This window comes from Euprymna scolopes, chromosome 41 (genome assembly GCF_053919585.1).
Source record: "Euprymna scolopes isolate OS-2025 chromosome 41, ASM5391958v1, whole genome shotgun sequence".
Lineage (NCBI taxonomy): Eukaryota > Metazoa > Mollusca > Cephalopoda > Sepiida > Sepiolidae > Euprymna > Euprymna scolopes.
In genome coordinates, this window is record NC_136522.1 from 72646088 (window position 1) to 72718176 (window position 72089).

At 34.0% G+C, this 72089-nt stretch overlaps 2 protein-coding genes, 1 long non-coding RNA gene and 1 pseudogene across 9 annotated transcripts in view; 1 reads left to right on the forward strand and 3 right to left on the reverse strand.

Annotated features, from left to right (window-relative positions):
- The first annotated feature begins 4489 nt into the window (after nt 1-4489).
- LOC145266626 (cytosolic non-specific dipeptidase-like) lies at nt 4490-53960 on the forward strand. Of its 2 annotated transcripts, none has more exons than XM_080122538.1 (14): nt 4490-4691; nt 24125-24248; nt 25781-25951; nt 27642-27722; nt 30651-30725; nt 30901-30981; nt 32560-32633; nt 33596-33670; nt 35271-35415; nt 39452-39551; nt 41004-41175; nt 45741-45823; nt 48511-48677; nt 53855-53960. In XM_080122538.1, the coding sequence occupies exons 2-14, from the start codon at nt 24228-24230 to the stop codon at nt 53900-53902; spliced, it is 1293 nt and encodes a 430-aa protein (XP_079978664.1). In that variant the 5' UTR covers nt 4490-4691; nt 24125-24227; the 3' UTR covers nt 53903-53960. The 2 variants fall into 2 exon arrangements, with proteins under 2 accessions (XP_079978664.1, XP_079978663.1); XM_080122537.1 differs by having other exon boundaries at nt 4623-5189.
- On the reverse strand, nt 22203-22320 carry LOC145266849 (5S ribosomal RNA; annotated as a pseudogene).
- A 7917-nt stretch (nt 53961-61877) lies between the features above and the next one.
- On the reverse strand, nt 61878-63796 carry LOC145266629 (uncharacterized). The gene is made up of 2 exons (XR_013864768.1): nt 62294-63796; nt 61878-62195 (listed from the first exon to the last, which is right to left on the reverse strand). It is a non-coding gene; the product is annotated as an uncharacterized LOC145266629 (long non-coding RNA).
- Nucleotides 63797-66650: 2854 nt separating this feature from the next.
- LOC145266627 (glutamine--fructose-6-phosphate aminotransferase [isomerizing] 2-like) overlaps nt 66651-72089 on the reverse strand; it is a 151631-nt gene continuing 146192 nt past the window's right edge. For all 6 annotated transcript variants that reach the window (XM_080122543.1, XM_080122544.1, XM_080122542.1 and 3 more), the window contains one exon: nt 66651-66810. Coding sequence is in view for 2 of the 6 variants with exons in the window: in XM_080122544.1 (XP_079978670.1) it covers nt 66769-66810 (42 nt within the window). In the remaining 4 variants the exon portion in view is untranslated. The remainder of the gene's footprint in view (nt 66811-72089) is intronic.

Here is a 72089-nt window from a genome sequence, read left to right on the forward strand (position 1 = left end):
AAAAGCCGAACAATCACACAAGAGGGCGGAGTAGTGGGAATTTTATAAAAGTCAATCAAAATAAATGTAGATACAATGTCCCTTCGCAAATCGTAGATATTATAATCTAGGAAGTATATAAAAAGTTCTAAGAAATGGTAACCCTCTCAAGAACCTCAGCAAAAAAAGCCTTTGCTGGACATACAAGAACGCGAGCGCCACTTTTGTTTTTTATATATATACTAGCGGGGGTACCCGGCGTTGCCCGGGTGTTTGTAGGTGTGTGTGGTGTTAAATAAAAAAGAAGCCGGGGGAGGGGGTGTAGAATCGAACCCGAAGCCCTGAGGCGAAGTTTGAAAATAAAATCGGCCAGCCAGAATGAGTTACTGAAAGATGTTTGAATTTATTTAAGAACAAAATCGACAGGTGCGCGGCCGGAAGTCGTCGAGCGTTACGACGATGACGACGATGATGATGCAGGTTTATTTGTTATAACCGAAGTAAAAAATGAAAACAACGTTAACACTTAAGCGGGGAAAAAACTAACGTAAGGCAAACGAACGATGAAAACAGAAAAATGAATACGTGAAAAATGGCTTCAATAAGCCTGTTTCGATATTAAAATTTAAAAAATCGGTGGGTACCCGGGTGTTTTTGGGTGTCGCTAATAATAAGCGAAGTAAAAAAAAAAAAAAAAAGCAGAAAAACGAAACACTGGTTCAATATTTAAATTTAAAAAATATAAATTAAAAAAAAACATCTCACACCACGATTCAATCCCAAAACGTTTAGATAATGAACCAAGGTCTTAACCAACTGAGCTAAGGTGACGTTCATGAAATTTGTTTGGTTTTTCAACTATTTAAAGTAAATCAGGCCACGACGTCATCTGACGCATGCATAGAATCGGTCATTGTCACCAGAAGACCGCTGTTGAAAATTGTCGATTTCGGGGTGAAAAAGTTAACGTTTTTGGCCAATTTTTTTATATTTTTCGAGCAAAGGATGGAGCTTCGATGTGATACCGAGTTTGTGAATTTTCGTCGCGTCTGTCGAAAGTTTTTAGCAGACATCCAAACATACACACATACATTCATACATACATACATTTTCGCTTTTATATATATAGACTAGCGGGGGTACCCAGCGTTGCTCGAGTGTTTGTAGGTGTGTGTGGTGTTAAATAAAAAAGAAACTGGGAGGGGGGAGGATCGAACCCGAAGCCCTGAGGCGAAGTTTGTAAATAAAATCGGCCAGCCAGAATGAGTTACTGAAAGATGTTTGAATTTATTTAAGTAAGAACCAAATAGACAGGTGCGCGCCCGGAAGTCGTCGAGCATTACGATGACGACATAGGTTTGTTTGTTATAGGCGAAGTAAAAAAAGAAAACAACGTTTTAATTAAGCGGGGGGGGGGGGGGTAATCAAAACATCGACAAAAAACTAACGTAAGGCAAACGAACGATGTTAAAAACAGAAAAACGAACACGTGAAAAATGGCTTAAATAACACTGGTTTAATATTTAAATTTAAAAAATCGAAAAAAAAAAAGACATCTCACACCACGATTCGAACACAAAACGTTTAGATAATGAACCAACACGCTAATCGGCTGACCTAACGCAACGTACATGAAATTTGTTCAGTTTTTCAACTATTTAAAGTCAATCAGGTCACGACGTCATCTGGCGCATGCGTAAAACTGCTCGTCGTCACGAGAAGACCGTTTTTGTTGATCCCCCCCCCCCCGTCGAAAATTGCCGATTTCGGGGTGAAAAAATGAACGTTTTTGGCCAATTTTTTTATATTTTTCGAGCGAATGATGGAGCTTCAATATGATACTGAGTTTGTGAATTGAATCGTCCCCCTAAGTAATCCAAGTTTCAAAATTCCCACTGTTTACTATGCTAAAATCACAATGACTAATGTATACCTATTAACCCTTATCTTCGAGTGGCCTCTGGGCCTTGATAAGTGGTGACACCCTTGTAAAAAAAAAAAAAAAATATGCTTTCACTACCACGATTATGGACTGTTTTTTCTCAGAAAATAATCACATTGATTTCAAGTCACGCGTGACACTCTCACCATAAAAATCAAATTTTAAATTTTAAACTCCATGTTATTCTCATGAAATCCGCATTTAACTAATTTTTTAAAATTTATTTTTTACATGGAAGTCACCACTAATCAAGGCCTAGAAGCCACTCGGGTATAAGGGTTATTGCGTGTACAGTAATCAATCGGATAGTATCGTAGTAATCGTTAGTATTGGAGATTTGATAAAGTGTCTTACTTAAGGGGGCGGTTTATCGGAATTTGTTTATGTTGGACTTGAAGACATCCAAGTTGTAGTCAGGTGGGAAACAGGCAAACAAAAGGAGAGTTCCACAGGCGTGCGCTTCTAAGAAAGAAGCTTTGTTCATGGAATCTACGTTTTGGTTTTGGCACAGTTAAAGAGTGGGGAACATTTTTGACAATGGTTTCAGCTAGATGGTTGTTTATCGTGACAGATTGGCGAGGGGGGACCAGGGATTGGAGTTCAGGTGAGCACTTGCCATGGAAATAACGATAAAACAAAGATAGGCTCGCAACATCTCTTCTGTGGGAGAGAGGTTGCAGGGAAGATAAAAGAGCATCCCCGACTAAGCCACAAAGTCTATTTTGTATTCTGTCAAGGCAGGATAGGCTGTTTTTAGCAGCTCCTGCACAGATGTGGCAGCAGTACTCCATCCTTCGACGTACTTGGCTTTTATATAGATAATCCTGCATAATGAACACTCATAAACTAATATTCCTAACCCTAACACGTAAATAAATATTGTTTATTTCATATTAAGACAGTGATTTCGAATCTTTCGTTAAGTGTTGTTATTTTCTGGAGTTGGTGAAAATCTTCTATTAATCAACAATCTCGGTAAATTTATCTTTAACGGTCCTGCAGATATCCTCCTATTTTCGACTTTAAGAGATTCCTGCGCCTGCAACCTCAGTCCTAAATATTGATAGATCCCGATTATGAATTAGTGAACACTGACTCACACCCTTACAAGCTAATGGCTCCATTTTTATAATAGGAATGTTGGGTTTGTTTTACAATAGACTTTATAATGTTTATTCAGTTCGAAAAACAAGTAGTGTCTAGTGTTACTTGAGAATACGAAAAAATGACCGCCACAATATATCTTTGGACTCTCTATAATGACCTAAAAATAAATAAATAAAGCAAATTACTGGTAGAAATCCACCCAATAAAAGTTACTGACAGTGCTGAAATAATAACATTATTATTTTGAAAGGCATCGGTATTTTCTTACAACCTGCCCCAACATAACATAAATAACATAAATACCCCCAACATCCCCATGTTAAGAACTTTCGGAATTAATACCCCCAACCTCATAAGCTGTTTGTAACATGGTGAGGTTGAGGGTGGTTATTTCATAAGTTGTTCTTAACATGGGGAGGTTGAGGGTGGTTATACTGGGCCAGGTCATAAAAAAATATTAAGGCATCCTTAGCATGGAGAGGAAGGTTCTTTGTTAACTATTCTGTACTTTCACCTAACAATTTAATAAATAAATAAATTTGGGAAATTGAAACTTTGACCAGAAGTTATATTGATGATGAAGTTTAACATCAGGAAAAGTATCTGAACAAATACCGTTTGCTGCTAACTTTGAATTGGGTACTGTTCTGGTTTGCCAATATTTATGAAATTATCATTGCTTTTGTTTTGTTTCTGTTTGTTTCTGTTTTTCCCCAATTCGCAATTATAACTTTTTGTTGTGAAAGAAAATTAGCTATTACTAGCAGAGAGACCCGACGTTGCCCGGGATTGATATTTCACACTCCCATATTTTTATTCTCATCAAAATCTGTGGAATCGTTCATTTTTCAATGAAATCGATTGATTGCCTGCTCTAGTTGGAGACCCATCGCAGTGCACCGGGAGGAAGCTTTACATGCCTCTTCACAGTGATTGTCCACAATATATTGTAGTCTACATTGCACTGTAGAGAACCTAATATTGATTTTATAAAATTATTTTTTATATAATAGCTTAGATTAAAATTTAAAATGCAAAAGTCAAGTATCAGGGTTCAATTGTGCTCTGAATGAAACATTCATTTCAGACCTACTTCTATCATATCAAAGAACCTACTGTTGATTTTATTTGCCTAGCTTCCTGCTGGTACTGTGATAATGTCTTAGCTAGGGTTATAAATTAGGATGAATAGTCAAACGAATAGAGAAAGAGTGGATACAAAAGCAATAAAATTTTGTATTTCTTATCCATGTCCCTCCCCGCCGAAGACTTTTCACACTTGCTCAATAAAAGGATAAAACATGTTTTTTTCAGCAAGCCTAGCTCCACTCCTACGTGTGTAAATATGTCTACTAAAAATACTTATTTAATTTTTTTGTGGGGGGGGGGGGTTAGTCATATTTTAAACTAGAGGAATGAGAGCTTAGCCACCACCACCGGCCGTGGCTTAGCCCTACTTTTCCGTTGTCAACTTGCCATTTTTACCTATTTATTCACTGTTGCCATTTTTATCTAAATCCTCCCTCCCAAAAGACGGGTGGCAAGCTTCTTCAGGCCGCTCTTACTCCTCCCCCAAAAATGGGAGCAGCAAACTGAGAGTGGACCTCCTAGGAAAACACAGGATACACCCGTGGATACCGAGAAACAACTTTTCAGTTAACAGGTCTGTGTGTGTCTGTCTATGGAGGTGACAACGTGCACATTTTCCTGGAACTCTCCTCCTTTTAAGGACAAAAAGATTTCCGGTGTAAACCAATTATTTCTCTTCTCTACATTTTGACCTGGACTGAATATTTAATCTGTTAGATTCAATGTATATATAATATTTTCGTATATTCGTTATTTTTTAATGTAATTTGATGATGGCATTGTTTTGGAAAATTAAGTTAATGTAATTTGATTTTATTGAACCTACAGATAAGATAAGAAACATAATCTTTTTAGATAAATAAAAACGCAAACAAAAGAAAAACTTGTGACCCTGAATCAGTTTCGTTTTTTTTATTTTCTGAGATTTTTTTTATTTCGCTTCGAGTTTTCGACGAATTCGCACGTTTTTTTTTTCAAACTTTCTTCATTCTATTTTTTTCTTGATTCTCTCAAAAAAGCAAACGTTATTTTAGTTTTTGTTAAAAACTTTCAAGATGGACAGCATTTTCAAGTAAGATTTGAATTTTATTTATTTATTTATTTTTTTTTTTTTTCAACGTGTGTTTTGTTTCTTTTTGTAAATTTTATTTATTTCTCAGATTTAACGGGAGTTTTGGTACTTGTGCAGTTTATGGATCGTGTCTTATTTTTTTAGATAGGATTTTCAAATTACGTTCAATTTTTACGGTATCTTTTGTTTATTAAATTATTAGAAGAAAGTACAGATTAGTTACAAAACGCCCCTCCCCCGTGTTAAGAATGGCTTTCTAAATGTTATTTCAGCACGGTCCGTAAAATGCAGAAGTACAAAAAAAAAAAAAAAAGAAAAACAATATAAAACCATTTTTATCGCATTTTGATGTCGATTTTTAGTTTTTTTACCGAATTTGAATCCAACCGGCTTTTGTGGAACAAAAACTTAGAATAAGTTTAGAGTTCTTTTGTCTCCCCACAAGGGCAGAGTTAGACACCAGGGTCATTTTTTAATGTGGGGAAAAGGAACAAAAATGAAAATTGTCTCAGTCGTGAAGGATTTCTCCACTAACAGAGAACAAGAAATTGAAGTGTACCATCCGAAGAACAGACACTTCACTTTGATCTTGGTCCGACGGCTAAGAAGTCTGCTCTTTCTGTTCAAATTCTGTAGAAGCACTTTTTTTCTGGTAAAAACAAAACAAAAAACAAAGTAAACTGAAGTAATATGCGCACGCCGCACGACTCACGAGTATTAGGAGGCGTGTTTCTTATTTAGAATTCTAATTCAACTTAAAAAAAAATACAGAAAATATAGACAAATCTTCAAGATTTACGAACCGTCACGGAATGACGAACAAATGAATCTTATCAAAAGCAAGATAAGTTACTTTTCTACCAAACTGGATACATTTTTTGTGTTTTTATTCAATGTAACATGTTTATTCAGCTCGAAAAGCATCCAGTGTTTACCGATTTATTGGAAAATTCAAAATGGCGCCCGACTCTCTCTTTAAAACGGTAAGTTCAGGAAAAGATGTTATCAACAATAAACTAGACAAAATACTGTTAGAAATTCGCTCAATATATGTTACTGTGATATAAGTTGACATATATTCGGTGTTTTTTAATAGTATTTTGTCTAGTTTATTATTTATAACATCTTTTCCCAAACTTACCATGTTAAAGAGAGTGTCGGGCGGCCGGGCGCCATTTTGAATTTTCCAACACATCGGTAAACACTGTATGTTTTTCGAGCTGAATAAACATGTTACATTGAATAAAAACACAAAAAATGTATCCAGTTTGGTAGAAAAGTAACTTATCTTGCCTTTGATAATATTATACTAGACAAAAGGTGTTAGAAACTCGCTCAATATATGTTACCGTGACATAAAGCTGACATATATTCGGTGGGTTTTTAGCAGTATTTTTTCTAGTTTTTTTAATTTTTAACTCCTTTTCCCAAACTTACCGTGTCAAAGAGAGAGTCGGGCGCCATTTTTAATTTTCCAATACATCGGCAAACACTATGTTTTTCGAGCTGAATAAACATTTTACATTAAATAAAAACACTATCAAGTTAGGTAGAAAAGTAACTTATCATGCCTTCGATAACATTTATTTGTTATATATTTGTTTTTGACAACTTTTTCGAATCTGTGTGTGTAATACAAACCCCACGTAAATTCATCAAGTATTTTTTAACTAAGAAAATAAAATTTTATTACAAAACAAGACGCGCCGTTTTTTTATCCGCCATGTTTTATAAATAAGGGTAAGACAACTCAATTCGAACTATCGAGATCAAAATCAGCCTTGTAATGGATACGATTTACTATGAAAATAGTAAAAAAGAAATTGGTCAATGTCTAGAATCTTTCCCACTCCCCCCCCCAAAAAAAAAACTTTACACTGACGACTTATCAAGGTTTTCAGGGGATGCTGAAAACGATTATAACATTTAAAAGTGGCGCAGAGAAAAAGTTTTCATGATATGAAGAAATTACTTTTTCAAATAGTAGGGATCACTTTTCTATATAAATTTAACGTAAAATGAGAACCCACTTTCTGGCCACATAGTGATTTTTTTTTTTCTTTTTTTTTTTTGTTTGTAAATTTTTACTTGCTTTCCACCTTGGCAATCACATTAAATATTACGACTTTTGGAGGTTTTCGGGTATACTGAAAACGAATATCGCATTTAAATTTACTGCAAAAAAGTAGTTTTCCGGATATTAACCAATATAATTCTTTGTTATCAGTGGTTGGTGGGGTGGCCATTTTTCTCCAGCAAAAATATGCACGCGTTTGCGCGTACAGAAATGGCCACCAGTGATAACATAGGGAATCACACGTATTTGTGTACAGATTTTTCTTTCAATGCCTTTATTAAAAGATGAAAGCAGAAAAAACAAACAAAAGTTTTAGCAAAAAAAAAAAAACTGCCCCTTACTAGGTGGCCAGAAATTGGGTGCTCATTTTACGTCAAATTTATATAACAAAGTGACCCCCCCCTCGTGAAAAAATTTCTCATACCATGAAAACTATTTTTTTTCGCTACTTCGTTATTTTTTAAAAAAAATTTTTTTACGACCTAACCCAGCGTAGTTTTACCTCCTAAAAAGAAATCAAAATCTACTTTATTTTTGGCTAATACGTTTCAACGGTCTTTAAAGATAATATGAAAGAAGGAATTTAAAAACAAAAAAAAGAATTAAATATTTTTACAGTGAGAGATTACTTTCTTATATAAATTTAACGTAAAATGAGAACCCACTTCTTGGCCACATAGTGGTCACTTGTCAACGAGACCTGTTATCATAATCATTTTTTTCAAGTTTAGTGGCGAGGGTGGGGGAAGAAACGAAGAGGGGAGATCAGAAGTTCCAAACATTTTTAAAATCCTCCCCTTGCCAATCTTTCACGAAAAACACTCGTCTAGCTGAAACCACTATCAAAAATTTCCCCCACTCTTTATCTGCGCCAAAACCAAAACGTAGATTCCATAAACAAAGCTTCTTTCTTAGAAGTGCACGCCAGTGGAACTCTCTTTCGTCTGCCTGTTTCCCACCTGACTACAACTTGGATGTCTTCAAGTCCAGCATAAACAAATTCCTGATGAACCGCCCCCTTAAGTAAGATACTTTATCAAATCTTCAATACTAACGATTACTACGATACTATCCGATTGATTACTGTACACGCAATAACCCTTATCCCCGAGTGGCGTCCGGGCCTTGATAAGTGGTGACTTCCATGTAAAAAAAAAAAAAATTTCAAACATTTGGGAGTGGAGGTTTAAAATTTATAACTTCACAATTTGTACCTTTTTTTTTTTGTTTTTTTTTTTGTTTTTTTTTTTGTAAGATTTGCCTTGGCATTTTATTTCCTGATTTTTTTAAAGGCTGTTAACACACACACACAAAAAACAAACTAGGATGACCTATACAATACAACCCCTACCACCACCACCACCACCACCACCACATATTTTTTTCTTTTCGTCTTTTTATCTATGGATTATCTGCGATTAAACACTAATCTACCGTTGCCCGGGTGTCTCCAGTTGGTATAGTAAGGACCCCCCTCCCCCCGGGGAGGTGTTTAAAAAAAAAAATGGTAGTAACGGAGAAGGGGAAATCAAAACAAAACAACACAGTAGGCAACCCGGGTGGAGAGGTGTTGAAAAAAAAAGAGTCGTAGTAGGCAGGCATGCTCAAACCCATAATGAAGGAAGGAAGAAAAGAAGGTAAAAAAAACAAAACCCGTAGCGTCTTAGCTGCTGCTGATGCATCCATGGCGAAACTGGAAGTCGCGAACATTGAAATTAAGACTAATCGATCCAACGGAGATGATGGCTTGGGAAAATCTCAACGAAAAAAGCGACCCCTCCTTGTAGAAAACTGGCCAGTTGAGAGTGGAGAAATTAATGATTTGGCCAATTTTTCGATATTTGTCGTCTGGGAGATGGAGCTTCATAACGATACCAATTTTGTCAGGATCCATCACGTGTTTTTGACAGACATTCAAACATGCATACATACGCATAAACAGACGTTTGAGATTTATATATAGATTTTCATTTATTATTAAAAGGACAATATTTATTTTTTTTTTTTTTCACAAAGGAGTCACCACTTATCAAGTCTTGGAAGTCACTCAAGGATAAGGATTAATGAGTGTACGGTAGTCAATGGAAAAATATCGTAGTAATAGTAATCGTTAGTAGTGGAAATTTGGTAAATTGAATTACTTAAGGAGACGGCTCATCAAGAAGTTGTTTACATTAGACTTGAAAATGACCATAGTTGGAAAGCAGAAAAACAAAACGGGAGTCCAACAGGTGTGCAGTTCAAAGAAAGAAGCTTTGTCCATGAAACTAGGTTTAGGTTTAGGCACAGATAAAGAATGGGTGATAAAATTAAAACAAAATGGTGTATAAAATGGTGGTAGACCCGGATTTGAACAGAGGATCATGCGATCTGTAGCCAAATGCTCTACCACTGAGCTATATATTCAGCTGGAAATAAATGTTGTTTTTTTTTAAGAAAAAATGATTTGCTAAAATTTTATCTATAAGAGAGAAAGACTATTTTTAGGATAAGATTTTTTCAATTTTCGATACTTATCGAATGAATTTCTGTACAAAACATATCTAAGAACACTGCCAGACATATAAATTAGCTTTGTGTAAAATTTGCAAAAGATAGGTTCAGCTATTTCAGAACCTATGAGGAAGGAAGTCACACACACACACACACACTTTTATCTATAAATATAAAAGCGAAGATGTATGTATGTGTGTTCGCTTTTTCTGTGTGTCTACAAAAGGCTTCTTTCAGAGAAGCGGTCGCTCGTCTAACAACTTTTTATATCACGTATAAATCGTAATATCTCACAGTTAACAACGAAGCTCGCCTGTCTATTTAATTTGCTCGATTTCGGGAAGATAAATATTCAATATTTGTCGCTCGCCGCATGTGGGTTAGTCTTTTTCCTATAACATCTTGGGGGGAAAAAAACAGCGTTCAGCAGTAAATAAAATCCCGCAGTCAAACTTGACCTCATTAACTCATTAAAACGAGCACCTGCTAAATCCAAGTAATTAAATAAATTCAAACGTGTTTCCGTAAGCATGTCGCGGTGGGTCAATGGTTAACGTCGCACGTTTTTTTTTTTTTTTTTTTTTTCACAACTTTGCCTCAACGGTTCGGGTTCGATCCTCATACTTAGTTTTTTTTTTTTTACCCCCCACCCCCACCTCCAAACACCCGGGCAACGCCGGGTACCCCTCGCTAGTATATATATAAATCAAATTTTAGTGATTCAATAAATTTAAAATTTATGATGTGAAATGGTTAAATTTCAAATCAAAAAATTGTTATTATATGTAAGAGTAAGAATACATTGAGCAATTTTTATTTCGATGGGATAGTCCTTATAGAATATTATTGCCAATATTATTTTGTAAAATCTATAATCACAGATTTCCATACCTATTGATTTGTTGGATAACTTTATTCTGAAGAATATATATATATATATATATATGAACAAACAGTTAATAAAACATGTTAAAAAACACTTTGAAATGAGTTAAAAACATATTTAATCTGAAAAGGAAACACTAGATAAGTGGATAGTCCTTAATCCGCGGACATTCGAAGAAATACTTTCCTTCTCATCAGAGGGTAGGAATTAGCAAAATGCGGGATCGGATTTTGCATGCAGAAGTATTTGATGAAACAACAAGTAAGTCAAAGATCTTGCTTGAAAACAAAAAAAGTGAAGCAGAGGGAATAGGGTGAATAAAAAAGTGATTACACGTGAATGGATAGTCTGGTGCAAGATAAATAATCCAGTGACGGTAAAATCCAAATGTATAACTTCAAGAAAGTTAAAAGAATTTCCGTTTGTACAAGTAAAATCCAAAATTTTATGTATATATATATTTGAGGTTTTTATTTTTCGGAGGTAAGGTAACCAGTGAAGTATAACGAGATTAATACAAGAGTGTTTAATTTGTTTTTACATAAGCAGAAATGTGTTGCTCCACAGTCATGAGCTTGTTTCGGTCAGCTAGTTTACAGAGATCTCATCAGGCGATCTAGCTTCTTTTTTTCCTTCTTTTTTTTTTTTTTTTAATCAATTTTCACTCCAAGCAAGGCACAGCGCCACTTTGAAGTAGGGGGCTACTATTGAGGACATAAGTTGTAGGGGCATTATGAAGGGAGATGAGTAGCAAGATGTTTGTTCACATTACACTTGAACTTCTGCTTGTCAGTACAGTTGGGAAAGGATACTCCCGGAAGGGAGTTCCAAAGTCTTGCAATTCTGGGGAAGAAACTATTGGAGTTTCTTACACCTAGGGAGCTCTGCTGTGAAGGGGCGGGATTTAGCTGCTTGTCAGGTTTGTCGGGGGTAGTCACGTCAAGGCGGTACAAGTGCTTGTAGTTCGTCAGAGCATTCACCATTAAAGTACTTGTAGAACAGGCAGAGAGATGCAACATTTCGTCGATGGGACAGAGGCTGAAGCCTAGATGACAGTTCAGGACCTATCAGGTTGGCGACTCTCTTTTGAACCCTGTCCAGGAGTGAGAAACAAGCAGCAGATGCACCAGCCCAAATGTGACAACAATACTTCATACATGGGTGAATGGTGGCCTTATAGAGGTACAGGATACTTTTAGGCATAAGTAGTTTTCTAGTATGGTAGAAAGAGCCCACGTTCTTTGCAGCATGCTTGGCAATGCTCTCAATGTATCTATTCCAGTTCATGTTCCCTGTAAACATTAAGCCGAGGAGTTTAAAGGAAGTACTTTCAGGTAATGTGTTCTTGGCCATTGCTATCGGTGGTAGAGTAGGTTTCTTGTAATTATTGAAGGAAACAAGCTTAGTCTTGGCAGCATTAAATGTGACTAACCATTTTTGTCCGCATTCCACTACAGATTGGAGGTCATCCTCTAGTGTTTCTGTCATTTCTTTAGATATGTGTTCATTTGTTTTCCCCTTGTGCCTGTTATGGAGAGTGGTGTTATCAGCAAATATACCCATCTCAGAAACAATTTTATCAGGGAGGTCATTTATGAATATCAAGAATAATAAAGGTCCAAGGATCGACCCCTGAGGTACTCTAGTATTTGTATCATACGAGCATTTTAGCCTGACGTTGCCCGGGTGATTGGATGTGTATGTTGAGCAAAAAAAAAAAAAAAAGTGGTAGTAGGAATGCAGACTCGAACCCGTACCGCGAAGGAGGAAAAGAACAGGAGGAAAAACCTGACGTCTTTGCTGTTATAACCACCGCCAAACCGGAAGTGACTTAGGTTTAAATTAAGTCTAGACAATCGAAAGTAGAGGATGAAATTCAAAAATATCGGTGAAAAAAACGACCCCCCCCCCACTGTAGAAAAGTGCCCAGTTGAAGGTGAAGATATTAATGTTTTTAGCCAATTTTTCGATATTTGTCGTCTGAAATGTTGAACTACAAAATGATACTGATCTGGGTAAAATCCGTCGTCTCTGTTGAAAGTTTTAGGCAGACATGCAAACATACATGCATTTATACATTTATATATTGATAACTAAAAATTTTCGATCCAAACCGATTAAAAAGCTTGCCCTATCTCTGAATACCCTTTATGTAAAATTTCAAATGTTTGGACTAGAAATTGTCAGTAATTTGGTAGAAATCGCAGAGATCAATTTTTTTTAAACTTTGACCCCTATTATGCCCCTTAATATTTATTGTTTTGGGCTCAAATCAAGTTATTAAGTTAGATCCATGTCCAAGGAACCTATATCTAAAATTTCAAGTGCTTAGACCCAAAATTGTCGGAGGAGTTTGGTAGAGTTCTCAAAGGTCAAATCGTTGAGCTTTGGACCCCTTAACAGCCAAATTTTTGGCTGAAACCCGATCACAAAGATTTTCCCCAAATTTCAGTACCCTGTATATCAAATTTCGAGTCTGTAGACTTAAAATTAACAGAGTTATTGCGTAGGGTAATGTACACAGGCACACAGACAGACAAACAGACACGTTCACTTTTATAGATATATAGATTGTTTAGAGGAACGATCGTCGAGGACAACTAGGATTTTTCTCTTACTAAAGAAGGATTTAATTACATTATGTATTCTTCCAGTGATATGATCCATATCATCTAATTTTCCTTAGAAGACCATTGTGCCATAACCTGTCAAAAGCCTTAGATATATCGGCTGGGGGGGGGGGGTGCTACCGCTCTACCGTCCTCTGTTTTGTCCAGTGAACAGTATATACATTCAGAGATTATAAGAAAGCAAACTTTGCAATGAAGATCTCAGATCATGTTCTCTTAAAACTCATTAAAAAATTAGGGATTAGCTTGCACTGTGTGTATAAACAGATTAAAGAGGGGTGTGGGAGTAAAGTAGACAGGGTGGGGGGGTTAAGAAGTTCAGGTGAGAACAATGAAAGACAGAAAGACAGATGTTATCTCTTAAATGTACTTGTGTGTGTGAGGTTAATTTAGGGGTGAGTGTAAGTTTTCTTAGTATTCCAGGAATATTTATGCTAAATAAGTTTTTGATTTGAAGATGGGGCATTCAGTTATGGGGTGCTCTTAATATGACCTTGATTTTGCTGTGGTCAGAGTGTGCCCCTCCCCTCCCTACTGCCCATTCTCCCTTATCAAATTAATTTAGATCTGTACAGGGGGAGGGAAGAAAAAAGGGAGGGGGAAGAGATACAAGGGAGAAGAAAAGTGAAGGAGAATGATGAAATAAAGGAGGGGAAGGTGGAGTAGAAGGGAAGGGGAGAAAAGAAGGGGAGAAAGGGGAAGGAAACTCATTATTGGTGGTGGTTTGCTTGTTAACATCAGATCTACATTTTAAAACTTTGTATTCATTCATTTGTTTATTTTTTTATTTTTTTTTTACATGGGGTTCACCACTTATCAAGGCCCGAAGGCCACTCAGGGATAAGGGTTATTGCGTGTACAGTAATCAATGAGATAGTATTGTAGTAATCATTAGTATTGGGTGTTTAGATAGAGTGTCTTACTTAAGGGGGCGGTTTGTCTGGAGTTTGTTTATGTTGTACTTGAAGACGTCCAAGTTGTAGTCAGGTGGGAAACAGGCAAGCGGCAGAGAGTTCCACTGGCGTGCAGTTCTAAGAAAGAAGCTTTGTTCATGGAATCTACGTTTTGATTTAGGCGCAGATAAAGAGTGGGGAAAATTATTGACAGTGGTTTCAGCCAGACGGGTGTTTCTCGTGAAAGATTGGCGAGGGGGGACGAGGGATTGGAGCTCAGACGAGCACCTGTCATGGATATGACGATAAAACAAAGACAGGCTCGCAACGTCTCTTCTGTGGGAGAGAGGTTGCAGGGAAGAGAAAAGGGCATCCCCCACTAAACCACGCAGTCTATTTTGTACTCTGTCAAGGCAGGATAGGCTGTTTTTAGCAGCTCCTGCCCAGATATGGCAACAGTATTTCATCCTTGGACGTACTTGGCTTTTATACAGATAGAGAATTGCATCAGTAGTGAGATATCTTCTGGAGCAGTAGAAGGATCCCACACTTATTCATTTATTTGTTCATCTATTTATTTACTAGCCTGGGCATTGGCCGGGTGTTTGGAGGTGTGTGTTGAGCCAAAAAAAAAAAAGGAAAATTGTGACACAAAAAAAAATGTGGTAGTAGGCAGGCAGACCTCAAAGGAGGAAAAGAAACAAAAAAAAACGTGACGTATTAACTGCTGCACCCATCTCCAAACCGAAGTGACATAGGTTTAAATTAAGGCTAGTCAATCAAAAAGAGGCGATTATTTCTGAAATAGCAAAAAAAGCGACCCCTCCCTGTCGAAAAGTGCCCAGTTGAGGGTAAAGGGATTAATGTTTTGGGCCAATTTTTCGATATTTGTCGTCTGAAGGGTCGAGCTTCGAAATTGATACTGATGTGCTGAAAATCCATCACCTCTGTCAAAAGTTTTTGCGAGACATACAAACGCACATACATATATTTAAACAGACAGGTGAGATTTATATTATATACTAGCGGCGGTACCCGGCGTTTTCTTTAAAATTTACGCAACTTTAGTGTATAAGTCCGGGAGTGATCTTAGTTAAGTGTTGTCTCAAAATACCCCCCCCCCCGATAACCAAAACCATTATTTTAATTTATCATCGGTAAAGCCATTTTTTTCATATCATCGCTTAGCAACAATGATAGAACAACTGTGGGTAAGTTGATATGACGTGGTCTGTAGGTTCAAACTCCGCACATAAATTTCTTAATTTTTTTTTTTCATTAATTGCAAAGAATTTTATAAGACTTGAAAATTTACGTTTCTTTTTCTTTTTTTTTTTTTTTTTTTTCTTGTTTTTGGCATGACATATCTGTACGTTCAAACATCGTACATAAATTTCTTAATGTTTTTTGTTTTCATTAACTGGAAAGAAGTTTATATGGAAATAATTTTATAAAACGAAACAGTAGGTTCTCTAAAGTGCAATGTAGAATAAACATATATTTTGGACTAAGTTACTGCATGGAAACATGTGAAGCTTCCTCCCCGGCGATTTTACGGATTTCGATGACAATAAAAATATAGGAGTGTGAAATATTCATTGATCATCATTCAATCCCAGGCAACGTTAGGTCTCCCTGCTCAATTTTTCTGAATATATGTTTCCATTACTTTATTGTTCTCGTTTTGAGTTTTATTTGCGCAATGTTTTGGTCGGTGTAGCCTTCGACCGTTGTCAGGCATGTTGGTCGCCATCTTGGAAAAGAAAGGAGAAAAGTTACTCCTTCCATAGATATTTTCGTATTACTGTGAATCAGTCTCCATTTTTTGGTCAGTGTTTCGAATCTGGTACAATACAAGTAATATAAAGAAATGGTACTTGTTCAGAATAAGAACGAGAGCCAAGAAATTGAATTTCAACTGGAGGTGGTGTTATCCACGTGCATGTCAGGTTATCGAAATTAGTAACATACAGCAGCAGCAGCCCTGCTATTTTAATTGCGTCGGCGACCATGGCTCTCCAAATTGTAACGCCACAGTAATCTTGAGAAGACAAATAAAGATGAGTAGCAAGATGTCCATTCACATTACGCTTGAACTTCTGCATGTCAGTACAGTTGGGAAAGCAGAATCCTGGAAGGGATTTCCAAAGTCTAGCAGTTCTGGGGAAGAAACTATTGGAGTAGAAGGCTTTCTTACACCTACTGTGAAGGGGTGAGATTTAGCTCCTTGTCGGGTTTGTTGGAGGTATTTACGTTGAGGGGCTACCAGTGCTTGTAGTTCGTCAGAGCATTCACCATTAAAATATTTGTAGAACAGGCAGAGGGATGCAACATTTCATTGAGGGAAGTTTCCTGTTGCTTTCCGTCTTGATTCCGGGGATGCATCTCCTTCAATGAGTCAAACACACTCCCAGATACCAACCTGGAAATTTTTATCACTCGGCACTGTTCATACAGCGCGTAGTCTTCCCAAATGGTCACCCATCTGGTACTAGCCAGACTCATTGTTACTTAACTTTGGTGATTTCTCTTCCCTGCAGCATCTTTCTCACAGAAAAGACGTTGCAAGCCTGTCTCTGCTCTATCATTATTTTCATGGCAAGTGTTCGTCTGAGCTCCAATGCCAAATTTTCCCCGAAAAGCACTCGTCTAACTGAAATCACCATCAATAATTTCCCCCACTTTTTATCTGTGCTTGAGCCTAAACATAGATTCCATGAACGAAGTTTCTTTCTTAGAACTGCACACCTGTGGAACTCTGTTCTGTTTTCCTGCTTTCCAGCTAACTACAACATGGTCGTCTTCAAGTCCAATGTAAATAAGTTCTTGATGAGCCATCCACTTAAGTAATCCAATTTACCAAATTTCCACTACTAACGATTAATACGATATTGTCTCATTGACTACTGTACACTCATTAACCTTCATCCTCGAGTGGCATCCGGGACTTGATAAGTGGTGATTCCTATATAAATATAAAATCAATTTTTGGTAGTATTTTTTTTTTTTAGCTTCTTACATCAAATGGCTTCATGCCTTGTCTGGAGCGATTTCCATAAAAAATGTAAGCAGATATAATCAGTAGAGAGTGACCAATTTGGGATTTTGTTTTTTTGTTATATTAAACGACAATAATCAAATTCTGAGCTTCTGCACATCATTTTTAATCGTCTCGAGGTTTTGCTTATTATCGCTAGCTGGCAATCTCATTTATCCTTATCCTCGAGTGGCCTTTAGACCTTGATAAGCAGTGACACATTAATAAAAAAAAAAAAGAAAAAGACATCCATGGCATATAGGAAAACAATAAGAATGGAAAAATATTATCCTGATAAGTCTCCTCTTATAGAATTAGAATTGAACTCTCTTCTTCTAACTCACTGAGCTATATATATATATATATATATATATATATATATATATATATATATATATATATATATATATATAAAAATTATAAAACTCAAATGATCTTGTAACGATGTAACCCACTTTCCGGTTTACGACATCCGGTTGCACATGCACGCATGACCTGCGCACTGAAATATTAGCTATGGAATTAATGTATGAGCGTGACACTTGTGACGTAAAGAAAATAGTTTTCTTTTTTACATAACAGAAAAATTTCTATGAAAATATGTTAAAATGAAAGAAGAATATAGATAGATTTCTATGAGTCGTTCTGTTTATTATATTTGATTATTTTTTAAGAAAATTTTTTTACAGTTACTGAATTATAAGTGGTTGGCCATACTTATAGGTAAATATGCATTGAACAGATACCATGAATAATACTTATTACAATTAAATTTAAATTTTGATATATCTGCTTTTTTTTTACGTCGTTCATTTCTGTATTACATTTAAGTTATTTTAAACCCCACTCTTCCCATGGTAAATAATTATTTCGAAATAATAACGTTAATATTTCAATGCGCAGATCAAAATCTGCAAAAAAAGCAATTTGTGTTTATTTGTTTACGTTGTTATGGGTTAATGTTTATGCACGCATACGCAACCGGATGTCGTAAACATACATTGTTACAAGGTCATTTGAGTTTTATAATTATATAGATTCTCAGGTCGAGGAGAATTTCTTTTTGTTATCATGTGATTGTTAGATCAGTTTGAAGGAAAGATCAAATGTTGGAGACTTTGACCCCATTTTTGACTCAAGATAACAAAATGATTCAGAGTCTTGTGATCCTTAAAGAAAAGTGTGTGTGTGTGTGTGTGTGTGTGTGTGTGTGTGTGTGTGTGTGTGTGTGTGTGTGCGGGCAGGGAGGGGGGCATAATACTTGCTATTACGCATGTAAATTATTATAAAGGAAATACCATTGTAAAATAAGTCGACAACTATTTCTCTTGCTTTTAACTACTTATTTGTTAACAAATGCACAAAAAGCTTAATATTTAAAATTTTAAAGAAATTTTGCCGTTTCTACACTATTGGGACGAGATTTCGTAGTCGATAAATGGAGTTTTCAGATTAAAAAAAACAAAACAATGGTTTCAACTGATTTTTTTTGTCAATTTTAATAAATTATAATGGTAGCTTCCAAATTATGCAGTAGGAATTACCTGAATATTACTGAATTATTAAAAAAAAAAAGAAAAAAAAACAATTTTAATCGTGTTAGCAGGTGAAAAATTGATGACATCTTGTTTAAATTGAAACGGAAAATTACCTCCCTTTTGAACTCTTCTGTGTTTTATGATCGTTTTCATCTAATTGTATTTTTTTTTTATTTTCTTTAATAAATAATTTTCTACCTTATCGATTTTCGTAATTTTTGGATATAATCATCTTAAAAATATAAGGAATACGTAGATACCATTGTTTTCATGTGAAATTCAGTTTTACGATTTCCGAAATTTCGTTCTGTTAGTGTAGAAGTGCCTAAATTTTTGTTGCATGTACAGAGTTCAACCTAATAAAAAACAAAGAAAAAGAACGAAAATGCCATATTCCAGAAATCATGTAAATTAAGAAAATCACATTTCATGAAGGTGAGAGAACATTGTGTTTGGATCTGTCATATTTAATGAATAAAGGGAGGCAACTCAATCAAACTACCAAGATTAAAATCACCCTTGCATTGTAATTATTAGATCAGTTGAAATTGTAACATAGCTTAGATGACTATATGTAATTGCATGCGAAATGACCATGGTATTTCCTTTAAAATAATTTACGTCTGTAATAGTAATTATTCCCTCTATTTTTATTTTTTATTTTTTTTTTTAAGGATCACAGGACTTTGAATCATTTTGTTTATATGAATCAAAAATGGCAGAATAAGGTCTTTCTAGCAGATCCTGCCCAGATGTGGCAACAGTACTCCATTCTTGGACGGTTATTATTATTTCGTATAATTAGAGAATTGCATCATCAGTGACATATCTGTTGGAATTGTAGAAGGATCCCATCATTTTTCCAGCGACCTTGACTTTTGTATTTTAAACTTTAATTCAAGCTATCTATCTATATATATATATATATATATATATATATATATATATATATATATATATATATATATAAAAGCGAAAATGTATGTATGTATGTATGCTTTTTCTGTATGTTTTAAAAAGGCTTCTTTCAGAGAAGCGGTCGGTCGATTCACAACTTTTTAAAACTTTTTATATCACATATAAATCGTAATATCTCACAGTTAACAACGAAGCTCGCCTGTCCATTTAATTTGCTCGATTTCGGGAAGATAAATATTCAACATTTGTCGCTCGCCGCATGTGGGTTAGTCTTTTCCCTATAACATCTTGGGGGGAAAAAAAGCCTTTCAGCAGTAAATACTATCCCGCAGTCAAACTTGACCTCATTAACTCATTAAAACGGGCACCTGCCAAATCCAATTAATTAAATAAATTCAAACTTGTTTCCGTTAGCATCTCGCGGTGGGTCAATGGTTAACGTCGCACGTTTTTTTTTTTTTTTTCACACTTTCATTTACAACTTTGCCTCAACGGTTCGGGTTTGATTCTCATACTACTTTTTTTTTAACCCCCCCACCCACCCCCGAAGTTTCCACACACACCTCCAAACACCCGGGCAACGCCGGGTACCCCTCGCTAGTCTATAATATAAATCTCACCTGTCTGTTTAAATGTATGTATGTATGTATGTATGCCTGCCAAAAATTTTCGACAGAGGCGACGGAGTTTCACGAAATTAGTATGGTTTTGAAGCTCGACCCTTCGGACGACAAATATAAAAAAAATTGGCTAAAAACATTAATTCCTTCACCTTCAACTGGGCACTTTTATACAAGGAGGGGTCGCTTTTTTTGACGATGTTTTCGAAAGTCATCCACTCTTTTTGATTGACTAGCCTTAATTTAAACCTTCGCCACTTCCGGTTTGGCGATGGACGCAATTGCAAAGACGTCACTTTTTTTTTTTCATGTTCTTTTCCCCCTTCGTGGTACGAGTTCGAGCCTACCCGCTACCATTTTTTTTTTTTTTTTTGCTCAACATGCACCTCCAAACACCCGGGCAACGCCGGGTACCCAGGTTAGTTACATGTAAAAAAATAATTTAATAAAACCAACATTAGGTTCTCTACAGTGCAATGTAGACTACTGTGTATTGTGGACTAAGTTACTGATGCTTAAGTAATTTTATTCAAAATTCTGTGCTGATTCTTGAGTTCGACAGAAAGATTCCCAAGTTCAAAAAGATATATCCTGAAGGTCTTAGGTTCCATCGGTCTAAACGTTGTGTGAATAACACTCAAGATGAGAACGGTAGTCTGAATAATGCAAGTCGTGAATCCTCATCTAAAAAATTCAGAAAAAAAAAATCGAACAAATATTTTATTTTATTTATTTATTTATTTATTTTTTTTTTTGCATGGTACGACAAGTCATGACATGAAATTAGTTTGGCATTTTTCCTGGAATTGTTAGGTCAAAAAAGCATTTCTTATTCATGCGATATTACACATCAGTTGCTATGTGACGGTGGTTCAATTTAAATATTGTAGACCTTGACGCCATTTTTTTTTTTTTTCTGATAAAAAAATGACTTTGCATTTTCTTTTCCCTTTTTTATTTTTTCCTTTTTCTTTCCTTTTTCTTTTCCTATTTTTTTTTTGCCTTTTTTTTTCTTGTTTTTCCTTTTTTTCTTTTTTGCCGTTTTTCCTTTTTTTCTTTCTTTTTCCTTTTTTATTTTTTCCTTTTTCTTTTCCTTTTTTTTCTTTTTTACCTTTTTTTCTTGTTTTTTTCCTTTTGTTCTTTTTTGCCGTTTTCCCTTTTTTCCCTTTTTTATTTTTTCCTTTTTCTTTTCCTATTTTTTCTTTTTTGCCTTTTTTTTCTTGTTTTTCCTTTTGTTCTTTTTTGCCGTTTTTCCTTTTTTCCCTTTTTTATTTTTTCCTTTTTCTTTTCCTATTTTTTCTTTTTTGCCTTTTTTTTTCTTGTTTTTCCTTTTGTTCTTTTTTGCCGTTTTTCCTTTTTTCCCTTTTTTATTTTTTCCTTTTTCTTTTCCTATTTTTTCTTTTTTGCCTTTTTTTTTCTTGTTTTTCCTTTTGTTCTTTTTTGCCGTTTTTCCTTTTTTTCTTTTTCCTTTTTCTTTTTTCCTTTCCGTCTTCCATTTTTTTTTGTATTTTCCTTTTTTTTCTTTTCTTTTCCCCCTTTTTTATATTATTGCTCTGTTCAAAAGCAGTTCAGTCACCCCCCCCCTCCTCTACACTGACGTACGCACATACAGAAACCATATTTGCTTACCTTGCTTATGAGGACATAGACACAAGGTCAGTTTTCTTGTGGGAAAAATCCAGTTCCCACAAAACTCTGGATTGGCACATGGATTGGCTTGCATAAACACATGGTATTAAAAATCTTAGATCCATTCGATGCAAGAGACAATGGATACCCCCTGTAAGGGTAGTTGCACACGTAATTGTGAGGTAAGGATTGTGCAATCACCAACCACACCTATCTTGAATCGGCACTACTTGAGTCCAATGGCAAGGAGAAGTCCAGAATGACAGGAAACAATGCCAAAATAAGCAGAGAGCACATACAGCACCTGGTATTCCCAACAGGTCACCCATTTTAGTACTGACCAGCCTCAACGTTGCTTAACTTCAGTGGTCTAATGGGAATCGGTGTGTCAACGTGATTGTGCTGTATATATACATTTGGGAATTCCAGGTGTTGTATGTACTCTCTGCTTATCTCTGTATAGTTTTCAGTCAGTCTTGGGGTCTCTCCTTGCCACTGGACCCAAGCAGTGCCGATTCAGGAGAGGTGCGGTTGAAAAGAAAAAGGAAAGAAAAAGGAAAAGCAAAAAAGGGAAAAGAAAGAAAAGGAAAAACGGCAAAAAAAAAAAAAATAGGAAAAGAAAAAGGAAAGAAAAAGGAAAAAATAAAAAAGGGAAAAGAAAATGCAAAGTCATTTTTTTTATCAGAAAAAAAAAAAAAAAAATGGCGTCAAGGTCTACAATATTTAAATTGAACCACCAGTAAGAACGCAACCTAGATAAGTTTTGAAAATGATATTTGGAAAAGGTTAGAATCGAACCCAGAAAGAAAGGTTAGAAAAAAATACAAATTGAAATCCTAGGAACGCAGAACGATTGTCATTGTTCGTGCAAATAACTAAATATTATTAGATTGAACTCGCTACACGAGTGTAGTGTAATTCAACAAATCTTGTCCGTAGCTGAATACTTGATGCTTCGCCAGGGCTATCAAAGGTATTTTTTTATTGTGACGCCATCACTAGATGGGTTGCCTACCACGGCTTAAAAGTCCCATCTACCCTCGAGAGAAAGATAGATCGTGCCAGTTTCTCAACCTGGTATTTTACCTCGCAGTACATACAGTGCCTCGCTTTCCCAAATAGTCACCCATTTAGTATTGGCCAGGCTCAACGTTGCTTAACTTTGGTGATCTGGCGAGAACCCGTGTTTCAACGTGATTGTGCCGTATATAACACAGTTTTATATATGGCACGAATAGTAGTCCAAAGAATCCAAATTATACAGATAATTTTTGTGCAAGAACTTCTGCCATTACAAACCAGCAGAGTGTTATCGCTGTTGACGAGAAGGGAAGAATCTATTGGGCATATGTACGAAATATGATGTATGGAGTGAAATATGGCTGGTGAGTTGAAGGTATCTGTTGCTTGGAAAGAAATATGAGAATTAGATAATGTAAAACTTGAAGGTTAGTACTTCATAATTTTTTTTTTTTTTTTTTAAATTTTACTTGCATCCTATCTGTATGTCAGGTCCAGGATTAATATTGCTAAAAATAGTTAAAAAGATAGTTAAAAAAAAAAAAAAAAAATTATAACAGTTCATAAAGTAATAACATTCAAGTGAGGTAGGTTAGATATATGACTAGTCCCTATAAAATTTAACTTTTAATTTTGACAAAAAAAAAAGAAAATTATAACAGTTCATAAAGTAATAACATTCAAGTGAGGTAGGTTAGATATATGACTAGTCCCTATAAAATTTAACTTTTAATTTTGACAAAAAAAAAAGAAAATTATAACAGTTCATAAAGTAATAACATTCAAGTGAGGTAGGTTAGATATATGACTAGTCCCTATAAAATTTAACTTTTAATTTTGACAAAAAAAAAAGAAAATTATAACAGTTCATAAAGTAATAACATTCAAGTGAGGTAGGTTAGATATATGACTAGTCCCTATAAAATTTAACTTTTAATTTTGACAAAAAAAAAAGAAAATTATAACAGTTCATAAAGTAATAACATTCAAGTGAGGTAGGTTAGATATATGACTAGTCCCTATAAAATTTAACTTTTAATTTTGACAAAAAAAAAAGAAAATTATAACAGTTCATAAAATAATAACATTCAAGTGAGGTAGGTTAGATATATGACTAGTTCCTATAAAATTTAACTTTTAATTTTGACAAAAAAAAAAAAAGAAAATTAATTTGAATTCCTTTTCCTTTTTTAGTTACATCGATGAGAATTCAAAAAAGTTTGTGGAACGTCTTGCAACTGCCGTAGCAATTCCGAGTGTTTCTGCTACAGAAGAGCACCGTCCGGATGTCCAGAGAATGGTCAAGTGGACAGCAGAGGTAAGAAAAGTGATTCCCCCCCCCCCCCCGATGACATTTTTTTTTTTTTTTTTTGAATAAGACTTTTTTTTATTTTGGTTCAATAAGAAAAAAGAAAAACTGATTTCTATTAAATTACGAGAATATTTAGTTGCTATTTAGGTGGGTGTTTTTTTTTTTTTTTGCTTCTCTTTCTTTTTTCTCTTTTTCTCTTTTATTCCCTCTCTCTCCTTTTTTCTGTCTCTCTCTCTTTTATTCCCTCTCTCTCTCTCTCTTTTATTCCCTCTCTCTCTCCTTTTCTCTCTCTCCTTTTCTCTCTCTCCTTTTCTCCTCTCTCCTTTTCTCTTTCTCTCTCTTCTTTTTTTTGTCTTTCTCTCTCTTCTTTTCTTCCCTCTTTCTCCCTTTCTCTCTCTTCCTTCCTTCCTCTCCCTCTCTCTTTCTCTCTCTCACTCACTCCCTCTCTCTTTCTCTCTCTCTCTTTCTAAAAAAACAAATTGAATTTGATCACAGGTACAAACTACCTATATATCAAGTTTCAAGTCCGTAGACCAAAAACTGACAGAGTAGTTTGGTAGAGACTGTTCCTCACAGACAGACAAGGTTACTTGTATTTTTTTTACTACCATCAACATCATCATCACTGATTGTCATATCGATTATTTAATTGGTTATTATTTATTAGAATGACCTGTGGAAATTCCACGGAATGAGAAATCAGCAAATATGTTGAATCTAGTGCCATATTCCAACACTTACATAAAGTACATGCCCCCCCCCCCCGAATTTCAGAGAAATTTTAATCAACAACACAAAAATACTACACCACAAAACAAATGCTAAGAAGCTAAAAGTGGTTTTAGAGGAGGAGAAGGATTGTTTTTAATAACTAGGTGTTGGGTTTTAAATTTTTTATAGTAAACTAGCGAGACCTGTGGGGAAAAAATCCTGTTGGTTAAAGAAGAGGCATTCTTTTTGGCAGAAGTGAGTTTTGTCAGATGTCTATTAAATTTTGAGGCCGAGAATTGTGAGGAGAAATAGTTTAAATAAATTGAATATTTTACAGCAAAAAATATTACTCAAGATGAGAACAGTAATCAAAAAATTACAAAGAAATTATTGGTTCGTGTACTAAATCAGTTTAAATATTTTTTTTTTTTTTTTGCTAGGGAATTAAACCCTAATTATTTTGTAAATTTTTTTTTATTTTTTGTAAATTTTCTTTTTTTTTTTTTTTTTGTAATTTTTCTTTTTTTTTTTGTAATTTTTTTTTTGTAATTTTTTTTTTGTAATTTTTTTTTTGTAATTCTTTTTTTTAATTCTTTTTTTTGTAATTTTTCTTTTTTATATTTTTTACTTTTTTTGTAATTTTTCTTTTTTTGTAATTTTTACTTTTTATAATTTAAAAAAAATTTTTTTTGTAATTTTTATTTCTTTTGTAATTTTTATTTCTTTTGTAATTTTTACTTTTTTTGTAATTTTTACTTTATTTTTTGTAATTTTTATTTTCTTGTAATTTGTTTTTTTTTGTAATTTTTTTTTTATTTTCTCTTTAGGAAATGAACAAACTTGGAATCACAACGGAATTTGTCGACCTTGGTTTACAGACGTTGCCATGTGGTAAAAAAATTCCACTTCCACCTGTCTTACTTGGAAACCTGGGTGCGGATCCAGCAAAGAAAACATTGCTTGTCTATGGCCATTTGGACGTGCAACCAGCATCAAAGGTTTGTGAAATTTATTTATTAGCAGAAATACTGTTTCGTTACAATGACAAAGCTTTGGTGGCACCATCGGAGCACGGGGTGGAGCCGGTGCTAGTGTAGTTGCAAGAATGGAATAAATTTCCATGCTTTCGTTCAGTCTTGAAAAAAAAAGGATCCCCCCCCCCTGTAGGGACAGTAGCGCATGTAATTCTGAGGCAAGGGTTGCGCAATCTACACCTCTCCTGAATCGGCACTGTTTGAGTCCAGTGGCAAGGAGAAGTCCAGGACGACTGGAAACAATGCCGAGATAAGCAGAGAGCACACACAGCACTTGAAAGTCCCAAATGGTCACCCATTTAGTGCTGACCAGGTTCAACGTTGCTTAACTTCGGTGATCCAGCGGGAACCGGTGTGTCAACATGATTAGGAATAAATTTAGGGAGCTTCTGTCATTACCAATATAGATAGATCATTTTTCGTAATTTTTGGAATTTATACTAATTTTCTAATTTTGATATGCAAGTACATAATAATTTTTCCCCTGAAAGGCGTTGGTTTAAAAGATCACCAATCTGCACAAGCATCACTGTGTTTACATAGTAGTGCTCAATAATTAATAGAGCTATTTATCTATTGCATAAAGGGCAAACATCTGTGTGTGTCTGTGTTTGCATGTCTGCTAAAAACTTTTGTCATCCGCATCTTGGTTTCGAAATGCTAATCTATATATCTATAAAAGTGAACGTGTCTGTCTGTCTGTGTGCCTGTATGTGTGTCTGCGTGTCTGTATGTGTGTGTATATTTCCCTATGCAATAACTTTGTTAATTTTAAGTCTACAGACTCGAAATTTGATATACAGAGTACCGAGATTTGGGAAAAATCTTTGTGATCGGTTTTCGGCCAGAAATTTGGCGATTAAGGGGTCAAAGTTAAATGATTTGACTTTTGAGAACTCTACCAAACTCCTTCGCCAATTTTGGGTCTAAACAATTGAAATTTTAGATATAGGTTCCTTGGACATGGATCTAACTTAATAACTTCATTTGAGCCCAAAACAATAAAAGTTAAGGGATCATAATAGGGGTCAAAGTTTCAAAAAATTGACCTCTGCGGTCTCTACCAAATTACTCAAACAATTTCTGGTCTAAACATTTGAAATTTTACATAAACGGTATTAAGAGATAGGGCAAGCATTTTAATCGGTTTGGGTCGAAAATTTTTAGTTACCAATATATAAATGTATGTATGTTTGCATGTCTGCCTAAAACTTTCGACAGAGGCGACGGATTTTTACAAGATAAGTATCGTTTTAGAGTTCGACCTTTCAGACGACAAATATCGAAAAATTGGCTAAAAACATTAATATCTTCACCTTCAACTAGGCACTTTTCTAAACACTTGGGCAATGCCGGGCTGAAATGCTAGTCATTAATATTTATCGATTGTATAAAAGGGAAACGTCTGTGTGTGTGTGTATTTGCTTGTTTGTTAAAAACTTTTGTCGTCCACATCTTGGTTTCGACGCTGTTTTTTATCGTACATGCGCGAATGGTCGGTTCGTCCTTTCATTTTAAAAAGCTAAATTTGCGACGTGATAACATGCTTTGAATCTCTTTTACAAAAAATAACCCCAATTTAATTTTAGTTTTGTTTAGAAGTCTTATGTCTTGTTTATAAATTGATTTTAAAAAAATATTTTCTTTTTTTAAGGATGATGGCTGGGATTTTGAGCCCTTCGTTTTGACAGAACAAGGCGACAAATTGTACGGCCGGGGTTCATCTGACGATAAAGTAAGTTTAACTGCTATTGAATCGCTTTCAAACCGCATTACTCACAAATTATGATTAAACATGACTTTTTTTTTTTTTCTCCCTCTCAACCTTTTTGCTTCATAATACATATTTGCTTATATTGTATTTAACAATTTAAATTATAATACTTATGCAAAGTATGGACTGTATCATGTGTTTGATTATTGTATCTTTACATCAACTGGCTTCATGCCTTGTCTGATGCGTTTTCCGTAAAAAAGCGAATCAAAACTAGACTAGCATGCATACTAAGCCAGGAATTGAATCGACAACTATCTAGTTTATAGTCGGCAGAAGGGACACTGAATAGTTGCATATGATATTAATAACGGTATGACTCAACCTAAAGAATGATTATATATCGTAATCCACAGACAAACTGTTTCATTGCATCACGGTTCTTCTGTGTGGCTGTAAGAAAACTTTGGGAGGAAATCTGAATGATATTTTACTAAACAAAAACAACAAAATAAAGTCGAAGGTCGTGCAATATACCACTGTAAGCAGGTATGTCGTTTTATAAATACGAGATGTCTTCAATAAGTCCCCAGACTTTTTTTTGTCCAGGCATTTAAAATTGTCGTAGACGCTTGAAAATTCACTATATCATTGCTATACATCTTATGAGACGACTGACCAATTTTTATGATTTCATGTTCAAATGACCAGCTACAGCAGAAATTGGAATACACCCTACTAAAGCCTGATTGTCACAGCTGGTGAGTTTTAAAAAATGCAATCTGGACGTGAGGACATTTTAGAAGAATAATATGCAATAAAAGTTTTGTTTTAAACTTTGAAAAAAAATGCCACAGAAACGTATGGAATGCTTCATACTGCTTTTGGACCATCTTGCATCAATCGAGCATTAGCTTTTAAGTGGCATAAGAGATTGTTGTTATGAATGACAGAACTTTCTTCTAGTCAAATTAAGGCGGTTACAGATGCTGATTGCAGTCCAATAACCATCACACGATACAACAAAAAGGCATGGTAAATAGCGTAAGCAAACTCCTCGGTTGCTTCCCCATCACAAAGTGGGCCGCTTAAAACTTGGTCGTGAATACCAAATTCTAACATTGAGAAGTGGAAGAAAGTCCTGTTTTCTGATGAGAAAAAATTCAATTTAGATGGTCCTGATGGCTTCCAGTGATATTGGCATCACAAAAACATGCCCTTTGAAATTTTTTCCACGCATAGTGGTGGAGGGTCCGTAGTGGTATAGGGTGCCTTTTCTTACAGAGAGATTATGGAGCTCCAGGTGGGGCAGGGTTGTCAGACAGCAGCTAGTTATGTTAGCATGCTACAAAACGCATCATTGATGATGGGGGGGGGGTCATCGTTTGTGTGGGGATGGATGGTTATTCTAACAGGATAATGCTGCAATCCACACTACAAATTTTTAAGTGGTCTTAAATTTTTGATCAGCAGTATATATATATATATATATATATATATATAATTATTTTTTACTATAATAATTAAATACCTACAGACACTAGTGATTATGGTGATTATGTAGAAATATAAATTCTAGGGCACAAAAGGTCGTTCGTTGTAATGGTAACACTCTCGCTTTCATAGCTCTTCAACTTTACTACTTCCGTGTTGACTTATGACATTATCACTGGAAGATTGACATACATTGCCAACGGACTTTCTATCCGTTTTGTTTTTGCATCAGAGTTTCTTCCTCTTACTTTCGGACATTTATCTGAACACATTGTCTATCGTCAATAAAATTGTGTTTGCTTTTCTATTGTTCTTATTCTACAAACTATATATATATAATATTTATTATGACACTATATATACATATTTCAAGGTCATACCATTGGTTTCGATACACCGAAAACAGTAATAATATACTGTGGAAAATCGGTATAATCTCTTCGGCGACAAAGAAAAATATTACTGTTTTCGGTGTATCGAAACCAATGGTACGACCTTGAAATATGTATATATAGTGTCATAATAAATATTGTATCTTCAGCTCTCACATCTACGATCGAGCACTTTATTGGATTTTTTTCATCACCCCTGGACACGCTATATATATATATATATATATATATATATATATAAATAAAAATTACAATAAGTTTACCAAGGTAATCAAAATGGTAAACTTAAAATATATTATAAATATTAAAAAGTTAATATTTACAAGTAAAGTAATCTCAACCAGATGTAAAAGCTCAATAAAACCGAAAAGGAAATAAAGCTTATAATCTGAACAAATGATTAATAAAACATGTTAAAAAGACATTTTGAAAAAGAGTTAAAAACATATTTAATTTTAAAAAGGAAACACAAGATAAGTGGATAGTCCTTAATCCGTGGAGTTTCGAAGAAATACTCTCCTTCTCATCAGAGGGCAGGAATTAGCAAAATGCGGGATCGGATTTTGCATGTAAAAGTATTTAATGAAACCACAAGTAAGTCACAGATCTTACTTGGTTAAAAAAAAGGGTGAGGTAAGGGGAATAGGAGGTAAAAGAAAAAATGATAAAAAGATTTCACATGAATGGATAGTCCGGTGAAGGGTAAAAAATCCAAGAATGGTAAAATCCAAACACTGTAAGTTCCAATATATATATATATATATATATATATATATATAATTTTAATTTTTACATTGATAAATGTTATCTAAGGATACATGTTTCTTGTTGGTATATGATGATCATCAGCGTGGCTGACTTTGGCAAGAATCAACCCCACAACTACATTATCTGTAGTTTGAAATGTTACTGATGGGCTTCAATGTCTGAAATATGTATGCTGATAACGAATAACTTTTATGTATGCAAAAATAAATAATTTATTATAAATAAATATATTCCTTCATCCCATCATTTTTTTAAATTAAATTAAATTTTTTTGTATTTTTGTTTGTTATTTTAGGGTCCTGTTCTCGGTTGGTTGAATGCCATTGAGGCTTTCCTTCAAACAAAAACTGAAATTCCTGTTAATCTCAAGGTACCCATATATTTTTTTCCCCCACGTTTAATTTTTAAAATGTCAGATCCCTCTGCTAGTCAAATAATAATAATAATAATAATAATAATAATAATAAAAAGAACCACTAATCATGATAGAACTCTTCATTCGAAAAGCTACAGACGAAAAAACTTATGTTTTTTTTTGTTTTTAGTTCATTTTTGAAGGTATGGAAGAAAGTAATTCTACAGGGCTCGATGAAATGATTATGGCGAGGAAAGACACGTTTTTGAAGGTAAGAATTATTTGTGCTTGTACAGAATTCTCCCTATATTTAAAAGAAAATTTTTTAATCTGTATGATGTACGTACCAGTGACAGAACAGAAATGTAATATTCCAAATGTCACATAACTTGATTAAATAACTTCATTTTTAACTAAAAATCAAGTTTTAGGAGTAAACGAAGAGGGACTGTCTCTCATCACCATCTTGGAGAAACTAAGAAAGATAACCCTCAACAATAATTCCAACTTGTAATACATACAATTTCCCATTAATCATTTAAAATTGTTTAAAATGATTTTCTTTATTAAGTTACAAGATCAAGTTACATGATTTTTGGAATATGATCTCGAAACAAAAATATTATATTCCAAAAATTATGTAAATTGATCAAGGAGTTTTATTTTTAATAAAGAATATCATTTTTAGGTGATTAATGGGAATTTGTAGGCATTACAACATAAATCTTTCAAGTTTTGAATTATTGTTGAGTTACCTCTCTTTGTTTCTTGAGATTTTTTTTTTTCAAAATGGTAAAACAGTTACTCCTTGGATACTCATAAAATTTGATTTTCTTATTTAAAAATAAAAATACTTAATTCATTTACAGGATTTTTGGAATATGATATTTTTGTTTCGTCATGGGTACATACGTTGTACAGACTTTTCTTTGCTTTTGTTTTTCACAGAGAAGGAATTCTGGAACAAAACCATAATGCTTTTTTTCTAATTATAATTTATTATTCAACAATTTCAAGTAGTGAATATAAATTAACAGTTAATTAATGAAAATGTGGCTTGCATGAAATGAATTTTTTTTTTTTTTTGTTCTTGTCTGGAATTACGACTATATTAGAACACAAAAAGTAAAGAAAAATTAAGTACAGCAGAAACCCGGGATACGACATTAAAAATTAGTAATAAAATACAGTACACAATATATAATACACATGCATATAATCAAATAACATTATAAATAACACCGTAAGGCAGGCAGGGCAAATACCGTAACAAGGGGCCATAAAAATATTGCATTCCACAGTGTAACCTGAAAAAAAAACGTATCCTAGGGTCACTGTATTCCGGGGTTCTACTGTATCTATAGTATTCGAAAGATTAGTTTGAAAATATTAGAAAACCATAAAATGTTACAAAATGCTTTATTACATGATTAAAATCATTTTTTTTTTTTTTCCCCTGTGACTTTTGGTGTAATATATCTTTTTCAAAGAAGATTGTTTTTTTTTTTTTTGGGGGGGGGGGGGGGGGTAAGTTTTTTTTCTTCATTTTACTGGTAGTATTAACCCCAAATGGTCAAACCTCTTGTGAATAGATAAAGAATATGTCCGAATTTAGAATTACACCTTATTAAAAATACTGTAACCAGGGGCCGGAACAACATTGTATTCCACATCGTAACTTGAAAAAAAAAAAAACATCCTATGGCCACTGTATCCCAGAGTTCTACTGTAGTTTTATTTCTAAATAAGAAAATAAAATTTTATTTATAAGCGAAGAGACTGTCTCGCCTGCCATTTTAGGGAAAAAAAAAATCTAAAAGAAAAAAACAATTTTTTTTTTTTTAAATAGGATGTTGATTTTGTGTGCATTTCTGATAATTACTGGTTGGGGAAGAAAAAGCCGTGCCTGACCTATGGACTCAGGTGAGACCTTTCAAAATCCTATTGTAATTAATTCTAGTACACCTTGGCATAACAATCCCCTGAAAATAAATAAGATTCTTTTTATTTATTTTTTTTCTACACAGGCTTTTTATCATCATCATCATCGGTTTTCCTTGGCTTTCACCTGCTGACCCTGCTACTTCAACTGTTCAACATCTACTAACCCAAGCATATCTCATCCATTTTCATCATCATGTTCAATTTAACATCAGTTTTACAATGTGTTGGCTCTCAAAAAATTCACTTCCAAATTAACATATCTCTGGCCAGGTCTTTATTTATCCCTCTTTCTCTCAATTCCATTTTTATCAATTCCTCCCGTGTTTTCCTTGGCTGTTCACTGTGAACTGAACCTGCTACCTCAACTGTTCTACACATACTGATTCATCCTTTTCATTTCATACCATGTTTTTCTTGACTTTCCCTTGACTACTGACTTTGTCATTCTTTAAATGTGACCATACCATCAAAGTCTCCTTTTTTTCATACATTTCACTGTAATGTCCAGATTTAGTATTCCTCTGAGGTCATCAGATCTAAACCTGTCTTTATAATTCGCATTACACATGCAATGTTATTCTTATATCATTGCATGAGATTTGAGACTCTTTTTTTAGAGTCGGCGTACCATACCCTGATTCTCTGTTTAAATGTTCTAATTTATTATCATTGATTGTAGGGTTAAAAAAATTTTTAAATTAAATTTTATTATTTTTTAAATTAGAATTTTATTTTTTAAGTTTTTTAATTGATTTTTTAAAATTTATTTTTATTTTTTAATTGATTTTTATTTTTTTAAGTGAATTAAAAAAAATTTTTATATTGAATTTTATTATTTTTTTTAAGTCAGAATGTTATTTCTTAATTGATTTTTTTTAAATTGGTTTTTATTTTTAATTTATTTTTATTTTTTTAAATGAATTTAAAACATTTATTTTCAGAGGCATCTGTTACTTTTTCGTCGAAATCAAATGCGCCGAGCGAGATCTGCATTCTGGCGTTTTTGGCGGCTCCGTGTAAGTAAAATGTGATTTTAGCAAATGTATGTGAAGACGTGTGTTGTCCTTTCGACAACTGCTGACTCAACGCTGTCGTGTGCCGTGGTTTTCTAATTGTTATCACCTCTTCTCATTCTGGCCATGTCACCATCTCTCATATTGATGCCGAGGGAGCAAGCACTGGCTTACAAGTAAAATATAAAAATTCACAAGAGAAAACCATTCCGATGGATGTTAAGCAAATTGCCTAACTGCTGACTATTAACGCGATGGTTCTAGGTTCAATCCTTGACTTGGGAGAGGTGCTAGTCTAGCGGTACTGATGAGTTATGATACAACGAAACAGGACTGTATGTCAATGACTACAAATATATATATATATATATATATATATATATATATATACCAAGTTATAAGTATTCAAAAGAGATAACTCATGAATTTAACAAGGTTATTAAGAGTTCAATAAATAAAGAGCAAGATATATTTTTATTAATATAAACAAATGTTCACGGTTGCGACGCTGGACATGTTAATGTTTCAGACAAATAGTTGGTTAAAACCACATATCAATGTCGAGCGACTTTAAAAAAATAAATGTTTTCTTCCACAAATGTATATGTGTTTTTTAATTTTTTTGAGAACTGGCTTGAAGAAGCCAGTTCTCAAAAAATTAAAAAAACACATATACATATATATATGAAAATGTATAAAAAAAAGAATACGAAAAGTATAAAAAGTTTGTAACTTTATTCGTTTTCTATTGGTGACGTGCAAGAGTACAAAATAATATTATGAAAAAAAATTTCGTCTAGCTGTTCGAGCGAAGAAACTATTCGAGTAGAAAGCTTTCTGACATTTAGGGACCTCAACAGTGAAGGGATGAGATTTTGTTTCTAAGCGGGTTTGTCGGGGGATATGTATGCCGAGGGGGCACAAGTGTAAAGAGTTCATCTTGAGTATTTTAATGTATCAACTAATATAACCTTCGACCATCTTCTGGTGTATCTTGTCGAACCCAGAAATCTACATGGAATTTTGAACGAAATCCTTTATTTAATCCAAGGGAGGTAGCATGCTCTCATTCTGTCAGCCATGACAAGGTAAAAGTCTTAATTTATGATTGTATTTAAGTGTCGCTCGCACTGAGGATTAAGCCTTCAACCTCTAAAAGAGTGTAGGCTCCAACCCTTGTCCCTTGGCCGCAATGTTGCATCCCTGTGCCTGTTTTACAATTATTTTAATGAAATGTGCTCTGATGAACTCCTTGCACTTGTGCCCCTTCAATCTACATATCCTAGACAACCTGCTTAACAACAAAACTTCACTGTTGAGGTCCCTAAATGCCAGAAAGCTTTTTCTTCCCTAGAATAGCTAGACTTTCTTCTACCTGCTTCCCGTACTGTATTGATATGCAGAAGTTTAAATGTAATGTAAACAAACATCTTGTTAATCTTTCCTAGGCATGGTCCTAATTAGTAACCCCTTACGTCCAAGTGGCGATATGCCTTGTTTGGGGTGAATGTGAGTAAAAATTGTTGCACAGTTTAATTTGAATTTTTACCGACTACTGCTCTCATTTTGAGTGTAAATTGCAATCTGATTTTTTTTTTTCCAGACATGAAGCGATGACAGACTTGATTGCATTGATGAGCAGTTTGCTTGACATCAACGGACGGATCCAGATTCCAGAAATTTATGAATCCGTGGCGCCAGTCACAGATGACGAGGCAATTCTTTACACAGATATCGACTTTGATTTGGTAAGGCACCTTTGCCCTTTTCATTTTCTTTTAGTTTTTAGTTAAATATTATTATTATGTATTTTTAGTTAAATATTATTATTATGTATTTTTAGTTAAATATTATTATGTATTTTTAGTTAAATATTATTATTATGTATTTTTAGTTAAATATTATTATTATGTATTTTTAGTTAAATATTATTATGTATTTTTAGTTAAATATTATTATATATTTTTAGTTAAAAGTTAAATATTATTATATATTTTTAGTTAAATATTATTATTATATATTTTTAGTTAAATATTATTATTATATATTTTTAGTTAAATATTATTATTATTTATTTTTAGTTAAATATTATTATTATATATTTTTAGTTAAATATTATTATTATTTATTTTTAGTTAAATATTATTATTATTTATTTTTAGTTAAATATTATTATTATTATTTATTTTTAGTTAAATAATATTATTACATATGTTTAGTTAGATATTATTATATATGTTTAGTTAAACATTATTATATATGTTTAGTTAAACATTATTATATATTTTTAGTTAAGTAATATTATATATTTTTAGTTAAGTAATATTATATATTTTTAGTTAAGTAATATTATATATGTTTAGTTAAATATTATTTTATATTTTTAGTTAAATAATATTATATATTTTTAGTTAAATATTATTATGTATGTTTAGTTAAATATTATATATTTTTAGTTAAATATTATTATTATTATATATGTTTAGTTAAATAATATGTTTTTAGTTAAAAAATGAAAACAACGAAAGGAAATCTTATTTTAACAATTAATAAGCAACTTTGTAATTTTTGTTAGCGTTTACACGAGAGAAACGGGTTAGTAAGAGAGTTCTTGTGTAAAGGTAGATTTAATATCATGCTGGCTGGTTGAAGGAGAGAATAGTTCAATGTTCGTGCGCGCTTGTATTTATAGTAAAAAGAGGTCCTGATGTGGGGGCGACGATTAGACTTTAGTCAGGCCTGCTGAAGGAGAAAGAAAGAAAAAGATGTTCAGTGTATACGTCGTTTGTAGGAGTGCGTGTCCGATAGTATAGACGGGACAAGGAGTGTGTGTGTGTGTGTGTGTGTCGGTGTATCGATGAGAGTAGTCCTGTAAAATGATAAACAAGACATGTGGAAACAAATGTGAGTTTGAAGAGAAACATAATTAGCTTATTGTACTCCCGTTCTGCCAAAGCTCCAGGCTAATGTCTGCTGCCAGCTGAAGCCAGTGAGAAAGAGGGTTAAGAGTTTCAGATTTCGCCTTTTATGTACTTGGTCATGTGATTGAGAGCTGGCTTCTGATTGGACAAGCCAGGGAGAAAATGGATTTAAAATCTCGAGTCGCGAGATTTAGCTCCTGCCTATAATTGTAGCGAGTTTCGGCTGCTACAGGTTTTTGCCCTAAAGTAAACACCCACTTGTTATCATCTCTCCCTCTCCACCGATCTGCCCCTCTCCTTGTTTGTAGCCTTCGTCCTCTTCATTCTGTTAATTAAAATTTCCAAAAAAAAAAAAAATTTTTTTTCTTTTTTTGAAATGAGGCATCCTGCCCGGTGCATCATCTGTTAAAAAGATCTCTCAGTTAGAATAACTGATTATTCTAACTGAGAGATCTTTTTAAAATTCTAATTGCAGTTGTTTTTATCTGTCTTGCACTTGGTTCACCGGGTATATATTTTTGCCAGGTAGTTTTTTAAATTCCTTTTTTATGAGTCCGGTTGCTCCTATAATTACTGTAATGATGAAAATCTTCCTGAGATTCCAATTTCTTTTCATGTCGTACATAAAACCTTGGTATTTCGTTATCCCTCTCAGCTCTGTTTAATCCAGCGTCATTGGGGGATGCTAACTTCTACTAGGGTTGCTTCTTTCTCCTTGTCCCATATCACTATGTCAGGTTTTATGGTTCTGTTTTCTAGGTACACGGCTGTATGAATTGCATAATCATAGTGGATGGTGTATGACTTATTTCTAACTGTTTTTCTCTGGTAAACATGTTCCCGGGATTTTCTGCTGCATTTCATATTCAACTTTAGGTTTTTATTACTGTACACATAGATTCAAAAAAGTTGTCAAAAAACAAATATATAACAAATAAATGTTATCAAAGGCAAGATAAGTTACTTTTCTACCAAACTGGATACATTTTTTGTGTTTTTATTCAATGTAACATGTTTATTCAGCTCGAAAAGCATACAGTGTTTACTGATGTATTGGAAAATTCAAAATGGCGCCCGACACTCTCTTTAACATGGTAAGTTCAGGAAAAGATGTTATAAATAATAAACTAGACAAAATACTGTTAGAAATTCGCTCATTATATGTTACCGTGACATAAGTTGACATATATTCGGTGTTTTTTTTATAGTATTTTGTCTAGTTTATTATTTATAACACCTTTTCCCAAACTTACCATGTTAAAGAGCGTGTCGGGCGCCATTTTGAATTTTCCAATACATCGGTAAACACTGTATGTTTTTCGAGCTGAATAAACATGTTACATTGAATAAAAACACAAAAAATGTATCCAGTTTGGTAGAAAAGTAACTTTTCTTGCCTTTGATAATATTTATTTGTTATATATTTGTTTTTTGACAACTTTTTTGAATCTATGTGTACGGTAATACAAACCCTTCAACTTTTTATATATCGTCCAATGGAGATATTTACTTATAATTTAACTGCATCAAATTCGCCATTGATATGCAAATATACATAAAACAGGGGAGATAAGTCAGTGTGTCATTTCCACAAATCATAATGGCAAATGGGAAAATTGCAATAAAACTTATTTTTATTCTTAACTAGCAGGGGTACCCAGTGTTGCCAGGGTGTTTGTAGGTGTCTGTTGAGCAAAAAAAAAAAAAAAAAAAGTTGTAGTAGGCAGGCAGGCTTGAACCCGTGACATGAAGGCGACAAAAAAAAAAAAATGGAGGCGTGTGTAAGAATGTTGGTTGATCAAAAAAAAAAAAAGGGGGGGGTAGTAGGCAGGCTTGAACTCCTACCGCAAAGGAAAAAAGAAAGCAAAAAAAAAAGAAATGTGATTGCGAAACTGGAAGTGACGTACGTTTAAATTAAGCGAAAAGAGACAATGAATTTCGAAAATATCGGTGAATAAATCGACCCCTCCTTGTAGAAAAGTGCCCAGTTGAGGGTGAAGGAATTAAAGGTTTTAGCCAATTTTTCGATATTTGTCGTCCGAAGGGTCGAGCTTCAAAATGATACTGATCTCGTGAAAGTCCGTCGCCTCTGTCGAAACATACATAGGAACATACATACAGTTAAATAGACAGGTGAGATTTATATAATAGACTAGCAGGGCTACCCGGCGTTGCTCGGGACCGTATAAACAATGAAAAAACAAAAGCAGATATTGAACATATGTTTTATTCTTAGGGGAGAGGAATCTTTCATCTCAAGTTTTAGCGTTACAAACAAACATTTGTCTTTTATATATATAGATAATGACAGGTTTTTTTTGGGGCCCCCCTTGAAGAAAACTGATCAGTTGACCCACTTCTAGTGGTCCGTTTGACGTGAAATTTCGATATTTGTCATCCGGATGATGGGCTTCAATGTGATATCAAATTTGTAAAGTTTGGTTCCGTCTTTCAAAAGTTTTAGCGTTACAAACAAACATACATACATACACACAGACGTTTGGCTTTTATATATATAGATTAATATTATAGTTGATAATTTTCCATAATTTTTAGTATAGATATCTACGTTTGTTTGACACCCAAGTATGTCAAAGAGTTTTCCTATTAATTCATTTGGAACTGTCATATTTTATCTATAAATGTTTACGGACAAGCACCATTTTTTTTTTTCATTTTTTTTTTTTTTTTCAAGCAGGGTTAGGAATTCCCTAAGAACCCTAAGGTTGGGAAAGTATTTTCTTTGTTTTTATTTTTTGTTTCTTAAATCAAGTGGCTTTATGCCTTGTTTGCAATAATTTCAATAAGAAAAAAAAATCCGTTCAAATTTTTGTGCAACTCTTTTTTTTTTTTTTTCTTTCAGGATGATTATTGCAAAGATATTGGCTGTGATCGTCTTCTGCATTCTTCCAAAGCGCAAGTTTTGATGCACCGGTGGCGTCACCCGTCCCTTTCACTTCATGGTGAGTCTTATTTTGTTTCCGCTTCCAATGTGCAGCATTTACCACTTCCCAGGTTTTCTGAATTGGTCATTATCCCAAGTATTAGGTTGGCACAAAAATAATGTTGTTTTTGACATTCAATTATATACATGAAAAACATTATTTTTGCACCAACCTAACCTACTAAAACTACTAATAGTCACGGCAAATGATACATACGTTCAAACTCCTCAGCTTAACGTTCACGGGGAACATGAGTTGGAACAGATACATTGGGAGTATTGCCAAGGCTGCTGAGAAGAAGGTGGGCTCTCTCTACCGTGCTAGAAGAAGGTGGGCTCTCTCTACTGTGCTAGAAAGTTACTTACACCTCAAAGTATCCTGTACCTCTACAAGGCCACTAGTCACCCATGTATGGAGTATTGTTGCCACATTTGGGCTGGTGCATCTGCTACTAATCTCTCACCAACCTAAAAGAGAGTCGCCAACCTAATAGGCCCCGCACTGTCAGCTAGACTTCAGCCACTGTCCCATCAACAAAATGTTGCCTCCCTCTGCCTGTTTTACAAGTATTTTAATAGTAGGTGCCCCGACGAACTATAAGCCCTTGTGTTCCCTTGATGTAAATACCCTGACAATCAGCGAAATCCCACCCCTTTACAGTAGAAAGCCTTCTACTCTATTAGTTTCTTCCCTAGGACTGCTAGACTTTGGAAATTCCCTTCTGTACCGACATGCAGGAAATCAAGTGTAATGTAAACAGGCATCTTGCTGCTCAACTCCCTACATAGTATCCCTGCAAATTATATCTCAGATAGTTGCCTTCTACATAAAAGTGTCACTGTGCCTTGTTTATGGTGAAAATGCAACAAAAAATTTTTTTTGTTAAATGTAAAGTAAATAGTTTGATTAACTCGCTGCAATCGTGTGATGAATATGCTTCTAAAATCCCTCAATGAGTTGAAATCTAGACGAGACCCTGTGTTGGAATAGACTAATGCATTTATAGTGATCCATAGATACTAGTGTTAGGGCGATTAATCAGGAATTGAAAAAATCGAAAAAATCTTAACTTTTTGTGGTATGTGAATTGGAAACTTTGTGCCCACTTTCTGATGCCAAAAACGATTCTTTTAATTTCCTTTTTATTTGATTTTCTTTAAAGAAAAATATTCTCCCGCTAGTAGTATTACTGAAATAATGAATGTATATTGATTTTAAACTATTTGTAAAACTATAATCGATGGATCATCCCTCCCAAGTGTATCCTTACGTTTGAGAAAAGATCTGCACAGTTGACATGTGTTTTTACGGTAATCGTGAAAAATAACAACTTTATAGTTAAATACTTAGAGATTTATAAAGAATTGGAATCTGTAATTGTATCGGAATTGTCCCATCCCTAACAGGTACATATTGATAGTTGGTAAAATTCAGTTGCAACTTACGTTCTCCATTTTTCATCTCTTTCAGGAATCGAAGGAGCCTTTAGCAGCAGTGGATCAAAAACGGTCATTCCTAAAAAAGTGATTGGAAAGTTTTCCATTCGCATTGTACCAAACCAGGAACCGGACGAGGTGATCAAATTAACGAAGGCCTATCTTGAAGAACGCCACAAGGAACGTGGATCACCCAATGTACTCAGGTTGTATGATCTATCCTTTGAGGTTGTAAAAATCTGTGGAAAAAGATGAGCGTAGAAAACCAATTTCAATGTACACTCATTCACCCTTATCCTCGAGTGGCCTTCGGGCCTCTGATAAGTGGTTACTATCTTGTAAAAAAAAAGAATTTTTTTTACAAGGCAGTCATCACTTATCAAGGCTCGAAGGCCACTCAAGGGTTAATGAGTGTACAGTGAAAGTCTAAAAACCAAGTGGGTGCTAGGAGTCTATTGTAAAAACCAAGTGGGTGCTAGCAGTCTATTGTAAAAACCAAGTGGGTGCTAGCAGTCTATTGTAAAAACCAAGTGGGTGCTAGGAGTCTATTGTAAAAACCAAGTGGGTGCTAGCAGTCTATTGTAAAAACCAAGTGGGTGCTAGCAGTCTATTGTAAAAACCAAGTGGGTGCTAGCAGTCTATTGTAAAAACCAAGTGAGTGCTAGCAGTCTATTGTAAAAACCAAGTGGGTGCTAGCAGTCTATTGTAAAAACCAAGTGGGTGCTAGCAGTCTATTGTAAAAACCAAGTGGGTGCTAGGAGTCTATTGTAAAAACCAAGTGGGTGCTAGGAGTCTATTGTAAAAACCAAGTGGGTGCTAGCAGTCTATTGTAAAAACCAAGTGGGTGCTAGCAGTCTATTGTAAAAACCAAGTGGGTGCTAGCAGTCTATTGTAAAAACCAAGTGGGTGCTAGCAGTCTATTGTAAAAACCAAGTGGGTGCTAGCAGTCTATTGTAAAAACCAAGTGGGTGCTAGCAGTCTATTGTAAAAACCAAGTGGGTGCTAGCAGTCTATTGTAAAAACCAAGTGGGTGCTAGCAGTCTATTGTAAAAACCAAGTGGGTGCTAGCAGTCTATTGTAAAAACCAAGTGGGTGCTAGCAGTCTATTGTAAAAACCAAGTGGGTGCTAGCAGTCTATTGTAAAAACCAAGTGGGTGCTAGCAGTCTATTGTAAAAACCAAGTGGGTGCTAGCAGTCTATTGTAAAAACCAAGTGGGTGCTAGCAGTCTATTGTAAAAACCAAGTGGGTGCTAGCAGTCTATTGTAAAAACCAAGTGGGTGCTAGCAGTCTATTGTAAAAACCAAGTGGGTGCTAGCAGTCTATTGTAAAAACCAAGTGGGTGCTAGCAGTCTATTGTAAAAACCAAGTGGGTGCTAGGAGTCTATTGTAAAAACCAAGTGGGTGCTAGCAGTCTATTGTAAAAACCAAGTGGGTGCTAGCAGTCTATTGTAAAAACCAAGTGGGTGCTAGCAGTCTATTGTAAAAACCAAGTGGGTGCTAGCAGTCTATTGTAAAAACCAAGTGGGTGCTAGCAGTCTATTGTAAAAACCAAGTGGGTGCTAGCAGTCTATTGTAAAAACCAAGTGGGTGCTAGCAGTCTATTGTAAAAACCAAGTGGGTGCTAGCAGTCTATTGTAAAAACCAAGTGGGTGCTAGCAGTCTATTGTAAAAACCAAGTGGGTGCTAGCAGTCTATTGTAAAAACCAAGTGGGTGCTAGCAGTCTATTGTAAAAACCAAGTGGGTGCTAGCAGTCTATTGTAAAAACCAAGTGGGTGCTAGCAGTCTATTGTAAAAACCAAGTGGGTGCTAGCAGTCTATTGTAAAAACCAAGTGGGTGCTAGCAGTCTATTGTAAAAACCAAGTGGGTGCTAGCAGTCTATTGTAAAAACCAAGTGGGTGCTAGCAGTCTATTGTAAAAACCAAGTGGGTGCTAGCAGTCTATTGTAAAAACCAAGTGGGTGCTAGCAGTCTATTGTAAAAACCAAGTGGGTGCTAGCAGTCTATTGTAAAAACCAAGTGGGTGCTAGCAGTCTCTTCTAAAAACCAAGTGGGTGCTAGCAGTCTCTTCTAAAAACCAAGTGGGTGCTAGCAGTCTATTGTAAAAACCAAGTGGGTGCTAGCAGTCTATTGTAAAAACCAAGTGGGTGCTAGCAGTCTATTGTAAAAACCAAGTGGGTGCTAGCAGTCTATTGTAAAAACCAAGTGGGTGCTAGCAGTCTATTGTAAAAACCAAGTGGGTGCTAGCAGTCTATTGTAAAAACCAAGTGGGTGCTAGCAGTCTCTTCTAAAAACCAAGTGGGTGCTAGCAGTCTCTTCTAAAAACCAAGTGGGTGCTAGCAGTCTCTTCTAAAAACCAAGTGGGTGCTAGCAGTCTATTGTAAAAACCAAGTGGGTGCTAGCAGTCTCTTCTAAAAACCAAGTGGGTGCTAGCAGTCTCTTCTAAAAACCAAGTGGGTGCTAGCAGTCTATTGTAAAAACCAAGTGGGTGCTAGCAGTCTATTGTAAAAACATAGTGGGTGCTAGCAGTCTATTGTAAAAACCAAGTGGGTGCTAGCAGTCTATTGTAAAAACCAAGTGGGTGCTAGCAGTCTATTGTAAAAACCAAGTGGGTGCTAGCAGTCTATTGTAAAAACCAAGTGGGTGCTAGCAGTCTATTGTAAAAACCAAGTGGGTGCTAGCAGTCTCTTCTAAAAACCAAGTGGGTGCTAGCAGTCTCTTCTAAAAACCAAGTGGGTGCTAGCAGTCTCTTCTAAAAACCAAGTGGGTGCTAGCAGTCTATTGTAAAAACCAAGTGGGTGCTAGCAGTCTATTGTAAAAACCAAGTGGGTGCTAGCAGTCTCTTCTAAAAACCAAGTGGGTGCTAGCAGTCTCTTCTAAAAACCAAGTGGGTGCTAGCAGTCTATTGTAAAAACCAAGTGGGTGCTAGCAGTCTATTGTAAAAACCAAGTGGGTGCTAGCAGTCTATTGTAAAAACCAAGTGGGTGCTAGCAGTCTATTGTAAAAACCAAGTGGGTGCTAGCAGTCTATTGTAAAAACCAAGTGGGTGCTAGCAGTCTATTGTAAAAACCAAGTGGGTGCTAGCAGTCTATTGTAAAAACCAAGTGGGTGCTAGCAGTCTATTGTAAAAACCAAGTGGGTGCTAGCAGTCTATTGTAAAAACCAAGTGGGTGCTAGCAGTCTCTTCTAAAAACCAAGTGGGTGCTAGCAGTCTCTTCTAAAAACCAAGTGGGTGCTAGCAGTCTATTGTAAAAACCAAGTGGGTGCTAGCAGTCTATTGTAAAAACCAAGTGGGTGCTAGCAGTCTATTGTAAAAACCAAGTGGGTGCTAGCAGTCTATTGTAAAAACCAAGTGGGTGCTAGCAGTCTATTGTAAAAACCAAGTGGGTGCTAGCAGTCTCTTCTAAAAACCAAGTGGGTGCTAGCAGTCTCTTCTAAAAACCAAGTGGGTGCTAGCAGTCTATTGTAAAAACCAAGTGGGTGCTAGCAGTCTATTGTAAAAACCAAGTGGGTGCTAGCAGTCTCTTCTAAAAACCAAGGGGGAGCTAGCAGTCTCTTCTAAAAACCAAGGGGGCACTAGCAGTCTCTTCTAAAAACCAAGGGGGCACTAGCAGTCTCTTCTAAAAACTAAGGGGGAGCTAGCAGTCTCTTCTAGAAGCCAAAGAGGTGCTAGTTTGAAAAAGTTTGAGAAACCCTGATGTAGATGATACTGACTGTGAATTTCTAGATTGTTGATTAAAAAAATTTTGGTTTTAATGAAAACTGAAGAAAAAAAAAATGGTAAAAGGTTAATTTTTACTTTAACTGCAACTTGACATTCACCATTAAATGATGACTTTTATGTTTTCAGGTGTGCTGAAAACGAATATCACATTTCAATTTGAGGAAGACAAGTAGTTTTCTGGATATTAAGATATTATTTGTCAATGTATTACTTGATGACTTTCAGTAGCCGTCGATTGTTGATATGCGAAGGAGGGGGTGTTTTGTAACACGTGTGCACATTAGTGCTTATTTAGTTGGGAAAAAAACATGGCTGCCGATAAAGACGCCTCAAGGAGCAAAGGGAAGTGAGAAGTTAAATAGGAAGTTAGTCAACCCCATCACTTCAAATGAATTTGAAAAGAAATCCTCTGCTTTAAACATAAATAAAGCGTCAACATGTTTTTATCATCTCTAGTGAACGCAGAAATTATAAAAATTTATTTATAAAATATTTAATTACTGACATAATTCTATAATCGGTAATTTTTTACTTTAACTGCAACTCGACACTCACCTTTAAAATGACGACTTTTAAAAGTTTCCGGGTATGCTGAAAATGAATATCACATTCAAATTTAGGGCAGACAAGTGGTTTTCTGGATATTAAGACATTTTTTCCAACATATTACATAATGAATGTTAGTGGCGGTCGCCATTCTTAGCATGAGGAGGAGGGGGTGTTTTGTAACATGTATGCGCATTAGTACTTGTTCAGTTGGGAAAAAACATGGCTGTTAGTGAAAGAGATTACATTGGATAAAAGCTCTTAATATCCAGAAAACCACAAATTTAAATGTGATATTCGTTTTCAGCATACCCAAAAACCTATTATCAGTCATCAATTTAACAGTGAATGTTGAGTTGAAGTTTAAGTAAAAAAAATCCTAAAAATCCAATTCCTGAAATATTAAATGATCCGATTCTTAAAACATGTTACTTTTACTTGTTTTTTTCTTTAAAAGAAAATTCTATCCAAATTCTGACCTCCTCCTCATTTCATTTTTCAGTGTCACTGCACATGGTGGTCGAGCATGGGTGAGCGACTTCAACCACGTTAATTATGCGGCGGGCAGAAAGGCAACAGAAAAAGGTAAACAAAACAAAAAAGATATTTAAACAACTTTCTTTTTTTTTTTTTTTTTAAATATCCATTAGAGACGTTGAGTGAAATCTATATATATAAAAGGCAAAATGTATGTGTCTGTCATTTTGTGTATGTCTTCAAAAGGCTTCTTTCGCATGCGCTCCCGGGGTTGTTACTATCGCTTAAAACTGTGTATATGGGTCCTATATAATAATATCTAGGAATTAGAAAAGCGCGTAGCGTATAGATTTATTTATGTCGATTTTTACAAAATTATTGCTATTTTGGCTTCTCGCGTGTTGATTGGGCTTTTTAGTATAAATATGTGAAACTAAACTCAAACGGGCGTGTTCGCGGTATTGCGCCGGGGAAAAACGTCCAGAAGCAATCGGCTTTGATCAGACACCCCTCCCCAACATCTGGGAAAGAAACAGTTAAATTTGGGTAAACAAACCCAAACGCTGTGTGACTTTTATTTGACCTTCTTAATTAGGTCAAATGGAAGCAGCAGAGTTAAATTTTATTGCGCACGCCTGTTTTTATAGTTAAATAACCTGCTTAACATTGTCTGTTGTCGCTGTGGGTCAATGGTTAACGTAGCAGGTTTTTTTTTTTTTTTTTTCACACATTAATTTCCAACTCAAGGGTAAGGGTTCGATTCTCATACTTACCTACGCAAAACATTTTTTTTATTATTATACCCCCCCCCGCCCCCCCGCGGAGTTTTGATTTACCTCAAGACACCCGGGCATCGCCGATTACTTCCCGCTAGTTTGTAAATAAAATAAGATACGTTTTGAACACGTTTGGAGCCAAATAACTGCAATGCGGAATTTTTTTTATAAAATAAACGAGTGTTTATTTCTTTAGAAATATATTTCGGAGATATACTCCTTTATCAATCTATTTTTTTTTCCTCTTTTTCTTTTTCTTCGCCATGATGTTGAGTGGAAGAATGTTCGACCACACGTTCTATCCGACTACGTAAAACCCCCGCAGCTAACATCACGTGGACTTAATTCATTGAACATTCTTCTACTCAACATCATAACGAAGAAGAGGAAAAAAAAATTAGATTGATAAAGGAGTATATCTCCGAAATATATTTCTAAAGAAATAAACACTCGTTTATTTTATAAAAAAAATTCCGCATTGCAGTTATTTGGCTCCAAACGTGTTCGATACGTATCTTATTTTATTTTAACTTTTTTTAATGTTTTTTTTTTCTGACTTTTGTCCTCATTCTTGTTGTTTTACCACGTTTCAGCCAACTTATCCTCTGGCCTTCTTCAGGTGATAAACTGCGACCAGATAAGAATGCTGAGTCCTATAACTGCATCCCCAGTACTTACTGCCTTCCATAATTGTCGTCTTGCCATGTTTTGGCCAACTAATCCTCTGACCTGCTTTGTGTAGGATTGAAGCCGCTATCTGCAGACAATGTTTACCTGGAACCGTAAAGACTTAATGTTTCTGTCCACTGTACCACAGGTTCCAAAGCATGATAAAGGTTCCGGGTTTCTTTCCACGTCAAGATGTATTTTTTTTTTAATTCAAGCATTGTTTCCACCTATTGTCGCCCTAAAGAAAACAACACTACAGCTTTATTTTAAAACTTTTATTGAAAAAAAATCAATTCAGGTAACTTGATTATGTAGTAGAGCTGACATCTATTCAATGTAGACGCCTTCAGCCTCAATCACGGCCTCGATACGGGTCCGTAAGTGCCAACGGGAGCTCGGCGAATACTCAGTGGATAGCGGTTATCAGGCTGGCTTTGGTGTTGTGGGAGGTCATGTTGGTGATGTTCTCGACGTATGACCAAATGAAGTAGTCCAGCAGGTTCAGGTTGCGGGGGAAGGGGCGGGGGGGGGGCAGTGAGAGAAGAGTACAAAGTCCTGTTGCCACACCCAGGGTCTCCCAGAAGCCAGCTGATTGCATCAACGGATACCCACTCTACAACACATCCAGGTATACTTTGGTGTTGACTTTCAAGCAGATTTTGAAGATGTGAGGTGGCATGATGTGGTCCTCACTTGAAACCACACCAAAGACAATAACCATGGCTGGAAACTTTGATTTCATCGCCATGGGCAAGTCCCTGTTCTTTGTGGCAATGCATTTTGAAGGTGCTGGCAATGGTCCTGTTGTCATAACTTTGATCGGCAGAGAGCATGAGTTGTACAGCGGCGCATCTCCGATCTCGCTCGTTGAACATTGTGTCACTTTCAGACATGATAGAAGGCTCCTATCGCTGTTGGGATTTGTACACAACTGGCCAACTAGTAGATGGTCTGCAACAAAATAAAAAAAAAACTGGTTTTCATCAAACGGAAATGGAATCATGTCGTCTTTTCTAGTGTTACAATTTTATCGTTCCATCTTGTTTAAAGTTTTTCAATATGAAATAATATTTTAGTTTGTGATACTTACATAAAGTCGGAGTTGGAAGTACTGAAAATAAGAGTCTGAGTCCAAGGTTTTGGGTTTTAACATGACTCTGGATTCCACGTCTTGATCTGAAATTGTTTTATGATTCCAAAACATATTTGATTTTAGCAAAAATGTTTTTCTGTTAACATTTAAAAAAAAAATTTTTTTTTTCCTTTCGTTTCCTCTCACTCCAGTTTTTCTGTTATCATTTTTAAAAAACTTTTTATAAATATATTTTTTTTCGTTTCTTCCTACCGCAGTTTATGGTGTGCCTCCTGATATGACCCGTGAAGGTGGCAGCATTCCTGTAACCCTGACACTTCAAGAAGCGACTGGCAAAAATGTTCTCCTCTTGCCGATGGGCCAGTGCGATGACGGGGCACACTCCCAAAACGAGAAGATCAACAAAGCCAATTATATTCAAGGTGTAAGTAAATGAGGATCATCAGCTGTTTACCATACAGCTTGTTTTTGTTTTTTGTTTTTCAAAATTATTCTTCTCCAAAAGAAAAAGGCAAGCAATGCTAAAAATTGCTAAATCTATTTTTAAAAAATGTTTTTACAAAGAAATGGATGTGATGGTAATAGTATTCAAAGTTGATTGGGTGGATCCGAGGGAGATAAAACCTTGTCTCTTGTGTTAAAAATAGAGTTATTGTTAATCAGATTCGCAGGCTGATCAAAATGCCTTTGTGGACCTGTGCTTTAGGCTATTGTTCAACACCTCTCCCAGGCTGCTATACCTGTCCATATTTACACCTTACACCAGCCAATCATGTTTTCTGTGTGGAGGAACCCGAATGTATTCATAGTCATTCGACCAGAAGCTTTACCACAGTTGAGATTATTCTGTCCAAGAGTCCAACAATCAAACTCCTCAATCTAATATTCACAGCTAACATGAACTGGAATAAACAGAAGATACTGCCAAGTCTGCTGCAACAAAGGCGACCTCTCTCTATCAAGCTAGAAAACTTCTATCACCTGCTAATATCTATCTATATTTCCATAAAAGTGAGAATGTGTATGTGCATGCGTGTGAGGAGACTTCTCAACCTATATACTCAACGAATTGGTATATAGGGTATTCAGACAGGTGGAAAACTTTTTAATCAGTTTTCCTCAGGAAAAAAGGGCTGCTATGAGGTTAAAATTGAAAAAATTGGTACATGGGAGTCGGGTTAGATTTTTTATCTGTTTCTCAGCTGTTTCATGAATGTACATGCGCGGCTGTAAAACATATCTTCCTTATTTTGTTAAGAATAAATAGGTTTCAAAACACTTTATAAAGAGTGTCATGCTGGTCTAATGGTTACCGCACTTGACTCACTGTTTTTAGGTTTTGGTCTCAGCTCAAGAATTTTTTTTGTTTTCACTTACAAGAAGTGAAATGTTTAGAAAAAACATAATGCTCGCATGCACGTGTGTCCGTTTCTGCATGAATCAAAAAATATATTTTATGACTGGGCAACGCCGGGCGACCTGCTAGTATATGTATAAAAGTGAGAATGCGCGTGTGAAAACACTTCTCAACCTATATACTCAACAAATTTTTTATCTAAAGACTTGAAATTTGGTATGTACGGTATTCAGACATGTGGAAACTTTTTAATCGGTTTTCATCCGGGTAAATAGGCTGCTAAGAAGTTAAAAGTGAAAAATTTGTACTTGGGAGTCATCGGATTGCACAAATGCGCATGCGTGAATCATTCACATTATGTTAAGAATAAGTAGGTTTGAAAACACTTCATAAACATTGTACCAAGCTGGCCTAATGGTTATTGTACTTGACTCACTGACTTAAGGTTTGGGTTTTGATCTCAGCTCGAGTATTTTTTTATTTTTTTGCTTACAAGAAGTGAACTGTTTCGAAAAACACATAATACTAGCATGCACATGTCTCAGTTTCTGTTTTTTTTATTTTTTTTTACTTCATTTTTTTTTTTTTTTTTTTTTTTTTTTTTTTGAGGAATTTCACGTTACATTTAATCCCAGGCAATGCCGGGTACATCTTCTAGTAATAAACTAACATCAAAATAATAATCTATAGTAATAAACTAACATCAAAATAATAATCTACAGTAATAAACTAACATCAAAATAATAATCTACAGTAATAAACTAACATCAAAATAATAATCTATAGTAATAAACTAACATCAAAATAATAATCTACAGTAATAAACTAACATCAAAATAATAATCTACAGTAATAAACTAACATCAAAATAATAATCTATAGTAATAAACTAACATCAAAATAATAATCTACAGTAATAAACTAACATCAAAATAATAATCTACAGTAATAAACTAACATCAAAATAATAATCTACAGTAATAAACTAACATCAAAATAATAATCTATAGTAATAAACTAACATCAAAATAATAATCTACAGTAATAAACTAACATCAAAATAATAATCTACAGTAATAAACTAACATCAAAATAATAATCTATAGTAATAAACTCAAAATGCAACAACAACCAGATGTCTCCTCCAACCATGAGCACACGGTGCAATAAGGTAAAAAAATGATTGATTCATTTGAATCCAAAATTAAGCTTTTATCTTTTCACCATAAACGCTCTGATCCCCACTTGATCCGATATATATGAATGGCTCTCGTTTAAAAGAGGCTCACTGTTTTCACAAACTCCTTGGTGTAATCTTTTATTCCTGACCTGAAATGAAAGACCCGCATCAAATCTGTTGCCGGACAAATGGTTGCATCATTTTTATCGCTCCAGAAGGTATCTAACTTCTGACGCAATCCTCTACCTGTATAAGAACCAAGTAATATTGTCACAGCTGGGTAGGAGGTGCCTTGACAACGTTCAAAACCAGCTTCGAAACCCGGATCCTGGTTTTGGCAAACTTTCCGATCTGACCTTTACTTGTGACCTGAAATGGAAGACTTGCATCAAATCTGTTGCCAATGTTGCCGGAAAAATGGTTGCGTCATTTTACCGCTCCAGAAGGTATCCAACTCCCGATGCAGTCCTCTACCTGTATAAGAGCCAGATATGTCCTTAAATGGAATTCTGTTGCAACATCTGGGAAGGAGCTGCTTGGAGCACTCAATCCTGTCTTGACAAAGTTCAAAACCAGGTTCAAAATCTAGTAGGTGATGCACTTTTTTTCTTCCCTGCAACCTCTTTTCCATAAGTCTCTGCTCTATTGTTATTTTCATTGCAAGTGCTCATCTGAGCTTCGATCTATGGTCCTGCCTTGCCAAACTTTCATAAAAAAATAAAGAAAAGCAGTGCGTGCATGGTCCCTCTCTTGTGCTGCATGTGAGATGACGCCAAAAAAAAAAAAATTGTGAAGAAATGATGAATGTGAGAAGTCTGAAAGGCCAACGTTGCCTTCACATTTTCGCCAAGTTTCAGGAAGATCTAATGCATGGGGCAAAACTTATGGGGTAAAAAGTCATTTTTTTGTAATTTTGGGGCATTTGTGGCCCCCTTTTGAGCTTCTGGGAATGCTGAATCCCAATAAAAATGGACAAATGATGCAGTTTCACGCCTTAAGACATGTATATTTGAATTCAGCATCATGGAAAACTAGTATACAGACATACATATCAAGTTTTTGAGTAATATGAAAAAAGAGCTCCAAAAAGGCATGTTTTTTTTTAGCCCTAAAAGTCTCAGAAGGATATGAACCAGAATTTTGCCAGGGTCACCCATACTGAATTTATATTAAAAACAATGGCCTCCACATTTTGGCCAAGTTTCTGGAAAATCTAATGGATGGATCAAACGCTATGGGGCAAAAAGTGTAATTTTTGGCCATTTTGGGACATTTTTGACCTCTTTTAGGCCCCTGGGGATGCCGAATCCCAGTGTAAATGGATAACGGTGCAGTTTCAGGCCTTAACACATGTATATTTGAGTTGACCACTGTGAAAAACCACTATATAGTCAGACATATCAAATTTTTTGTTGAGAAATATGAAAGAAGAGCCACAAAAAGGTGTTTTTAACACTGAAAGTCCCTGGGGGCACGAACCAGAATTTTGCCAGGGTCACCCATACCCATACTGGATTTATATTAAGAATAATGGCCCCACATTTTGGCCAAGGTTTAAAAAAAATCTAATGAATGGATCAAAAGATATGGGGTAAAATGTGTCATTTTGGGGCATTTTTTACCCCTTTTGAGACCCTGAGGACACAACGAGAATTTTTGTAAAAATAATTTTTTTTTTTTTTACTGTGCATATCTCTTTAATAAAATACAATTTGTGGCAAAATTTCAGAAAAAACTAATGCACGGTTATCTGGCAATAGTCAAGACTAACGGACGCACAGATGCATGCATGTATGTACGTACGGATGGACGCACAGACGCCCCTGAGTACATAGGTTCCTGTCTGGTAAATCGGGGAACCAAAAAACACTTGCCTAGCTACAACCATTATCAACAATTTTCCCCATTCTTTATCTGTGCCTAAATCTAAATACAGATTAAATGGACAAAGTTTCTTTCCTAGAACTGGCCACTTGTGAAACTGGCCTGCTTTCTAGCTGACAACAATATGGTCATCTTCAAGTCTAATGTAAACAAGTTATGATGTTTTCTATATTGGATTAGCCACGATAGACTAAATCGAAAAACCTTTTTTCAATTATTTTTTACTTTTTTATTATTTTTCATAATTTTTGGAATTTTTTTTATTAATTTTGACATAACACGTAATTTTCTTTTTTTTTAATTTTTTTTTTTTTTTTTTTTTTTTTTTTTTTTACAAAGGAGTCACCACGCATCAAGGCCAAGAGACAACTCGAGGATAAGGGTTAATAAGTGTACAGTAGTCAATGAGACAATATAGTAATCGTTAATAGTGGAAATTTAGTAAATCGGATTACTTAAGGGGAACTCATCAAGAATTTGTTTATGTTGGACTTGAAGATGACCATATTGTAGTCAGTTGGAAAGCACGAAAAACGGAATAGAGTTCCACAATGGTGCAGTTCTAAGAAAGAAGCTTTGTTCATGGAATCTACATCCAGGTTCAGACACAGATAAGGAGTGGGGAAATTATTGACAGCAGCTTCAGCCAGACGTGTGTTTTTCGTGAAAGTCAGGCCAGTGGTGACCGTAGATTGAAGCTCAGACAAGCACCCACCATGAAAACAACAAAGCAGAGACTTCAAATACATTTTTTTGTAATATCTATCTATCGATTAAATAAAAGAAACTTTTTTGTGTGTGTTAGTTTGTTTTGTGTGTGAGTTTGTGTGACTCCTAAAGAGCTGGACTGTTTTTCTATGAAATTTTACACAAAGGTACTTTATGTACCTTACAGTGTTCTTAGATAGGTGTTGTTGAGCCATCCCCATAAATAATCAAATTCTACACAGTTTAAGCCATTAAGTCGACTATCACCTTACATTCATTAACCTCTTATCCTCGAGTAACCATCGGGTCTTGATAAATGGTGATTTCCAAGTAAAACAATTTATTTTTTTCTATTTTTAAAATTTTCTAATAATAATTTCTGTTAATATATTTTTTTTTATTTTATTTTTTTCTATTTTATTAATTTTTTCAATTAAAAAAATTTTTTTTTTTTTTTTTTTTTTTTTTTCAGAGCAAATTGTTGGCTGCATATATGGACGAACTTGGCCAATGCCAGTAATGACAAATAACATTTCTGAAACTATTAAAGAGAATAAAATTTAATTTTTAAAGATTTATTTCTTTTCTTTCTTTTAATTTTAACTAGAAGGGTTACCCAGCGTTCCCTGGGACAAAAGAGTGACCTATTTCTATTAAAACTTGCCTCGTTCTCCTTCATCCAGCCATGACCTTTGTAATAGTAGGCCCAATCAGTCCAGAACTTAAGAAGAAAAAAGTCAACCCAAAAAAACACTTAGATAAGTACAATTGTACTGTTACACACATGCTAACAAATAGGGACCCAGCATGTTGTAGACTCCGTCGCAAAGAACATAAGAAAGGAATAGGAAAGAAATTCAACCTGTGTTTCAGGTTTATACAAAAGACCTTTATTCCTCCTCCGGATACATGTGACATCACCTATGTCTCTAACCTCTATCTTCGCAAACGTCATGATTCTCTGGCTAGGGGTGACTTCTTGTCTAGGCTGTGATGTCACCCACGTGTCTGATGTGATCCTCGGTCAGCTCATACATTTTTCTTTTTATAATCTTTTTTCTTTGCCATGACGTTACCTTGCACATGGCTCGGTCGTTTGCATACAGCTGCCATACGCACATCCTCTCTGTTGCATAATAGATTTTTTTTTTTCCTCAGCTTTATATTTTATTTAATTATTTTTATGCGACAAAATTCTGATGACTAATGCCAGACAATTACATTCATGATCTAGATCATGGACCCACCGAACAGGGCAAAGATTTTTCACAGAGTACTAACACGATAATTTCTAAACTAAATATGAAATACCTTACTTTCTAATTTTAACTTATACTTGTCCATTAGTTGTTCCTGTTCGTGATTTAAGGTTGTCCTCGATGGTCATACAGCTAAACAATATGATATAAATGCAGGAGTGCCTCAGGAGTCGATCCTTGGACCTTTATTGTTCCTAATATTCATAAATGACCTTCTTGATAAAATTGCCTCTGAGATGGGTATCTATGCTGATGACACCATGCTCTATAACAGGCACGACAAGAAAACAAATGAATACATATTTGAGGAAATGGCAGAAACACTAGAGGATGACCTCCAATCCGTAGTAGAATGGGAACAAAAATGGATGGTCACATTCAATGCTGCCTGTGGCGCAGTTAATAGAGACGTTGGATCTCTACGGTTCCAGATGAGCATTGTCTGAAGATAGCGGTTTCAATCCTACCTAAAGCCGGCCAAAAAACGTGGTGAGATGATAACTATGGATGGCAGTGATTGCTGAGAATGCAGTTAGGAGATTCAAAGTTCCTATCCGTCGCGGTTACCACCTGACGAAGGCCAGAGGAATAGTTGGCCAAAACATCGTGAAACAACAACTAATAAAGATGAGAATGTAATGTTATGGCCCTTTAGGCTGTGATCATAGCGTAGTATCTGTTAACTGTGGCAAGCGGGGTCAATGGTCAAAACATTGTTATTGTATTATTAATTGATTTGAGCAACAGATGGTCGCTGGATCAGTTATTATGATTAGAGAATAAACAATTAAATTGGGGAAGAAATGATTGACGTGTGAATCGCAAAAGGAATGTGAAAATAGAAAATAGATGTAAACATTATTTTGGGTTTTGAATAAAGAAATAACTAGTTGTGGACATTAGGTTGGTCTGAGACACGTAATTAGGTGACTTAAGAGAACACGTGATGTAGTTAGTTTTGGGGAGTTCAGAGAGTTGAGGATTAACCACCAGAGCGGACAGACGTCTAGACAGGATTGGACAGACAGCTAGGGAGCGAGCTGTAAGAATAGAACATGTAAACGAACTGCAGATCCTGTGAAAACCATTTGAGACAACTGTAATAAATTTATATTATAAAAATATAAAGAGTTGTTTTATGGTTTCACAAATAAGAACAGATGTCTCAATTGGTTGGTGCTGATCGTTTCATGATTCATCACGGAGCAGCGGGAAGATACAGAAGAACTCTTCAAGAAAAAGGTATGAAGCATATATTATTCTTCTTACATATGAACTGTAAAAATATCCCGTGCGATAAGTCTGATACAACATGATTCAGTTTACACGTCAATATCATGCCCTCCTAGCTAAACAACATACATACGATTTATACGTTTATTATCTGTCTGTTAAAAGAACAATATCTTGCATCCACTAGATAACACATGACACGTTTTAATATATCATCTCCAATATAAACCAATATACAACAAGAATAATAGTCCGCAATAAATGAATTAATATAAAAATAGTGTTGTTTTCTTTAGGTCAACAAATTTATCGTTCCACCTATATATAGCAGGGTTTCGCAAAGTTGAAGACACCATGGAGCCCCTGAGCAGGGCGAAGGTTTTTCAAGGAGCACTAACAAGATAATTTCTAAAATAAATATGAAAAACAATCATTTCAAATTTTAACTTATGTTCATTAGTTGTTCCTGTTCTACTATATTTTTGTGTTTTTGAAATTGCAAAAAAAAAAAAATTCCAATGTGATACAAGCAAAAAAAAATTCTAATGTGATACAAGCAAAAACAGGGAGGTGACAATGGTCTAAGGGTTCAAAACAATACGGCCTGACAACTTGAGCATCCCAAGTTCGAATCCAGTTCATTCCACAAAAAATCACTTTCACTTATGATGTTGGCAACCTTCATATGGTCTCTTTTGTAAGTATCGGATTTCTTTCTAGAAATAATTCTTACTAGAAAAATATCTGGGAAACCAATGCTAATAATAGAAACTTTGGATTCATATATGACTAGCCCGGCGTTGCCCGGATGTTTGGAAGTGTGTGTTCAGCAAAAAAAAAAAAAATAAATAAATAAATAAAAGTGGTAGTAGGTAGACTCGAACCCGTACCGCAAAGGAGGAAAAGAATGTGAAAAAAAAAAAGTGATGTCTTTGCCATGGCATCCTTCACCAAATCGAAAGTGGTAAAGGCTAGTCAATCGAAAAGAGGGGATGACTTTCGAAAATATCGGTGAAAAACAGTAACCTCTCTTTATAAAAAAGTGCCCCACGAGGGTGAAAGAATTAATGTTTTAAGCCAATTTTTGGTATTTGTTGTCCGAAGGGTTGAGCTTCAAAATAATACCGATCTTGTTAAAATCCGTTGCCGCTGTCGAAAGTTTTAGGCAGACATACAAACATACACACATTTAAACAGACAGGTGAGATTTATATTATAGACGAGCATGGGTGCCTGGTGTTGCCCGTGTGCTTATCGGTGTAAAAGAAAAAAAAAGTTTTGGTAGGTAGGTAGGCTCGAATCTGAAGCCTTGTGGTGAAGGTGGAAAAGAAAGGGGGGGAAAAAAAACTGGCAAAAAAGGGAGTGTCCAAATGATTAGCAATTGTCTGATATGATGAGTTTTGGCCGCATTGATCAAACCTCATTGCTTTTTGGACGTCCCGAGCATGAGTGTCAGGGAGGCTAATTTTGCTACAGGTTCAGTTTCGCTTATATACAGAAAAGCTAAACAAACACGTGGCGAGTGTTTGTTGTCCGAGATGTCAAGCTTAAATCTCGTGAAAATTCGTCGCCTCTGTGGAAAGTTTTTGGCAGACATATGAACAAACATTTTTGCTTTTATCTATATAGATGATGATAACTAGCAAAAAAAAAAAAAAAAAAAAAAAAAAAAAAAAATTATCAACAATGGACAGGAAATTTTTCCCCAAGGCACACAAAAGGCAGCTGAAATAGGATTGTTAATCAAGGTGTGACAGGTGACTGAAACAAAAGATGAACATGCAGGTCAATATATTTAAAGTTTATGGACAGTTTTAGGATAGTGAGTTGTGGGATAGTTTACCAACTGTCGTGAGTTGGGGACAATTTGAATGGCCCAGATTGAGATGAGCTGATGTTAGTATTGCAATATTTATTTTTTTTAATTTCATTTTCACTTCATATATCTGTTTTGTAGCGCAATATCAATCACTTAATTGTATAAGTCTACTGAATTAAAGGAATAAATTATAAGATGGTCAACATCATGAATTTTGGAATATAACTTTTTGTCATTTATTCTCTATATTGCTCTGTAATTACATAGAGCTTCTTAAATAAGGATTGATATATATCCTAAGAAAATATAATTCTACAGAAAAAAAAAAAAATATATATATATATATATATAAGTAGGTTGTAGTTTGCTTGAAGCATTGTTGAAGAAAATTATAAGATAAAATTAAAAGCCAAGAACAATGCGAGATTTTTTTTTATATAGAGTAAAATTAAATGCAAACAAAAGAAATAAATTTTTTATTTTTGTTGTTTGTTTTTTCTTTTTCACACAAATTTTAACTCTAAACAGTAATTTTTTTTTCTGTTGTATTCAATGGTGTTGTAAATCTCAATATATTTCAGGCTAATAAGTCTGAAATATATTGAGATTTACAACACCATTGAATACAACAGAAAAAAAAATTACTGTTGTTTAGAGTTAAAATTTGTGTGAAAAAGAAAAAACAAACAACAAAAAAAAAAGAAATTTATTTCTTTTGTTTGCATTTAATTTTACTCTATATAAAAAAAAAAATCTCGCATTGTTCTTGGCTTTTAATTTTATCTTATATATATATATATATATTTATTTATTTTCCCCCTCTTTTTGTTCCATCTTCTACAGGCCTTTGTACATATATAAAATGCCATAAAGTTATTTTTTTTTTTTTTTAACATGATGCAGCCTCCTGATAAATTTTCTGTTGGAAACTTCTTTTAAATGTATACTAGTGGAACCTGTGAAAATTCCGCAGTGGACTCTTTCATATGCAATATATTGATGCTGGCATTCTGTAGTTGTTTAGTGTAAATCGAAAGGTCCTGATATTATTGGAGCTCTTTTAAAGTACTTATATAAGCTAGCTGGGACACCCGGCGTAGCCCCGTCATAAAATATGTTTAAATATGATATTTTAATTTATACAGATTTCGTATATATTATTATATCAATTTTCTATCGATTTTTACATATTATAAAGTTGCGATTCAAAAATTAAAAAAAACATATCCATATGACTTGGGTGCATCAGCTTGAATCGAAATCGAAAACAAAACTTATGAAGAAATCTTGGTAAAATTATTTATTACAAGAAATGAAAGGTCATAACAATTAAATGACAGTTAGTTAGGAAGAAAAAAAAGATGTGAGCACACACTATCGTATTAATATATAGATTATGGAGTTTACTTATATATAAGAGTTATTGCCTGAAGATGAAATAAGATATTTGTTATATATATATACTTTTTAACAGAAGACCCAGATGCGGATGCTAGCAATTTGGTTGTTTCCCCACAATGGTTTCACATGCATCGATATCCACATACGTCTGAGAATTTGTATTTTGAGTCATTTTATTTTACTTTTTTATGCAAAACTGAGATGACTCAGCTAGATGATCATTATCATGAATTCAGATTCTATTGTTGGCATTGTCTCCTCCGATATTTTTCTAGTCAAAATTATTTCTTGCATCAGGGATTACGGGAGGAACCATGTGAAGGTTTCCAACATCCTAAGTGAAAGTGATTTTTGTGGAATTAACAGTTACGTGTTTGAATCTCGACGGTATTAAACAGGCAACATATATATTTAAAAGAAAAACTAAAACTCAAAGTTTAAAGAAAAATAAACGAAAAATAAAACATTTATAAAAACAATGAAAAAACAAGTAAAACATGCATGATTCCCCGTGACTGCACAGTGAACGAGGCATAAAAAAAATGACTAAGTTCAACATTTGTGGCCCCCTCCCCCATTTAGCCCCCAAAATCTCCAGATGTCAAATCCTGATTAAAATGAACAAACGGTGCAGTTTTAGGCCTTAACATATGTAAAATTTGAGTTCTGCACCATGCAAAAAAAGAAATGACCAAGTCCATCATTTGCCCCCTCCTCCCCATTAAGCCCAAAAAGTCCCCAACGCCCTAACATATTTAAATTTGAGTTCAGCACCACGCAAAACTGCTAAATAGACATACACAGAAAATTTTGAACAAATATGGTAAAATAATCCCAAAAATGAAGTGTTCTTATTAGCCCTAAAAGAGCCCCTGGGGCACACCCAAGAGTTATCGCAAAGTATAGACAAACAAAATTATATAGAAATCAGTTAGTTACAACTTTTCAGAAAGTTTAATAAAAACCCAAGGCATCAATTTTTTTTTAATAAGCATAAAAGTGTCAATTTTAGCCATTTCAACCTGAAAGGCCCCCCCCCTAGGGGGGGGGGACCAACCGGAGTTTTCCCCGGAAAATTTGTTCTGTTACTTTTTACTCCTATCATGTTTGTTTGTGCAAAATTTTTAAAAATTCCAAGGCATAGTTATTGAGAAAAGTGCTGACAGACAAACGGACAAGGGTGAATTTGCAGATCCACCTTACTTTTGTCAGGGGACCAAAAAGAACATTTTTACGTTCTAATTTTAATATTTTTTGTAGTAATAATTATACATTTCTAATGTTTTAAGAAATTAGAATATCTTAATATTTTTGTGAAGAAAATGTCTTCCCGTGTTGTTAACCATTTGGCTGCCTTCATCTCCCAGAAGAAAAGATGAAAGAAGATGACCACGAAGGCAAGATTGGGAGCCGACGATGGTTGCTGAGAGGTCATGGTTGCAAGTTATAATAAACAAATAAATACAATAAATTTCTATCAATTGTTTATTTGCAAATCAGAAATACAATTTATTAGATATATTTAAAAAAAAATTTATTCAAAATTTGAAAAATATTAAAAAAAAAAAAAAATTGCTTAAGAATTTTTTTCCGGTTGTAAAAATATTTTTTAATTTATAAAAAAAAAAAAAAAATTATCCTTTTTCTTTTTTTTAAAAAATTTTTCATGAAAAAAAATTTTTGATCATAATAAATAAATAAAAAAAAAAATACAATAGATTTCTATCAATTGTTTATTTGCAAAACAAATACAATTTATTAGATATATTAAAAAAAAATTATTAAAAATTTGAAAAATATTTAAAAAAAAAAAAAAAAACTGCTTAAGAATTTTGTTCCGGTTGTAAAAATATTTTCTAATTAAAAAAGAAAATTATCCTTTTTCATTTTTTTAAATAAATTTTTTTATATAAAAAAAAAGCAAAAAAATTAGATTTCAGAACCAACCTCAATTAAATAAAAAAAAAATTTATAAAAAAGAAATTATCCCTTTTATTTTTGTTTTTGTTAAATAAAAAATTCATGAAAAAAAAAAAAAAATCAATCTCAAAGAAAAAGCCTCAACTATTTTCCCAATGAAAGAAAAATAATCCCATTTTATTTTTTTCCCAATTTTTTTTTGCACAACCAAAAATCCCGGACAAAACTTGATTAGAATGTATGTGCGTATATAAATATAATTACTGTTATAAGTGCTCAATACAATTACAGAGCAAGAAAATAGAGAGATTGAATGGCTGCATAATTGCACTCTTGTTCTGATCTCAGCAATTAATTTATTTTGAAAATTGAGTGTAGTTTCAGAGGCACACCGGCTAAAAAAGATAAAATTTATAAAAAAAAATAAAACAATTCTTATGATTATTCAGACTACTGTTCTCACATCTTGAATTTTATTTTCACAGCATTTCAGTCAAGGTAACCTCTGATCATTTTCAGATAAATCTTGTTGAACCCAGAAATCTGTCAAATTCAGAAATTTTTAAACAGAACTCCTTGTTTAATCCATGGTGGGTGAGACCCTTTATTTAATCCATGGTGGATAGACCCTTTATTTAATCTATGGTGGTTGTTCCCGTTCTGTCAGCCATGTTGAAATAGAACAGGTCCAGTTTCAACTATTACAATACAAATTATCGATCCTTATGTAAAAAATTCAGAAACATGATATCAAATTGTTTGCAAGAACCCATGGCATAATGGATAAAGTACTTGGTAAAATTTACTTCTAAATGAAAATTTTCTGGAGGTTAAAAGTTCAATCCACTAAATACAATAGTGAATTACATGGCTGATGGAATGAGAACATTCTATCTCTGGATTTTTTAATCTTTTTAATTTATTTATTTTATACTGTTGGTCTTTTGTCTGATTTTTTTTTATATGGTTGCTCACCCCGGCAAATCTTATGGGGGGGGGGGGTCGCCAAAATTTCTAAAAAGACCCGAGACATTTTCAAACACTGAAATATTAAATATAAATGAATTCGTGAATTTTCACACCTATGTGTAAAAATAAAAAAGAAAACCAACCTTTTCCATCAATTCTTGGATTTTGATGATTTCCCATGTCAGCATTACTTATCGAGATTTAAGAATTCCCTTGGCAAAAGGTGGTCAAAGTAATCCATAGTTTTTGTCAAGAATTCTAAGAGTTTGACAAGATAAACCTGAAGGTCAGAGGTTACATCGACTGAAACGTTGTGCGAATAATAGCCAAGATGAGAAGAGTAGTTCAAAAATCCAAATTAAAATCCTCATCTCAAAAATTCAGAAACATTAAATGACATACCCACGTTACTCACCATGTTGCCTAGAATATGGATCCAATAATCTATATAAATAAAACGGTAGATGCATGTGTGTGTGTGTGTATGTTTATTTTTTATATTTTCAAACGTATCCATGACAAAACGAAAACATCATATTCCAAAAATCATATAAATCGACCCAGTAGCTTCATTTTTATGAAAAAAAAAAAATCATTTTTAAACGATTAATGGGAATTTGTAGACCTTACAAATTACATAAATCTAGTAAGTTTGAGCTATTGAGTTATCTCCCTTTGTTAAGTTATTCTTCAAAATGGTGGATGAGACAGTTATTTCTCAGATACTCATAAAATTTCATTTACTTATTTAAAAAATAAAAGCTACGTGATCAATTTTACATGATTTTTGGAATATATTTTCATTTTGTTACAGGTATATTTGATTATAAAAAAAGATAAACAATCATAAAGCCAGTTTGATTTTCTTATTTATATAAATAAAACATTAGATGTGTGTGTGTGTGTGTGAAAATATTTAACCGATAAACTCTTAAACCACTGGTCACATTGACGTGTGTGTGTGTGTGTGTGTGTGCTATATTTTTGAAGATATTGTAGTTTGCTTAAAGCAACGCTCGTAGTGTGAAAGGAGTTGTGTTTGAAGGCTATATCAATGCGGTTTGTGGGAAACACCATGGACACGAGAATAATAACAATATTAGAAGAAATTTTCAATAATGTTACATTACGTGTCGTGGTCCTCTATCACTATATATATTTTTTTTTTTACAGGAACTAGATCGAAAACTCAATTTTATAACTATTCATATGTTTCTGAATTTTTGATGCGAGGATTGATAATTTGGTTCATTTACTGTTGTCATCATGTCATAACAGAGTAATGCTCACTTCTAAGTGACAGTCTCCTGAAGGTTGGAGGTTCAATCCCAATCGTAGATAACCGAGATAACCATTCAAGCCAATCGTACAATTCGAACCAGAAACAAATCACAATTTAACTCCAATTCTGAGCGTGCTAATTAAAGAGGCTACCGTAGATATTTGCGGACGAGATGAGAAATAAAGGAGGCAGACAGCTATAGTCGTCTGTTGCAACAGCGGTTCAACAGGAAGGACTTGCATCATAGCTTTGATTGGACAGCTTCTTGCATTCACACAAGCACCGTGCGAGTTAATGTAATAGAATTGTTTTAGTATTTTTTTTTTTTGTTCATCTTTGTATTAAGTAGCAAGGCAAAAATATGTTTATTGCAATTTTTTTTTCCCCAAAACAAATAATGAAATTATTCAAACTGAATTAAAAACACTGGGCATTTTTTTTTTTTTTTTTTTACTACAGACAACAAGGAAAAATGGTCTAGAAACTAATATATAAATAATTGTTACCAAAGGCAAGATGAGTTATTCTACCTACTTATCTGGATGAGTTTTTGGTATTTTAACTTATTTTAAAGTGTTTATTTTGAAATAAAAACAAACAAAAAAACAAGTAGGACTAAATGCTTAAGTTAGAACAACAAAATGTTGTCGATAATCACTCAAAAATATAAATTTAAACAAAATACGAATAGAAATCCACTCAATAAATGGTTAGATTTTCTATCAGGATTTTCTTAAATAGTTTATTTTTATTTTTGAGCGATTATCAATGGTTAAAAGATGACAGCTTCATGTCCGCCATTTTTTTGTTATTCTAATTTAAGCACTCAGTCCTATTTGTTTTACAAAATAAATAAACGCTTTAAAATAAGGTAAAACACTAAAATTTATCCAGGTAGGTATAGTAACTCAACTTGCCTTTGGTAACATTTATTAGTTATATATTTCTTTCTGGACCGATTTTTCGGTTTGTTATAAAAAATGCCCAAAACATCAAAAAAAAATATTTGGAGCATGTAAAATCCATAAGATTCAAACATAAAATAATTTAAAAAATTTGTAAAAAATCCCAATTTTAAAAATGTTTTCAAGTTAACATTTTCACCCATGAATTTAAATCAATACGCAAATTATATATATATATATATATATATATATATATATATATATATTTACTTTCTGTGGAAATACGTTTTTTCAATTATATTGACTTTTTTATGTACTAATTCTTAATTTATGAAGCTCAATGTAATTACAGAGCATATAACAAACGAATAACAAAAGTGTATATATATAATTCAACCAGCAGTTGTTTGATGTGTGTAGGATAGAGTATTTGTTTTGACAGCATGTCAATAATCCTACAAGTCATTAGATGCTAGTCTAATACATAAAATTATCTGATCGGATTTTAAAGATCGGACCCAAATGGCATTTAAGCTGAGAAATCAAAATTTTCTTCTGACAAACCAATTTTAATTTCTTATTGTTAAACCATGTTATTTGGTGCTTATGAAAATAGCAATAATATCAACTGCAAATTTATATTATTAGCTGTATTGACCCTGCGATTCACTATATCCAAATTTTTTTTTTTGTAAATGTTTCAAAGTAAACATTAATTGTTGCTAAGAAAAAAAGAAAAATAATTACACTTAACTAATTTTTCCTTTCATTCAAAAATGTGTCTGTATAAAGAGATTATGCTTTTTTTTTTTTTCTTTGTTGCAAAAGTTGTCAGTTTATTGCCAAAAAAAACATTTATTGCCAAAAAAAACATTTATTGCCAGGTAACATCAGCGACCGATTTGCTAAGCATATGTCTTTGTCTGTGCAACGGTGTTATTTTGCATCGAATCCACGTGCTGTTTTTTCAAGTAGACCTATGTTGCCGTCCATTTGTAAAGATGCCCCCCCCCCACATATAATAATTCTATTATTCATTTAAATGTAGTTGCAGTGCGCATTATGTTGGATGAACGTCGCAAAGAGTAGATCTCTGTTTGAAGCAACATGTACCCGCAAAATTCGTCATGCAAATTTTTCACCCTCGGATGTTTTGAATAATACGTATGGTTCTGCGATTTGCGACCACCTTACAAATAACCATGCGTGTGTCCCGAATGTCAGTGCTGACATGTTAACGATCTTGAGTAAGTCGCACTCGCCCTTTCATTTGAAAAATACTAGAGACTATTCTTATTACGGCTTTGAGACCATCTCTTTGCAAGCGAAAAAAAAATATTTTAGGACTTTATTTATTCCTATGTAATTTTTATTTAGTTTATTTTTTCTTTTTCCTCCCCTCCCCCAATCCTGCCATATTCATGATTTTTATTAAATCGTAATTTACTCGATTTAGCTCTGTTGAGTGAGGAATGAAACCCGGTTAGCTAACCTTTATTTTCTATTTTTTTTTTATTTTTTAAAATCATTATATTGAGGTGTCTTTAGTTAGCACATATATATATATATATATATATATATATATATATATATATATATATATATATATATATATATATATATATGCGTGTCTGGGTGTGTGTGTGTATCATTAAATGAAAATTGGCAAATCAGGATAAAAAGTTTTTGACTTGTCAACTGAAATGCTATTTAGATCCAACTTTCAAAATCTGGCTAAAATATTTTTTTTGTATTAGAGCGGGTGAGAGAGAGAGAGAGAGAGGGGCAAAGGGGAGAAAAAGCAGAATAGAATCTTCACATTTTGTCATTTTTCAACACTTAAAAACAGGTCCGAGTGACAATAAGCTGTTAGAGTTAGTCTAACCATAAATAATGAAATTATGAGAATTGGTGAAAAAAACTCTTAGAAGCATTTTTATGAAATTAAACATTTTGAATAAACAAACTGTTTTGAAACCACGTTAAGATGCAAATATCTTATTTAAAAAAAAAATCAATTGTTTTTCTTTTAAATTTGCTAAAAAAAAAAAAAAAATTAAAAAACAAATAAAGATTAAATTATTTTTTTTTTAAATAAAATATTTGCATCTTAATGTGATTTCAAAACTGACTGTTTATTCAAGATATGGAGATATATTTATTTATTTTTTTATCTTTTATTTAATAACAATTTTGCTTTACTGTTCTGGGCTGGGAATAAATGTAAAGGTTAGGGAGAGAAGCAGAGAGTAAAAAAAAAAACAACAAAAAACCCAACGTTTTTCAATTATTTTTTTTTTTTTTCACAATTCAAGTAAAGAAAATATTTTTATAAATGAACACATTTACAAAAACATTTTTATAAAACAAATTACACTTATAAAAACTCACTCACAAGAACATTTTCTTCACTTTTAAATTAAATAAAATAACAAACCTAACAATGAAATTTATAAAACTTAAATGAAAACTAAAACAAATTTGTTGGTAAAAAAAAAAAATTTTTTTTTTAAAATCTTGCGTAGGTGAGTATGGGATTGCTGTTCCAACCCTCCATATCCCCCGACTTTCATTAATTATCATCTTGACGATCCAATGTTAATTTGCATAAGTTTTCAGTAAATGTCTTGGTTGGTCAGTCTGAAACAGATGAAAATAGTTTTTTAGCAAAAGAAGAAAAAAAATATTCACAGACATGTACGAATGACACTTATCCCATCTTTCTACCTCAATATTTTTCGGTATAAAATAATAAAAACCGCGCTATTTCAAGAATTTTCTGGGTAGTTCACATAAAATACTGGAAGGCATCGAATGAAAGTTTTAGAATTATTTTTAGGCAAACACTCAAACTTTTTCAATGAAAAATATTATTTTTTTCATCATGAGGATGATTCAATGAAAAATTAATTGAAAAAAAAAAAAATCGAAAAAAAAATACAATGAATAATTATTGAACAATTTTTACAAAACTTTACAAAAAATTCAGATAAAAAAAATCATTGTAAGTTTCAAACAGTTCATAGCAAACAAAAAAAAAGGTTTTGATTGTTTCTATGATTTTTTTTTATATATCAAGATTAAATAAAGATAAATTAAATTAAAAAGTTAAATCAAAATAAAGATAAATCAAAATAAAGATAAATCAAAATAAAGATAGCAAACAGAAAAATATTTTTATACATTTTTTTTTTTAAAGATTTTTGTTCAGATCAAGATAAATATTAAGTATATTAAATCCATTGCTTTTCTGCTTCTCGTAAAATTGGTTCTCTCTATCGCACTAAAAACTTTCTCGCACCTGAGGATATTCCCTATCTCTACAAATCTACTATCAGACCATCCATGGAGTACTGATGCCATATTTGGGCTGGGGAATCTGTGTCGCATCTGAAGGTTTCTGATAAATTGCAGAAACGTATTTGTAATTTGATTGGCCTCACACTTCTTTACTTCCGATGTGATGTTGCTAGCCTCAGTCTTTTCTACAAATACTATTATGACATGTGTTCTTCAGAATTGTCTGTTATATTTCCTGTTTTCTTTGCTCCAGCTCGTTATTCTAGTGGTCCCCATCAATTGTTATAACACCTCATTGTAATACAGCTTCCTCTTCCAGTAGCTTCTTTCCAAACACTGCAAAGTTTTGGAACTCTCTTCCTGCTCACTATTTTCCTTCTTCCTACAACCTTGGTCTTTTCAAAACTAAGGTCAATAGGCATCTGCTGTCAATAATCAGCTTTTATTCTTGTTATCAAGTGGCGCTGTGCACTTTATGCGTATTTTATTTTATTCAAATTAAAACAACGTTTGTATTGAACTCTCATTCTTGACGAGATTATATATATATATATATATATATATATGAAAGTAACCTTGTCTGTCTAATAAAAGGTCTTTACCAAACTTTTTTTTCAATTTTTAGTTTACAGACATGAAGCTCGATACATAGAGGAATTAGACTTGTGAAACAAATTCGATTTTATTTTTAGCTGGTAAAAACTGTTCTGTCTGACTGCTTCCCTCCTGACTACAACTTGGATGTCTTTAAGTCCAACGTAAACAAATTCCTAATGAACCGCCCCCTTAAGTAAACACCTCATTAAATCTCCACACTAACGTACTGTACTTGCAATAACCTTTATCCCTGAGTGGCTTCCGGGCCTTGATAAGTGGTGACCACCGTGTAAAAAAAAAAAAAAGAAAATAGCTGCTAAGAGGTGAAAATTGAAAAATTGGAACTTGGCAGGCACAAATATACATTTATATGTATATTTGCATTAAATTTTACAGTTTTGATATCCATTAGGTCATACAGTAGTAAATACGACTGAAGAACAAAATGTTTTTGATTCTAGCTGATGGCACCCAAGGCATTTTTTTTTTTACACTTGAAATCACTACTAGATATTGGGTACAATATAATAATAAATGGAGAATTGGTTCTATAATCATAAATACGAAACTGCATAAATTAAATCATCATGTTTAAGTGTATTTTACATCTGAACAACGATGAGAAGTGTTATTATAATATTTATATATTATTTAAAATGGGGTTCTTGTCCAGTATTCTCCCTACATTTAAAAAAAAAAACAAAGAAAAATCTGAATGATATACGTACCTGCGATAAAACAAAAATATCATTTTCCAAAAATTACGTAAATTGACAAAGTATTTTTTTTTTTTAAATAAGAAAATCAAATTTATGGAGTAACAGAAATTATAAAATCAAAGTTATAAATATAAATGATAGTTATAAAATTATTATTTTTCAACTTTAATTTTGCCTGGATTCAATTATGTCATACTCTATATTTTTCCATGCTTTAATTTAATCATTTGGATTAAAAGGATTAATAACTTCTGGAATTGTCTCCCCTTGTTCCAAATGGAATTTTTCAAAAATCAAAAAAGCATGACCGTTTATTTGGATTTTTCAAACTAATGATTGCTGTTCTCATCTTTAGTATTATCTATACAACGTTTCGGACGATGTAACCTCTGACCTTCTTCAGATGTATTTTGTCAAACTCTGAAATCGGCACAGAATTTTGAATGGAACCTTTTTGTTGGGGTGGCACCCCTTACAGATTCTGATGGATTATTTGTGATGTAATTTCTGGCAAGCAGGTTCTGCTCTCCACTCTGTCTGAACCCAAAACTCAACTAACAAACTTGTCTGTATTTTCTGTTAATATATTGTTTAATCATAGTTTCCGAGTCTTCTCGTAATTCTTTTCAACATTTACATGACAACACTTTTATTTAATCCACAGAGGTAGCATGCTCTCTTTATGCCAGCCATGACTGGGTAGAGGGCTACAAAGACCCGTGGCGAAGTGGATATATTACTTGGTAAAATAGTTGTAAGTTACATTCTTCTGGAGGTTAGAGATTCAAGTGTTATGTAGTCGAGGGATGATGTGTAAACCGAGTCATGTTGTATAACCGCGTATCAACTCGACGTATAGACATATGCTATACGGCAGGGTATCAGACGGTATATTGCAGTTCGTATTTACATAAAGGTATCATATTTTATAAGAAAAAGAATATACAGATGCTTCATACCTTTTCTTTATTCAGGAGTTCTTCTGTCTTCACTGCGGGGCTCTCTGATGCACCATGCAATGACCAAGTCTATAACTGACTGAGACACCTTTTTCTTCTTTTGTGAAACCCCAGAACACTTTATATTTTTAAAATATAAATTTATTTCAGCTGCCTCAGTGGTCCTCACAAGGAGTCTGCATTATGTATCTACATTTCTTGTTCTTTTCTAACCCCACTTCCCGGACTTTAAAGCACGTCTGTTCACTTTCGTGACCAAACTCAAAACTCTTCGATCTGATCTTCTTGACCTGTCAGTTCTGTTACGTCATCATCAAAAGCACACGTCACTAACGTGTAACCTCTGCCACATACGCAACTGTTGAAGGTCGATCTAGTTATTGTTTTGTTTATATTTAACTTCACTCATTTCTGTAAACATCTTCAGCTAAAACCCATTTTTATATTTCAGACCAATTCATTTTCTAAACTATAAATAACTTCCAATATAAACTATTTTAACAATATCACTAGATGGATAGATAAACAGATAGATTGATAATAACTAATTTAACTTTTAACACGAGCGTTACTCAAAATACAAAGAGTCGGCCTTAGCTATTGTGGTGGCCTTATGCAAAACAGATTTCATGGGTAGAGATAACTAAGAATAAAAATTCTGAAATAAAAAATAAACAAAAAAAAATGAATCAGCGTGGGGCGTGTGAAAACATGGGACCCACTGCAGTTGCATAGGTTGCAGTGGTCTAAGGTCAGCCAGAAAAATATAATACCTAAGCTTTCTACTCAGTTCTGGCTGATGAAATGAGGGCATGCTACCCCCATGGATTAAATGTAGGGTTGTGTTTAAAATTTGTTGTGGACTCCAGAATTTAACAGAAAAATTCCTGAGTTTGATACATCTGAAGAAGGTCGGGGATTACATTGACTGAAATGTTGTGAAAATAAAATGCAAGATAAGAACAATAGTTTGAATAAACCTAATAATGAGAAAAAGAAAATAACCAAATTTATGAAAAAGAAAAAAAAAAAAATCCTGGATTGAACAAGTCGGACTTAACAATTTCCTGCGTTAATCATATTCATAAAGGTTGAGACAACAACAAAAAATTATACTTCGCCAGTGTTTGCAATAATATACTAATACTTAAAAAAAAAAATGAAATAGTAAGGTGTAGATACAGCAGCCTAGACAGAAAATAGCCGATGAGTTCGGTTAACGGCCGAAACGTTGTGACTATAACAACCAAGATGAGGAAGTCAGTCCGACAATCTCAATCAATCCTACTTCATCTTATAAATTATAAAGATGTTTGTTTGTAAGGAAAGTTTGCTTTGCTCAAAAAAAGAAAAGTTTTTTGTATTGAACAACGAAATCCATGTTTTGAACCTTTCCATCTCCAACCATCGAATAAGAATAACAGTTCAATGTGCATGGTAAATTACAGATTTCACATCTTCAAGAATTTTTTTTATTAACTGACACTTAGGAAACCTATTGAATCATTTACCAGCCGTGTGACAAATTAGAATATTGTAATTTCTTCAATCTGCATGATATCATTAACATAAAAATCATTTCCAAGAACTTGTTGGACATATTCTAAGAATGAAGCAGCCATTTTTTTTCTAGGCAATCTAATTCGAGTTTTATGTAAAAACTGAAACAAATCCTTGCTCCACATATAAATTATAAAGATAATTGTTCGTAAAGAAAGTCTGCATTGCTTAAAAAAAAAAAAAGAAAGTTTTTGTATTGAATGACAAAATCCATGTTTGGAATATTTTCATCTCCAACCATCAATTGACTACAAATAACGGTTCAATACACATGGTAAATTACAGATTTCACCACTCCAAGAATTGGTTATTAACTGATTCTTGGCAATCCATTGAATCATTTGCCAGCTTCATGACAAATTGGAACATTATTACTTCAGTTCACATAAAATTATTATTTTTTTTTTTTTTTCTTTTTTTACACAGTGATCACCACTTATCAAGGCCCGGAAGCCACTCAGGGATAAGGGTTATTACAAGTACATTACGTTAGTGTGGAGATTTGATGAAGTGTTTACTTAAGGGGGCTGTTCATTAGGAATTTGTTAACGTTGGACTTGAACACATCTAAGTTGTAGTCCAGTGGGAAGCAGGCAGACGGAACAGAGTTCCACAGGCGTGCAGTTCTAAGAAAGAAGCTTTGTTCATGGAATCCACGTTTTGATTTAGGCACAGATGTAGAGTGGGGGAAATTTTTCACAGTGGATTCAGCTAGACGGGTGTTTTTCGTGAAAGATTGGCGAGGGGGGACCAGGGATTGGAGTTCAGACGAGCACTTGCCATG

What these genes read in the sequence shown, in the direction of transcription:
- LOC145266626 (XM_080122537.1), top strand. An exon ending in GGGGTTCATCTGACGATAAA is followed by an intron (nt 27,723 to 30,650) that starts GTAAGTTTAACT and finishes TTGTTATTTTAG; the next exon opens with GGTCCTGTTCTCGGTTGGTT. An exon ending in GGATCACCCAATGTACTCAG is followed by an intron (nt 41,176 to 45,740) that starts GTTGTATGATCT and finishes TTCATTTTTCAG; the next exon opens with TGTCACTGCACATGGTGGTC.